The 72089-nt window shown below is 44.0% G+C and overlaps 1 protein-coding gene across 2 annotated transcripts; it reads right to left on the reverse strand.

The window, feature by feature from the left end:
• Positions 1 to 4533: 4533 nt before the first annotated feature.
• ADAMTS8 (ADAM metallopeptidase with thrombospondin type 1 motif 8) lies at positions 4534 to 53355 on the reverse strand. 2 transcript variants are annotated; one of them, XR_014542089.1, is made up of 10 exons: positions 52167 to 53355; positions 22375 to 22614; positions 20694 to 20826; positions 19401 to 19568; positions 17610 to 17908; positions 16950 to 17133; positions 15670 to 15845; positions 14801 to 14976; positions 10007 to 13086; positions 9446 to 9872 (listed from the first exon to the last, which is right to left on the reverse strand). XR_014542089.1 is itself a non-coding variant. In XM_083588438.1 (9 exons), the coding sequence occupies exons 1-9, from the start codon at positions 52821 to 52823 to the stop codon at positions 12354 to 12356; spliced, it is 2766 nt and encodes a 921-aa protein (XP_083444564.1). In that variant the 5' UTR covers positions 52824 to 53355; the 3' UTR covers positions 4534 to 12353. The 2 variants fall into 2 exon arrangements, 1 of the variants encoding a protein (XP_083444564.1); XM_083588438.1 differs by having other exon boundaries at positions 4534 to 13086.
• Positions 53356 to 72089: the final 18734 nt, after the last annotated feature.

Raw genomic sequence — 72089 nt, forward strand, 5'->3', positions numbered from 1 at the left:
GGAAACAGAATATGCTGCTTACATTCTCTTTTGATTTTCCAGCCCCTTTGCTCTCTATTCTCTGAAGAAGACATGAAACTGTTTTTCAGGAACAAATACATTTCCTTGTATTGTATACGCCAGTTATATTTTTACCTTCCTCAAGTGGAATGCTAGACACGTATTTGGCTCAGCCTCTGTGTATAAATAGAATAATAAATCGGCAATCATGTCATGTTCTGAAAATAAAACGTAGCCATGATGTGACCTAAGTGTGGGGCATTTGCTGAGGTGCTGCATTACGGACACAGAGCTCATGTGATCTGAAATGCCCACATTGATAAAACAAGCTATTGCCAATAAACTAAATTTTGGCTATGGATCAGAACACACAGGAGATAAGTGTATGAGGCTACAATTCTTGCTAAGTTGAGGAAGCTGGCAGCATTTTCCATGGCTTGTTGCATACATCACTCTTTGTACCATGTCAATGGTTAGTAGATTGCAAGAGATGGTGCCAAAAGGTTGGTCTCCTGCAGGTTGGTCTCTCTACCTTAACTCAGAAGAAGAAGAAGAGTTTGGATTTGATATCCCGCTTTATCACTACCCGAAGGAGTCTCAAAGCGGCCAACATTCTCCTTTCCCTTCCTCCCCCACAACAAACACTCTGTGAGGTGAGTGGGGCTGAGAGACTTCAAAGAAGTGTGACTAGCCCAAGGTCACCCAGCAGCTGTATGTGGAGGAGCGGAGACGTGAATCCGGTTCACCAGATTACGAGTCTACCGCTCTTAACCACTACACCACACTGGCTCTCTCAGGTTAAGCTTGTGGTCCACTAAGGCCCTTAGATCCTTTTCACAAGCCAGGTGTCCCGCATCTTAAATTTGTGTAGCTCCTTCTTGCCTGTGTGCAGAAACCTGACAGTTGTCCCTGTTGAAATTCATTTTGTTAGTTTGGGTCTGGTTCTCCAATTTGTTAAGGTCATATTGAATCCCAATTCTGTCTTCTACCCTTCTCAGTTTGGTGTCATCTGCAAAATCGGTAAGCATCTCCTCATTCCTTTTGAAAGATGTTGAACAACAATGGGCCCAGGATAGAATCCTGTGGCACTCTGCTTGTCACTTTTTTCCAGGATGACAGCCAGTGCCATTGCTTGGGCTGGTTGTAAGGAAGATGGCAGACAGAGGTGGAGGCTGGATGAAGGCTGACTGAGGTTGGTGGAGCTGTGCTCCTTTTGCCTGAATGAACCAACCTTTGCCAGCTATGGTCGTGGCTTGTGCTTTATCTCAAGTGTTACAAATTAATTTAAAGATTCTGTGAAAGAAGCAACTTGGGAAAGAGGGTGGTGGCAGTTGTGATGAGAGTTAGGTGCTTGTCCCTGGTTGTGCTATGTGAATCACATCCACAGTGTGTGTGTGCATGCTCTCACACAGACACTTTTAAGCTGTTGAGAATTAGCTGGGTTTCCCTGACCTGTGTCCACTATATAACTTCGGGTTCCACCTTAAACAGGAAAGGTGTATGCATAACCCTGAGGTTTTATAGCTGTGGAAATTTGGAATGAATCCCAAATGCAAAACAAGAAAAAGGAAATCAAACAAAGGGATCTTAACTGAGGAAGTCTTTTATTCACAGCTAAATGCTAGCATTACAATCTGGCTATCTGTTTTTAGAAGATTAAAGGGGAGGGGAGAAGAAGGTTAAAACAAAACATTTATTAAAAAATTAGAAAGTTTTTTGTGTTTTTTTTTGCAAAGCTTGACTAGAACCAGCTTACTGGGTCTGCACACCAAACTGTACAGATATTCTAGCTGAGCAAGTAAGCAGTTGAGAGAAAGGAGTGAGATTTCCCTCCCCGTGCATAAAATGCAATTGAGAAGGTGGGAGAGGCAGCAGCATTGTGTAACGCAGTCACCCTTTCTCTCCCGCCCATCCAAAGACAGTTACTGTACACAAAATAAATACCTTTTACAAGAGGCTCAGTACAATGCTACAGTCCTTCACTGAAGGGAAACATATATACATATAAATCCTGTATATAACTTATTTTACGTACATCACCATCAATGCTACATGTTTGTTTGTTTGTTTTTATTTAAAAAAGAAGGGCTAATTCAGGCAGGCATTCCAAATGCAAAAAAGATAGTAGCATTACAGGAGTGGGCAGTGCAGAGTCAGGAGGATGGGGTTGAAGACAAAGAGTAGAATTTGAGTGGAATGATCCCCAAGGAAGCATCTTTATGCTACAGACTTAGGGCTTTTCCAGACTGGTGTTAAGTTTGTTTGCGTGGGTGGGTGGGTGCAGACATGTATTCTACAACATGTCATTGACACAATAACAGTGCATGAGTGGTGGAATTACACTGGGCAGTCCACACATTATTTTGCTTTATTGTTTTGTGATGCTTCTCCAATGTTACCGCATTATTGACTTCTGGAGGAGCACCCTTGTGCTGTAGCGCACCAAAGGCGGGACATTCTACCCCCGCATAAAATTTGTGGTGTGAAAAGTTACAAGATTTCAGCAGAAAGCTATGGGACATGCACTGATTGGAAGCAAAGCAGTTATGTCTGCCCCAAAACCTTTATAGGCACGAACAGTATTGGATTTGGATTCGATATCCCGCTTTATCACTACCCGAAGGAGTCTCAAAGCGGCTAACATTCTCCTTTCCCTTCCTCCCCCACAACAAACACTCTTTGAGGTGAGTGGGGCTGAGAGACTTCAGAGAAGTGCGACTAGCCCAAGGTCACCCAGCAGCTGCATGTAGAGGAGCGGAGACCCGAACCTGGTTCACCAGATTACGAGTCTACCGCTCTTAACCACTACACCACACTGGCTCTCTTTTGGCCCTCTATTGAAAGCAGAATCATGTATAACTACCCAGATACCACCACCACAAGCACAAATGACCATAAATGCACAATAAAAAAGGACTCTAGAGGGGTCCCTAAACTAGTTTAAGTTGGGATTGTGTGAAACCCTTTTGAGAAATATTTAATCTTATCCAATTTGTTGGGGTGTGTGTATCCTCTGAAGTTTCTTAGTTGTTTCACCTAAGAAGGAACCTCCAAATTTGCTGTGAACGTCACTTCAGTTGAAATCCAGCAATAACCTGAGGCATATGTGGACTCTCCCAAGTATACATCTTACTGTTTCTTTCTTTTTTTCAGCAAAGCATAACAGTACGAAGAACCAAATTGGGCTTTAAAAGGAGCAGCTTACTGAGTATGGTCTATTTTTCTGTATAAGGGAAAACCAAACAGCGGGCTGCACTGACAGTACTGATAGATGAGATGTTGCTCTCCCCATTTCCAAGTCTAGCACAGGCTTTATGACAGCGTACATATCTCTAACACAGCCTCAGGAAAATGTCAGGCTAGAATGCCGGGCATATTCCAAAGAAGTGTTACTTACAGCCCGACAGAAAAGACGCACACAGTGACCTTTTGAGTTTTTGGAAGTGCATTGCGAGAGAGAAGAATGAATCGGGGAAAGGACAGCATCCAGCACCATGTTAGAGTGACTGGAATTTCACTTCCGGTAGATGACCTCATACATGGGGTGAAGACACACAGAGGATTTTAAGCATGGTAGATGTGGTATGAATGCACTTTTCCTGCCTTGGAAAAACATGTCACTTCTTCCAGTGAGTTGGGGAGGGAACGGTTTTGCAAGTTTCTGATGTGTTGGAGAAAGGCTGGCTTAAGTGGGTACCTCTTGACAAGTGCCCCATTAGCCTGGGCCTGTGACACTGGCAGTGTACCTCTTCCCTTTCTCCCAATCTGCTGGGAGTTCATTATTTTTTTGTAAGGCAAATGATGGATGCATGGAAGAACAAATGTGCTGCCTTGATCTACCAGGCAAGACAAGATGCAAAGTTTGGCTGGCTAACAAAGAACTCACAGATGTTAAGAATGTTATGACTAACTGGATAGCTCAGTTAGAGTGTGGAGCTGCTAACACCAAGGTTGCAGGTTTGATTCCCATATGGGATAGCTGCATATACCTGCATTGCAGGGGGTTGGACTAGATGATTTTCAGGGTCCCTTCCAATTCTACGATTCTCTCTTCAGAATACAGCACAACTCATTTTCACAGTGCTCCTGCTTTTGCCTGATCTCCAGGTAGCATCACACAATAAGTAAATATAAACAGCTAGTAATCTCCCCTTTCTTATCTACCCATTCTACTTATCAAAAAAGTCCAGATATTCCCCCTGATAAATGAAGTCTTCCTGCATTATTAGAGATAGGTCTGATTTGCATACAGCAGGTGTGGAATTTAGCACCAAACCAAATTTTGCAGCTGGCCTTGACTTTTTTTTTTAAAGGGCACATTAGAAAATCTGGGGCTAGTCCTACATATAGTAGACACATTAAAGTTAATGGGCATGACTAACTTAGGTTCATTAACTTAAGTGAGCCTACTCTGAGTAGAATTTAGTTGCATACAACTCCCTGGTATACACATCCCAGAAGAAATAGTGTATGGCTTGGATTCATCTTTTGTTTCATGGGAAATGTATTATACCAGTAAAACGATTTATACTATTTTTTTTAAAAAAACTGCAGTTTAATGTGAAACAAGAACAAAAAATAGCGAGAGGAATATAGGTATTATTTCTTACAAAGGAGAACATCCAGGGATTATCCCAGATATCTGAAAGAATGTGAAGTGCAAGACTTGTGGTTTGGCTCAGGAAACTAACCCTCGGTCATCAGGAACCCTATCTTCTCTTCAACCTTCTTCATAGGGTAATAAATGTTCTTGGCTTCTATAGGAGCTCTCTGCATCCTGCAAAAAGGGAGAGTGGGACTGTTGTTGCCAAATGTCTTGTGTCTACAAAATTAAGATAGCTGTTTGGCAAGGAAAAGCTTTCTGGCTAAGAGTTCCAGTATTTCCTGTACTGGTCAGATCTCTCAAACTACTTTTTGTCCTCCTGGTGTTTAGGAGTTTCTGCTTCTGGTTGCACCCAGAACCTTGAAATGCAGTGGGAGCATCCAAGGTTTTTGGACCAGACAAAGTTCAAATTGGTGGTTAAAGACTGAGGCAACCTTTTTTCTTTCCTATCAAAAGTGGGATCTAAAACTCCCTGGTTTAAATATACCCTCTTCTCCTTTTTTGTCTCTCCAGAGGATTTGGAATTGCCTTTTATGGAGAAGGGCTGTAGCATGGGGTTTTTGTGTGCAGGTAGTCCTAGGTTCAACGCCTGGCATTTCCTGTTAAAAAAGCAGGGCTGGGAGCATTGGTGCAGTAGTCCAGGGTCATGGTGGTAAGTCAGAGACCCCTTACTATTTCTGTAGCAGAGTCCCAGTATTCTACAGCCACCCTATTCAGCATGAAAGGGGAGCTTTTTTAGTCACTGTGTACTTCAAAGATAAACATTTAGAAACACTGAAAACAAGATGCTTCAGTTACTATGCATATTAGATAATTAGGTATATTAATTGTATGCAGTAATGTGTATATTAGGAGAAACTTGCACTAAAATGCTGCTGAAGTTTCAGGATTAGAGAGAGAATCCATAAACAGATGTGGAATGCGGAGATCTGAACTTAAAATTGGAAAAGTGAGAAAGTGAGAGAAACCTAAATTGGCAGATTCACCCAACCCTGATCACTAACTACCAAGTATATCTGTTTCAGGCTGCAGCTGTTCCCTCCCTCTGGCCGTTCCAGCGGGATAGCTTTTAGGCAGTCATTAACTGGCTCCATTCAAGGGGAACAAAAACAGCTTCCCCTTTATTGTCAAAAAGGTGCTGAGGGTCAGAGCCCTTGCGTAATGGTGGATCCTCTGAGAAAAGTTCTTTTCCTTTTCATGTAAGCAGAATGAAGCTGCAGCCTTCACACAACAGCTGAGGAGCCCATCTTAAAACCTGCACCCACTGTGCAGAGTGGCTTTGTTTGAAAGGTTGCCATCTGCAGGAAACAGGGTCATCCTTGCCTTGGACTCACCCGTCTCAAAGCTGCCAGAGCACATTCCGCACTGTTTCAGCCCCGAGAGGGAGCAGCCAAGTAGCACCACAGAATTCCATTGCTTTTTCCCAAGAATGCACCACATCTCCCAATCTCCCAACAGCCAGATGCTGAATGACCTTCAGCGCTGGCATCAAAAATCCTGCATGTGCTAGATACAGAAATCTGCCTGTGCCTTGTTTCCACAAGAAAAAGCAAAGAGGAAACATGCAGCAGCTTTGATCACACCAACCTTCTGCTGATGGATGTTGCCCAGCAGCAGCAAAGAGTTGTTCCATGCGTTACGCAGAACGAGTTGGCAGACTTCTGGACTGTACCATTGAACAGTAGATGGGGTCATTGCCAATGTTCCCTCATGTAAAGAAACTCTCTGTACACTATGAACTAGCACGTCAGGGAGAAAAGAGTAGGGCAGCCCTCTCTGGGATCCAGGAAGCTTTCCAAGTGAAGCATTTCAGGAAAATATGACCCCTCCATCAACAGTCTGATGTGATTCAGTCTAGCATTCTACCACCTCAAGATTTGCAATCGGTAGAATGTCTCTAACTCTTTGGCCTCTATCTGCATTATACATTTAAATCCGTATCATGGCACTTGAAACAGTCACATATTCCCCTAAAGACTCCTGGGAACTATAGTTAATTTTAAGGGCGCTGAGAATTGTTAGGAGGCCCTTGTTCCCTCACAGGGTTATAGTTCCCAGAGTTCCCTGGGAAAAGGAATTGACTACTGAACCACTCTTAAGAATTATAACTCAGGGGAGTTGGGATCTCATAACAAGCCTCAGTGAGCTTAACAAACCACAGTTCAAAGGATTCTTGGGGGAATCCATGCCTGTTTAAAGTGGTTTGATACTGCTTTAAGTGTATAGTACAGATGGGCATGACATTTCCAAAGCAGGAAGAGCCAAACTATCCTATTTTTGTCCCCAAATGCCCAGTGCTTTCCTTGGTCTGTTTACATGAAGAGCAGCACGGGGCCTTACTTTGAGCAAGGATGCCAAATGTCATGTTAAGTTACAAGGTGGCGGCATTTAATTGTGGGGAGACCATGCTGACCCTTTTGCCAGACGTGTCAAGATGGAACTTTAACAAAGTGAATCTGCTTTTCTTAAGGTTGAATCCAGCCTAGTTTCTCATACAAGTGAATTCTTAAGTAACAAGCTATTCCCCCTCCTCAACACCAAGTTAATTCAGGATATAATTCTGAGTCATTTGGACATTGGGGGCCTTAGAAAAGAAATTTGAGGACCACACAGGTTTTGATGCAGGAGGAAGCTCGTTATAAGCCCGTTGTGCACTAAGTGTAAAGGAAGGTGTTGGGCCAGCCTTCACTAAACTGATGCACTGGATGGTCTGATGGGAGTTGTAGTCTGAAACATCTGGAGGGCACTTGATTGGCAAAGGTGCATTAGACAAACCAGGACTGACCTAATGGTATACAGACTACTACATGGGTAACCAACACCATGTTGGCTACCCTTGGAGTACTAATTCTTACAGTAGAAATGAGCAGGCTCCAGGACTTGAAGGTTCCACTAAAATAGAGACTGGGTTTTTGAGTCCATAGGTGGATAAAGGAATAGGGTGCCCCTATATTGGGACGCAGATGGCGCTGTGGGTTAAACCACAGAGCCTAGGGCTTGCCGATCAGAAGGCTGGCGGTTCGAATCCCTGCAACGGGGTGAGCTCCCGTTGCTTGGTCCCAGCTCCTGCCAACCTAGCAGTTTGAAAGCACATCAAAGTGCAAGTAGATAAATAGGAACCGCTCCGGCGGGAAGGTAAACAGTGTTTCCGTGCGCTGCTCTGGTTCACCAGAAGCGGCTTAGTCATGCTGGCCACATGACCCGGAACCTGTACGCCGGCTCCCTCGGCCAATAAAGCGAGATGAGCACCGCAACCCCAGAGTTGGCCACAACTGGACCTAACCGTCAGGGGTCCCTTTACCTTTACCTTTAAGCACATATTAAGCCCAGGATTTTGTTGTCAGTACCACATCACTCCTTGCAACTACTGCTTGTGTGTTTTTCTGAGTGCATACAGGGGTAGAAAGAGGAAAGTATGTTGTATGTTAAAGCCTTCTCTATATAAAAGTATTTTACTGGGAGATAAAATGTTCAGTTGATAGACAGTATATCTCAGGATGGTCCTGATTAAGCAGAAGTGAGGAAGGAACCACATGTTATGGAGGCACACCCTTGTTTCACAAATATGTACACTCCAGTTATCACAAATGCAAGGTTGAGGAGGAGCATGTGCAGGAAAGAAGTGGCAGCTTGGAGGGGTGCATAACTCTCCACACCTACTAGCTCTCCACTGTCATCTGCTTCCAACCCCTGGAATATTAGCATGTGTGATCAACATAAGAAGCTGCTTTATAGTACTGGTCCAACTAGCATAGTCCTGTCTGCACTAACTGAGGGCAGCTCTCCAGGGTTTCAGGTGGGAGTCTTCTTCAGACGTACCTGGAAACTGAACCCTGGGACTGTTCACATGCAAAGAATGCAGTCTACCATTGAGCTATGGCCCTTCCCCAGAGGTCCGAGAACCCAGTCTTTGCTCCCCAACTCACATGCTTCTTCTACTACATGCTGAATCCCATTAATTTCAGAGGAATCCAATTCTCACTGCTTAGTAGACGGGGGTGTAAGTTTACATGTGCCTCCTGCACTAACTTGTTCTTTGGCTTCCAGTATTTAACCACTGGAACAACTAGCAGGATCATGCCTGCTGGTGTAAGATTCAGAATGAAATGTGATATACAGTTAGGGCTGCCGGATAGTGTTACTGCCAAGCATTGGAGCAACGTGCGCATTACAATGGATAGTGAGGATAGTTCCTGGAACTCAGGGTAAGTATTTCTGTCCTCTTGAACAGGAACAGTTGACTAGAGTATCCGCTAGCAATTCTGCATCTTTCAACCTCCCTTCCTCCCTGCAACTCTATTCTATAGAGCTGAGGTTTGCTTTCTGAAGCAGCTTGTCACGCAAGCTCCACCTGCTGAAATCTCTTCTGCACAACTATTAAAGGTGCAGGAGTCCTGTCCTTTTTTGCTTCTGGCCATCCTAGTTCTCTTCTCACTGTCTCCGCAGATGCCAGAGATTGAACTCAGAACCTTCCCCATTAAAGCATATGCTCTGCTATCCTGGTATGGCTCAGTGCAGACTTGCCCTAGTGAGAGATGGGAGGGTGTCAAGCTTAAGGCTTGGGTGCTCACCTTTTACTACCAGGTAGCATGGGGAACTAGATTCCTCTTGCTTTTGGCAGCAATCTATGTTCTCGAGCATCTCCTTTGCTGCCAGGGAGCCTGGGAAATATTGCTTACGATGCATTCCAGTTCAGTTCACTGAGACAAGCAAGGACTGGGAACTCCATTTTCCATGCGTCCCAGTGGCAACAATAGCACTGGGGCCTAAGCTTGAGGCCTCTCCAGTGCTTTTTATAAACTATATAGTGATTTGAACTTTAAGGATGGATAAGCCATTATGAAGAATGTAGGGCTTTTAATTGGTGCACAGTAATTAGAGCTACAATCCTAAGCACAAAGTCTTGGGTAGAATTGGAATACAAGGGTGATATGAAAGATTTAGCAAAATAACAACATCTGCTGGATATTCTCTTAGTTTTTTTGGGATGGAAAGTTGCAATTTTGATTCAGCGGAAATATTTTCTGAAGTTCTACATACTGCCATTATTTTCCCTGGCTGCTATAGCTTCAGCACCATTCCTGTCCTCCCCACTCTCCGAGTTGCTACTTCTCCTTTCTTGGTTTTTAAGGGATCACATGGTGAAGAGGATAGCACTAGAATGTCATGTATCCAATCAGATAGATGGCAACTAAGAGAGGAAGTGCAAATGGAACATAAGAAGAGGCCCTGCTGGATCAAACCAAAGGCCCATCAATATTTTTGCATTCTTTTTCACAAGGAATGCCAAAAAAATACCATAGGGGAGATGTTTTTCAGCTTTTCCAAAAGTGCTTATAGAAACTGTGAGTAGCCAAAGCATGTGAAAGTCACCAATATTTTTCTAGAATATATAGATTATACATTCATACCATACGTCTAAAGCGCTCACATACCACTTTTAACTGTCATGGACAATCCTGGGAACTGTAGTTTTTAAGGGGTTTGGGAATTGTAGCTCTATGAGTTCAGCATCTTTAACAAACTAAGGTTCCCAGGTTCCTCTGGGGGAAGTAATGATTGTTAAAGTGGTATCATAATGCTTTAAATGTGTGGTGTGGATATGACCTTATCAGCTTTGGGAATGTTAACACTGTCTATGAGCATGATGCCATACACTTAAAGCAGAGACAGTAGAAATTGCTTTAGCTTTGATGCCTAGTTCCTTGATCCAATAGCTGTAATGTGATATTTAATCACTGTTTCCCTGTTTCATGTGCATGAACCTTGAGTCACCTTAGCATGAAAGCCAGTATGAAGACATGGTACGTATAATAAATCCACAAGTAAAGCAAGCTGTTGGGTGGGGAGAAGTATTGGGGAAATATGCGTAAATATAATCACATCCATATTATTATATACACTGAAACTGAGCCAACTATTTACAAGTAATGAAATACACAGTAGGTATTCTGGTTTCTTTTTCGGAATAATCTCCTTATGCAAACATGTAGCTGACAAACACATAATGGCCTGGAAGCAACAAGGGTTTCCATAGAAAAGGAAATGCTAAACTGTGCTCAACCCAAGAGATGGCTGAGGTGCCTTTCTTAGGCTGTATTACACAACTGAGCAAAGGCGTCCAAATGTTTTGGATCAATGAGCCTGTGCCAATTTTCAACGTATTTTGTTGTGTCTCGGTTTATAGAGTTTGTTTGCTGAACTCACTTCCTGATTTACAAAGCCTGGATCCAACTGGGAAGGGAGTTTTATTTTCAGGCCATGGCGGGACATTGCTTGGTGACGTTATCACCAAGGAACCGTTTTCAAGGACAATACTCAGAGTAGATCTGTTGAAATTAATTAACCCAAGTTAGTCATGTCCTTGAACTTCAATGGGTCTGCTTTGAATAGGACTAGCACTTCATTGAAGCCCAATTGTGTCTCCCTTCACTAAAATAAGGGGTGGTGGTATACCTTTCATAGAGTTAAACCTATATCATCTTTCTTTGGCTCACAGCATTATTATTAAGCTTAACAAAGCTTCCAAATTGGCAGATGTTGTTGCATGGCAACGAAAAGGAGGATGAGCCACACCTGCCATTTTCAATCCCTAAAAGCCAGGGCTGAGGATTGAATGCTGCATGTCTGTGTCATTCTGCTCACGCTGCTTTTAACCATGACAGGATGCTCTAGTCAGAGAGCAGGTGAAAAGAGAGGCAAAAGAAGCTGCCTTATACTGAGCTAGATCCTTGAGCCATCTAGCTGAGTCTTATCCACACTGACTGGCCCTCCAGGGTTTCAGATAAGCTTGCATTTGATTGAGCCTGGGGCCTCTTGCATGCAAAGGAGATGTTCTACCACTGAGCTACAGCTCTTCCCAGGGTTTCTATGTCCCTCATGCTGCTGTTCCCAATGACACGAGAGTGCAGGTATCAGATCAGTCAGCTGCAGAATTTTGATCTAATGGAGAACCAGTCTATTGTAGACCATGGCCAACAAATCACTGCAAGAAAAACATCACCATATAATAAACACTGTATATAATAAGCCTTCGACTAATCCTGACGAAAGCCTGCAGAACAGGTTTGAATTGTGTACCTTGTTTTGCAGCTGAGACAACCGTCGGAAAGTCAGTTACTCCAGCAGAATCCTTCTGATTAGGAGCTACGAGTATCATGGCCAGCGTGGGATTAAGTGGCCTGCTCATTCATATACAGATATTCAACATGGGGGCTGGGTTAGGGGCCCACAGTAGATAGTTGCTATACTGATTATAGGAGCTGCATACTACTGAAAAACTGATTGAGGGTATCCCTGTATTTGAAGAGTGATAGGTTCTTAGATGCCATTTCTGTGATAAGACCCACAAAAAAGTTTGGGGAAAGTGTGAGGAAAATTCAGGTCCAGCTTAGGACCGGTTTATAAATTCTCCTAGGTGTAAAATAGTGGCCTGGAAAAAAAAAGAATATTTTTTTAAAAATAATTACCATTATTCATCCAAAATCCCATGCTATTCCGCGCTCGCGCCCCTGAGGTAGATGCCAATTTGGAGGAAGACAATGCAAGAGAGAGAGAGAAAGAAAGTGGCTGGTATTCAATGCCTGCTATTCTTTCAAACAGGTCTACCCAGCAGGGCCTGCTCAGGTCAAATAGTGCACATTTGCCTTTAAACCTACATCCTTGCTTGGCCATGCCAAGCCTGGTTCGGGTCAGGTTAGTAGCCTATGTTACACATGCCTCTGATCATGTGTCGGCCATCCCTCTGCCCTCAGCACTCTTGAAGCATGCACGCGGTGGTAGCTGCTGGCGGCCGCGGTGAACCACATTTCTCTGAGGTGATAGGTTTCCCTGTGTAGTCAACGCACAAGGGGCTTCGTGTCCGCATTCCCTCTCCACATGTTTGAGAACAGGGGGACCAAGGCCCCATCTGCCAGATGGGGCATGGGAAGTCACTGCAGGGCTTGATGTCCTCAGGCTTGAGGGATTTGTTGCAGGCTGAGGAGACCTGCCCTTCCACATCCAGACACTCCACTGCTCGTCTCTGCCAGCCAGAGCCGCACGATTTCGAGCACTCGGACCAGTCTCCCAGGACCCACTGTGACGTTAGCATGGGCTTGATTACGTTGGCCAAGTTCTTCTCCTTGCTCTTCTGTTTGCTGAAGTGGACGTCCTTGGGGATAAAGAAGGTGTATCTCACCCTTGGGGGGAACAGCTCAGCGGAAGCGGTCAACACTTGGACTGTAAGTGGCTCCGGGAGCTTCTGGAAACTTTGGATGCGTTCCAGGGTGGTAAGAGAGCCACTATATCTCAGTACAGTCCCCTTGATGAAAATGTCTTCTTCCATAGCTGAAATGGCAAGGTTTCCATTCAAGAGGTATTTGCCATCCAGGGTTTTCAGGGCTAAATAGTTTTGGTCAGGCCACACCCCTCGGCGACCATGTTGCTTGATGTCAATATTGGTTGCTCCTGCGGGGATTGTGACAATGTCGTTGTATCCAAATCTGTGGAGACCAAAGAGACATGTTTGTTTGTTGTATTAATACTGTGGTGGCCTCTGGCTTTAAACAATAAAAAATTTCATTTATTCATTCCTCCATGGTCAGATAATTTTGTTACGTCCGTGGTTTTTAAAGACTTGTTTTTATTTCAAATTTCAAATAATTATTTCATACCATTTTATGCAAATGCTTTTAAAAATTAAGTGGCATGAAATAAATATTTCCAAATAAATAATAAAATAAATCATTAATATGTATTCTATCTACCACAGAATGAAATTGGCTTAAGTTGTCATCTCTCCCAAGCTACCCTTAGGAACTGTGGCTATGTCAGGGGACAAAGGACCGCTAAGGGAATGCCTAGCACCCTCACCAAACCTGTAAGTCCCAGGATTCTTGGAGGTGGGGGAGAGAGGGGTGATAATTCAAAAGCCGTTAGGGCTGTTGCTGCATCAGGTGCAGCATCCTAGAAATGTAGCAGAAGCCAGAGAGACACTTCATTTCCCAAGAAAAGAGGGAATTGGATAGGGCAAAAACAATGAGTTTTGATCATAAATACAATTTTATTTATTTATTTTTTTACAATTCCTTTACAGTGGTACCTCAGGTTACATACGCTCCAGGTTACAGACTCTGCTAACCCAGAAATAGTTCAGGTTAAGAACTTTGCTTCAGGATGAGAATAGAAAATTGTGCTCTGGTGGTACGGTGGCAGCAGGAGGCCCCATTAGCTAAAGTGGTACTTCAGGTTAAGAACAGTTTCAGGTTAAGAACAGACCTCCAAAACGAATCTAGTACTTAACCTGAGGTACCACTGTATATATTCCTATCACAAATGCCTGGATGAAGTATTGAAAGAATATTGCTATCTGCCTGAACTTCAAGGTGTGTATCTCACTTGAGGGTTGTTGGAGAACTAGGTTGACATATCCTTAACAATGGTAGCTGGCAGATCCTTGTTCTTGCTTGCACATCAGAGCTGTTTGCGGATTCCCCAGCTCAGTTACACAGCCCATGCCCCACTGGTAGGAACATACACTGAATGGCAGCAGCTCTCCTGGGCTTTAGGTAGGATTCTCTCCCAGCCCTACCTGGAGAAGCTGGGAAGTGAACCTGAAATCTTCTGCATGCAAAGCAGATGCTGTCACTGAGCTGCTGTTGCTGCTGCTGTTATTATTACTTCACAACAGAAAGCCATCAAAATAGCATACAAAATAAAAGTGGAATAATACATAAGCTCTCAAAACAATAACACCATTCCTACAAACTCCAGAAACAGCACAACAAATTTCTTCAGCTACAAAATTGATATTCCATAAAGGACCATGGCCCCTTCTGCAAAGAGACCCTCCCCTATCCTCAGCAGGGAAACTGCTTTATACATTGGTTGATCTATCTTATTACTGTTTGCACTGATGGGCAGTGCCTCTGGAGGGATACAGACAGGGAACATTCCTAACTGGGCCAGAAAATGCCAGGAACTGAAACTAGGGCCTTCTACATGCAAAGCTACGAGGTTTCCCCTTTGATCTATGATTTTTGTGCTTCTGTAGCACCATCTTTAAATCCAGCTCCAGAACCATATTAAACAAGGAATCAGGTCAGCCATCGCCTCCTATGCAGTCTTCCTCTGGTCTACCCTGCCCTCGCCCAACCATCTCCCTCCTTCGCAATACTAGGATTGGATTGGCTCAGGTTGCCCTGGTCTGCCTCGTACTTAGATTTGTTGAGTGAGCCAGATATTTTCTTGCAAGTTGAGCCGTTGCCACCGCAAATCCCACACTTGTCTAACTTCTTGGGCGAACCAATGATGTGGTCACAGCCAGCCTTGATGCACTGCCCACTCACACAAACAGAGAGGGTGTCGGGTGCACAGAGGGTCCCATCAGCTACCTGAAACAAAAACAAAGCGAGAGCAAAGTGAGGTTCCGTTGCCCTTCTCTGTGATACCATGATTTAGGACAGGCACCCCCAAACTCGGCCCTCCAGACATTTTGGGACTGCAACTCCCATCATCCCTGACCACTGGTCCTGTTAGCTAGGGATGATGGGAGTTGTAGTCCCAAAACATCTGGAGGGCCGAGTTTGGTGATGCCTGATTTAGGATAATCCCAGTCTGCTGAAATGTACATACAGTTTGCACATAATTCATTTTTTTGCTTCTTCGTTTAGTTGCAAAAAGAAGCTCAAATGTGCTGTAACTAGAATATTAAGAAAAGTGAATAAAATGGATTATAATTGGAAATTGTTTTAGTTTAATAATGATATTGGAAAGCTGTTACTTTCAACTACAAGGAAACTCAGAAGGGAGGGACTAGAGGAAGTCAACCAAGATGTTTAAAAGGTTGGATTTGTAAAGAATTAAGTTTGTTGTTATTGTTTATTTGTTTATTGTTTATTGTTCCCTTTTGCTTTTTTCGTTCATTGATGTATTTTTCTTTTTTTCTTTTTTCCCCCTGTTTTTGTGTGTCATTCTGCTTTGTGTTTTTTGTTATAATTGTGGAAAATCTAATAATTTTTTTTTAAAGTGCTGTAACTGCTCGAAGGGATTTTGAGGTTACGCTCAGAGCAAAGAGCAAGTCTTACTTTGGACTCAAACACTTTGAATTGACGGGTTCCCCCTTTAGCCCGGCAGAACAGCTTGCAGCGGTCTCGAGGTGACACGCCTGTGTACATGGGGACCCACTCCAGCAGATTCCCGTTTGTGTCTGTATAGTTGTAACTGTCATACTTTTCACACTGTTGCTCTCGAAAACTCTTGCCTGCAAAGGAAAGGAAAGGCATCTGATTGCACATGAAGACATGGAAGCCCAGAAAAACAGCCATAGCCATCCTGGCTAGTAGCCATTGATAGCCTTCTCCTCCATGAATTTTCCTAATCCTCTTTTAAAGCCATCTAGGGTTCTCTGTGACATGCTTCTGTAGCAAGTCCTGATCTTGTTCATGTTAAAGGGCATAGCTAGACTGCAGCCATCGGTCGTGTTCACATCATACATTGGAAGCGCTATGTTATCACATTAGACCAGAGCTTTCGAAACTTTTCATGTTGGTGACACACATTTTAGACATGCATCATTTCACGAGACAGTAATTCAGTTTTACTAGCAAACCGGAGCTTAAACTAACCCCTTTCGAGCCCCTGGAGGAGGACGGGGAGCGCTTGCCCGACACACCTTCACACTGCAGCCAACACATGAATGCATTGCTACACACAGTTTGGAAAGCTCTGTTTTGGACAGTCGCAGCTTCCCCCAAGGAATTCTGGGAGCTGCAGTTTGTTAAGTGTGTTGAGTGTTATTCGGAGACTCCTATTCTCCTCCCAGAGCTACAATCCTCAGAGTGGCTTAAAAAGCAATCCCTCCTCCCAGGGAACTTTGGGAACTGTAGTTCTGGGAGGGCAATAGGGATCTCCTAGCAACTCTTAACAGTCAATAGCAGACTACAGCTCCCAGAATTCTTTGGGAGAAACCATGATTGTTTAAAGTGATACCATACTGCTTTAATTGTATTGTGTGAATTTGGCCTTAAAGTAAGTTAATAGTCATTCTGTCATTCCAGGGACCCCAGGTATTGTAGTTTTCAGGGGGGGGGCAATATTAATGATCTCTAACAGGTCATTCTCTGCATCCTGACTAGACTAAAAATCCCAGGATTTATGACAGATAAAGCAATAGAAAACAGACAAATGTCTGCAGTGTAGTTAAGCCTTACAATATATTAGCTGATATCTTAACGGCTTCCTGCCCATCCTTACAATGGTTGCATTCTTGTCACAAGCTATTTCCCTTTGGTTGGGGTGGGGTCAGCTCTGCTTCTTCCTTCTGGAGTCAGTGGGAATTAAGGTTTGCCGGGAAACAGCTGATTACCATTCGGTGGGCATTCCTCAGTGTGGCATGATTCATACTTGACTCTTTGGCCTTCGCAGTATTTGCCTCCATTCTTAGGTGTGGGGTTGTAACACCCTCTTTCGGAGAAATGCACTCCTCCACCACATGTCCTGGAACATGGCCTCCATGGGCTCCAGGGCCCCCAGTTTCCATCCACTGCCGGCTGCAAAATACAAATCCCTGAGTTAAGGCCCCGATTCCAGCTGATTTGCCATTGGGAGGCTGCCCCAGCCCCCATCATCATGGCAGAGAGAAGACCAGCTTGCCCCCATCCATTGGTCAGCAATGGGGAAGTTGCTCCAGTACTGGCTTTCCCTCTTCCCTCCCTGGTCCTCTTTCCTTTTGTATCATGTCTACTGGATTTGTATAGCAATTAGAAATTTTTGCATGCTTTAGTTAAATATAAGATGATGATGATGATGGTAATAATAATAATGTCAGGCGTGAAGGGAAGATACACGATCCCTGTATATTTTTCCATGTGAGTGGGAAGGTATTCCTGTGTTTATAATTTTGAAATGTCAGGAAGAGAAAGGGGTACACACTCTGTTTGGAGGAGAGGTCATAGAAACTGTGTTATTCAAGTGTTATTTGGCCTTTAGTAAGAGGCGGGCTGCCTGCTTCTCACTAGATAATTACCTCAGGCATCACTGTATCTTGGGCCACACATTGTCCATCCAAACACATCTTCTCTGCCCCACAGGGTGTCCCATCCGCCCAGGGCAAGCTGCCATTCCTGGTGTGGCACAGGCGCTCCCCTGCCTCCAGCTTACACCAGAGCTGGGAACAGATGTCCTCCTGCGTGGTGTTTGGGCAGTGTCGAAACTCCTTGCCAAAGATCTGCTGGCACTGATGATCAAGGTTGTATAGGGGGACTTGCCCTGGAAGGTCTGTGGGGAGGGCAATGGGTTCGGCAGGTTTGTCAAGCAGGCAGTCACCTGGTGAGGGAGAGAGGTAAAGAAGGTCACACCAAAGGCTGCTTTTTATTCATCTCAATAATGAATAATAAGGATTTCAAAGGATGGTTGTATTTTGCCTTGCATATTGTTTAGGAAAGTGTGAATCAGGTAGGTACGCCTTTAAATGTGTACGGAATCAGCTTCCCAGCTACTGCACAGCCAAAGTCAAATCGCATACATAACAAAAGAAGTCTGTATTCCAATTGGAAATATCACAAAATCTAGAGAAGCTAAGGATTTCCTTGCATAAGAACAACCTCCTGGATCAGGCCATTGACCCAATGAGTCCAGCATTCTGTTCTCCCAGTGGCCAAGCAGATAGATGCCTGTGGGAAACTCACAAGCAGGACTTGAGCGCAAGGGCACTTGCCCCTCCTGTAGTTTCCAGTAACTGTGTTCAGAAGCATTGATGCCTCCAACCATAATGGCTAACAGCCACCTACTCTCCTCCATAAATTTGCCCAATCCTCTGTTTTTTAATTTTTAATTTTCAATGCAAAATTACAACAAAAATTACAAAGATAAAATCCAGAAAAAAACAAACAAAAATAAAGCAAAGCAAAACAAACAGAAACAAACGCACACACACACACACACACAAACCTACAGAGAAAACCATCATCATAATAATCTTTACGTACATATACACATATTTACTTCTGTACATATACACATATTGACTTCCTTCCTCTGTTTTGAGACCTCAAAATTTTTAATCTTTCTGAATTGTTGTGTCTAATGTAAATTACCTCTGTCTTTATACCCTTTGCACCGTTTTTCAATTTCTTTAACCCTGCAAAGCTTAATTTGTTACATACCAATATACTTACTCCAGAACAATGTTTTTTTTCATATATTCTTTAACACAATCCCATTCTTTTGCTAATTTTTGGTCTGATTGTCCCCTTAAGAACATAGCTGTCAACCTTTCCCTTTTCTTGCGAGGAATCCTATTTGGAATAAGGGAATTTCCCTTAAAAAAAGGGAAATGTTGACAGCTGATGCTTAAGAATGCTGTGAATCTTGCCAAATTTATATATTCACAAAGTTTAATTTGCCATTCTTTTATTGATGAGATTTTTTTATTGATGGGGGGGTGCCCAATCCTCTTTTAAAACCATCCATGCTGGAGGCCATCTCTACCTCCTGTAGGAGCAACCATCACTGTTTAACTATGCACTGCATGAAGAAGTACTTTGCTTTACCTGTCCTAAAACCACAAAACTGTAGCACATGAAAAGTTGCAAAAGTGTTCAGATTCTGACACATGGCCAATCTTGAGTTTGGCATTGACTAAATGCCTTCTGCAACTGAAGAGGGAGAAACCACAGTATTGTCAGAGGAGGGTGTACCCTGAGATGTAATCTTGACATTACCAAGGAGTTTCTAATAGCCATTCCCAAAAGATGGATAGGCATCAATGGGACTGTCCCAGCAGACATCTGAAAAGGATAGCAAGTTTGATACCTACCGTGCCCTCCATCCAGAAATTCTGTGATGTGCATGGCACTGCAAGGGGACCATGGCAGAGTCTTGTTTAAGTGGATGAACAGAGGGGCCATCATGTGATGCTTCCCTAAGGTCCCAAAGTTCTTCTCACAGGCCTTGGAATCGTCATGAGGCATGCTGAGTACATGCCCTGGAATGAAAGAGCATAGAAACAGGAGGTGAATGAGCTATTCCTGCCTTGCTGAACTGATAATTGTCCTTGGAGATGGCTTCATTGCCCTAAATTCCTTTGCAACTGTCTCTCTCATCCCCAAACAAAGTGCTGTAATACCCTAGTAAACTTTTTTCCAAGTCTGCCATCTGAAAGCTGTGCTTACCCTGTACAAAAAAAGCCACTGAAAATAAAAAGTTACCCTAAAACAAAGCTTCTATTTTCAGTGCCATGATCCCCATTAAATGGTAAATGGACCCCTGACCATTAGGTCTAGTCGTGACCGACTCTGGGGTTGCGGCGCTCATCTCACTTTATTGGCCGAGGGAGCTGCCGTACATGTGGCCAGCATGACTAAGCCACTTCTGGCGAACCAGAGCAGTGCACGGAAATGCCATTTATCTTCTCGCCGGAGTGGTACCTATTTATCTACTTGCACTTTGACGTGCTTTTGAACTGCTAGGTGGGCAGGAGCAGGGACTGAGCAATGGGAGATCACCCCGTCGTGGGGATTCGAACTGCTGACCTTCTGATCGGCAAGTCCTAGGCTCTGTGGTTTAACCCACAGCGCCACCCGCGTCCCTATGATCCCCATTACGCAATAAGAAAAACTGAATTTTGAAACCTACGTTTTGCATAGCTGCAGGTTTTCTATTTTTTGCAGCACTCTTCTGCAACATTTGCATACTGCATAGTTTATTCTGCTTTTGCTAGTTAATTATACAACAGTGCACATGGCAATGAAAAACTTGTTCAGCAACTACTTGGGAAACGACTGTAACTCAGTGATTGAGAACATGTCATGCAGGCAGACATGTTCAATTCAGGTTCAATTCTCATCACAGGACTGGGAAAGGTTTTTGGCAGCCACTTCCAGTCAGTGCAGACAATACTGAAGCAGATGACCAGTGTTCAGACTCCGTAAAAGACAGCTTCTGAGATTCCATTGGCTTCCTAAATTTCAGCAGTCATTGTTTAAATATATGCAAGCTTATATTTCCAACTATGAGGGCTAGAAAAGGGTGGTGGTTTTTTTTTAAATAATGGCACTATGATGGGCTTCCTCCCGCCTGCTGTGCACATCAGTCTGGGCATGGTAACTACCTAGTTCATGGGCCAAGGTGTAGGCTGCCTGGAGACCTTCATCTTCGATCACAGAACAGCTCTTGTTTGGGTTGCACATGGTGCCTGTCTCAGCCACTCCGAGGGTCCTGCAGCCCTGGTGTCCACAGAAATCCTGTGAGTGAGAAAATGAAACAGAAACTAGTACACAAAGGAAACGGAGCCACCATCACCCCCAATGGACCTCTCACACAACAATGTAAATGAACAGATTGTTCCACACTTGAAAGGAACTGATGTTTCAGTGGGGCAGCACCTGCCTTCTGGAACTGCCTTCCCCTTGACATCAAGGCAATCAGTATTTTAATGCTGGTTCTAAATGTGTTTTACTGTATTGTAACTATTGTTTTTAACTACTTTGTTTTTATTACTTTGTGTTTTAAAATTGTTTTTTAAAATTGTAAGTTGCCTTGAATCCCAGCTTGGGATTTTTAAAAAATTTATAGCCCTGAGGTTTTTCTTAGGTCAACTTGTTTTTTTAACTTCTGGTTTTTACCAATAAATTTAATGTATATTTTATGTAAACCACTGAGAGTTTTTTTTTAAAAAAAAACACCACACCAATTAAGCGGTATACAAATTCTGTTTTTTAAAAGCAAATAGTGGTGAGGCCCACCTAATAGCTATTCTGTTATCTTTTCAGTGCCAGGGAAAGACCTCATCATTCTCCAAGGGCTTTTGGAACTTCTTGGAATTTGTTAATTCTTTTAAGCCACTGTGAGGGTTTTTTCATAGAATTGTAGTATTTTAGATTTGGACAGTACCCCCAAGGCTCATCGAGTGCAACTGCCTGGAATGCAGGAATCACAGCTCAAGAGTTCCTAGCCGATAGCCTCCAGTGAAGGAGAGTCCACCACTCGCTCCCTTCCTCTCTTAGCGATTTGTTGTGTGTTTCAGTTGCTGGCTTTGCTATATTATTTTATCAAGTGGTATTGTTTTCAATCTTCCTGTTAGTCCAGCCTTCTAAACAAACCCATGTGTCAGGGATCCCCAAACTCGGCCCTCCAGCTGTTTTGGGACTACAATTCCCATTGTCCCTGACCACTGGTCCTGTTAGCTGGGGATGATGGGAGTTGTAGTCCCAAAACAGCTGGAGGGCTGAGTTTGGGGATGCCTGCCTTATGTATTTGAGGTGTGTGTGTGTCATCCCTAATACAGTGGTACCTCTGGATGCAAACGGGATCTGTTTCGGAGCCCCGTTCGCATCCTGAAGCGAACGCAACCTGCGTCTGCGCATGTCGCGATTCGTCGCTTCCGCGCATGCGCATGATGTCATTTTGAGCATCTGCGCATGCGCAAGCAGTGAAACCCGGAAGTAACACGTTCTGTTACTTCCGGGTCACTGCGGAGCATAACCTGAAAACGCTCAACCTGAAGCATATTCAATCCAAGGTATGACTGTAGATATTTACTGCAAGTGTACTCTTATCTCAAACATTTTGATATGAATGCAGATGCTGTTTCCCACTCTGCATACAGTTCGGACTTCTAACAGTCATTTTTCTGGTTGCCTGTTGCAAAGAGGAAAAATTGCAATGTAACAAAGGGTGCTCCCAGATTACCTCTTTATTGAACCTTCACCCTGGTTTGTTTGCAGGGAGATTAGACAACATGGGCCTCTGAGCAATTCTATCTACACACCTGACTGCAAGCGTCTACACACCTGTCTCGTCAACAAGACTGCTGTGTCATAGTGCTCCGGGAGGCGGTCACTTGCAGGGTTGAACTGCTGCTGCCACTCGCAGAAGTTCCGTAGCATGAGCCCTCCGTTGTCAGACACTTCTGGCCCAACCTTCTCATCTTCCACCACCACCACCTTCACCACCACCAAACTAATGGAGTTCTTCAGGCTGGGGTGCTTGTAGATCTGAGCAGCCACAGACATCAAGGTGAGGATGTGATTCTGAAACATAGAAGCAGCCAAGGGGGTCAAAGCAGGGGATGATAGTTCATTCTTCATTCAGGGGGTGATACTCTGCATTCTACAGACGGATCTATTTTGTTTTGGTTTTTTTCTAAAAAAACTTATTGATTTTGACCAATATAATATATAAAACATACAAAAGAAAACACATTACAATACTAAAAAAGAAATAAAAATATAAACACATATTCCTTCTAAAGTTCATTTTAATTTCCATTGTTAAATGACTTCCTTGAATCCCCCCTAACTGAATTTCATTATATCCCCTTGTAACAGCGCTCCTCTTCTTTCTAAAAATAAAATTAAGTCTCAATTTACTATCTTCTAGTCTTTTCTTGATGTTCAAAATCCATAATGCTTAACAAATCATTCTTATTTTATTCCTAAGCCTATTTAATATTTTCAAGTGACTTCAAATTATCTTATATTAAAATATTTGGCTAAATAGTCTTTAAATTCCTTCCAATCTTCTTGATACTCCTTTCTGGTCGCGGATTCTTCCAGTCAGGTCAGCTAGCTCCAAAAAGCCCAACATCTTCACCTGCCATTCTTCTACTGTTGGTATTTCTTGAGATTTCCAATTTTTAGCTAATAGCAGTCTTGCTGCTGTAGTGGGATACAAAAACAATCTAACATCTTTTTTGGGCAATTCCAATCCTATTATTCCAAGTAGAAAGGTTTCTTAAGGTTTCTTAACAACAGAGGGATCTATTTTGAGGGTTTGGTTTGGAAGCTGTGAGCTGGTACAGAAGTATCCAAAATGCATTACAAAAAGAGAGGGGCAAGTTGTGTTTTTGGTTGCTCTTAAATATTCCTTAGAGCAGGGATGGGTAACCTGTGACCCTCCAGATGTTGCTGGACTGTAACTCCTATCATCCCTGACCATGGACAGTCATGACAGCTGCTGATGGGAATTGGAGTCAGCCGCATCTGGAGTAAGAATTGTGCTTTACACAATGAATAGGGAGGTGAAGGAGTTACCACACAGACTGTATTTAAAATATTGATTCCAAGCCATTTTTGCCTCCACTCTAACCGAAAGGTAATTTAAAGTTTCAAAGAACGTGCGTACTGAGCTGTCAAAGAAAATATGTCCAGAGACATGTAACAGACAGCTTAATCCTGGGTGCAAATAATTCAAGCCACCCTTCTTTTTGTGACTTCCTTCCCACCCCTCCAAAACAATCCGGATAGGATTGTTTGCTTTGCAGAGGCACCTACAGCAAATGTTTGCCTTACAGGATCAATTTGCCTTCAGTAAAGAGGACTATTCACTTTCCAGAGCCTTTGTATGGTGACCCCCCAGCGAGATGCTCTCTTCTTTAATGACTCAACAAGATGCATTGTCTAGCCTAAGATAACCTGTTGAAACTTCATAAGGTAAAGGATCCCTGAACGGTTAAGTCCTGTCAAAGGCGACTATGGGGTGCGGCACTCATCTCACTTTTCTGGCCGAGGGAGCCAGCGTTTGTTCACAGACAGCTTTCTGGGTCATGGCCAGCATGACTAAACAGCTACTGGCGCATGGAGGGCTGTGATGAATGCCAGAGCACATGGAAACACCATTTACCTTCCCACCACAGCAGTACCAATTTATCTACTTGCACTGGTGTGCTTTTGAAGTGCTAGGTTGGCAGAATCTGGGACAGAGCAATGGGAGCTCACACAGATTCAAACCACCAACCTTCCAATCGGCAAGCCCAAGAGGCTCAGTGATTTAGACCACAGCGCCACCCGCATCCCTGCAACTTTGTGTCTGATACTAGTTGTGATGGGAGAATCTGGCAATTTCAGTTCTCTTCCTTTCTCATTTTCCAATCTTAAGCTTAGTTCTCCACATTTTTATGTCGATTTGCAATAATGATGATGATGATGATGATGATGATGATGATGTCCTCCTGAACATTAATCTATTTAGGTGCAAATTTCTCTGAATATACACATTTTCAAAGCAATTTTGCCTAACTGTATTTTTGCCAAGCCATTCTCCCTAATATGCATTTCGGTACAATATCTTCACTAATTTGTACATTTAATGCACATTTTACTCAAATATATGCTGCTTGGCTGGAGAACTGCATTGCAAAATTCAGAAGTGCAAGCTTTGAAGGATGTCTGTGTGTTGGGTCGGTCCACACATTGTTTCAGGTGAGTCTTGCATGTGAACTGAATTGAATTCCTCCCTCATCTCTAGCTACTAGTGACATGGTTTTCCCTACCTTGGCAAATACAGTTGAACACAGCAAGAGAAATGGAAGGCATCAAAAGATAATTGACTTGACACCCCTAATCCCCCCTGATATTGATAATTCTACTGTCTGAACTGCAATGTACCACAAGTAAGAGATCAGAAGCAGTTAAAAAAGAGATGGTTATAAGGGTTGCCAATACTGGGGGGCTGTGGACACATTTGCAAAGCTGGGAAACTGTTGAGGGCACCACACACCCATACAAACACACAAACACACACACACACACACACAAATACACTGCAACCTGTTCTATTGGCTGCAATAGAATGCTTCATTCGAGTCTAATTTCATTGTGTAGGAGGGGCTCTTATTGATTGGTGTTGACTTCAAGCCAGCATGGGATTAGCTACACTCCAGAGTTTCCAGTCAGGAACTCTGGAGCGTAGCTGATCTCTGCCAAAAATGGGGCTTGATTGGTGCTGACTTAAAGCCCCACATTCAGCAGGGACAGGATCCACTCAAGAGCTCCCAAGTGGAAGCAATCTCAGCAGGATTGCCTTTGGTGCCAAACTTAAACAGTGAGAAATACAAGCATCAAAGAATAATCACAACACAGCAGAAGAGGGCTGTTGCCTTCATACCCTGCTTGTGAGTTTTCCAGAGGCACCTGCAAGGAAGGGCTGTGACCCAGGGGCAGAGTATCAGCTTAGCATGCAGAAGCTCCCTGGTTCAGTCCTTGGCATCTCAAGGTAGGGTTGGGAGAGAACCCTGCCTGAAACTCTGGAGACTTGCTGTCAGGCATTGTAGACCAGAAATTGCCCATGTGTTCTGAAGACATCACAGTCTACAATTCCCATCATTCCTACCCACTGGCCATGGTGCCTGGGGCTGATGGGCGTTGTAGTCCAACACCTCTGGAGGACACCATGTTGGCTACCCATGGTGTTGGTTGGCATCCATTTGTCTTGGGAGGCAATGGAGGTGTGTGCCTTTGGGGGTGGAACCGAACTGTTGGAAGGTCACAGCGTCTGCTGTGGCTGTAGAGACCAGAGGTCGGCAACCTAAGGCCCATAGGCCGGATATGGTGCATGGGCTCATGGCCGGTTCCGTGGATTGCTCCTTCTTCCTCCGCCACTGCTGCCCCTGCCGCCACCAGCCTCTGCCTCTCGGCAGCACCCTAGGTAGGCAGGGGGATGGAAGGGACTGAGGGGGGGGGGGCGGGAGAGAAGCCCCTCTGCCGTGTGTACTCCGGCCCACCAGCAGGTTTGTGGTGCGGTGAATCGGCCCACCCCCAAAAAAGCTTCGGTTGTGCGGCTGCAGATGCACCACAGCATTTCTTCTCTCTGCACTTCTCCTTGTAGTCATTTCTCCTCTGGTCACTGCTATGGATGTGCAAGGGATTCCCACACGGCGGGGTTGATGTTGCCAGCCTTCATGTTATGTTTGCAGACATCTTTGTAACACAGAGTTGGTCTGCCAACCGGCCTGGTGCCTGAAGCCAGCTCTCCCAAGGTCATGTCCTTGGGGATCCTGCCATATTCCATTCTGAGGACATGACCAAGCCAGTGTAGATGTCCCTGAGACAGGAGTGCAAACATGCTGGGAATGTAGGCGTGGGAGAGCACATCTTTGTATAGAGCGACAATACTTATCTAGAAGGACCATCTATAAGGCAGCTTCCTATGCTCCTATCTGGTTGGCCAATGGATCAGATGGACCTTTAGTCAGATCTTTTGTTCTGCAACCTTTTCAAAGAGGCCCAGCAAGGCTGACTCCAATGAGTACTATGGCAAGCCTTGCCTCTGTGATATGTAGGCGATACACACCAATGACACATTTGTGAATGGGATGTCTTCCTACACAGACCATTTGCGTATGCTCTTGAGCTTTCACCCTGCAGCACCTCCTGCTCGGGTAAACGAGACAGTGGGGAGATGACCTCATATATCAGGCACTCCAGCTATGTTTAAGTCAGATGTTAACATCTTATCAGAATTCTGGCTTCTTTTGGCACTGGCTCACGGAACCGTCTTCATGATAGAAAAATGCAAGCGTTACACAACGACGCGGCTATTGAGAAACAGCAAACGGCCCCTGCATTCCCAGACGTGCTTCCCTGTGTCAGCTTCTTGCCTTTGTGACTTCACCATAATTGTTCAATTAAGGCACACCAATAATACTTAGAAGCAACTGCGCAGACTGTGTTCTACTCCCTACTCTATGCACTTTCTCTGCCAACTGAAGCCGGGGAAGTTAACACCAAAACAGAAGAGATTAGAACATTGGGCCCAGTTCTTAAATAGCCAGCCTTGCTTTTGAATGAATGGTATCTGCTACCAGTCAGTGGATTATGATTGTGTAGGCCAGGGATGGGGAACCTGTGGCCATCCAGCTGTTGTTGGACTCCAACCCCCATCAGCACAGCCAACAGTCAGAGATGATAGGAGTGTCGGAGCTTCCATACAACTGAGCTGTAATAGCTCTCCTCCTCATCGTATCTTTGGAATCCATCGACCTCTGCTCCGACAGTGATTAACAACCTAAGACTTTAATGAGGCTTCAGGCATGCTCCCCATTACGCAGAGTACCCGGACAGCAGACGGAGCCAGGAAATATGTGCTACATTGCTACCTTTATTTCTATCTACGCAGGACAGAAAAGAATATGCATCTGTTCTCTATGAGAGACAGTGAACAACAGGAACAAAGAAACAGGAAACCAGTAACTTCAACATCCGTCTCCCATGAGACTTCCAGCAGTCTGGAATGTCAACAGAGTCTTGTGACTCCAAAAACTGCACAGTGGCATAACAGAAATCTAACAAGGAGTTGGAGAGCCAAAGGTTAGCCAGCCCTGATGTGGACTGCGGATGAATGACTTTTACTCCTCTGAAGTTCAAGTGCAGCTGGGTCTTTTGGTCAGGAGGCAAGCTGAAGGTGTTCAGAGGAAGGCCCTGACAGCCTCCCTCAGTGACATCATGTCCAGATGAAGGGAAGGCGGGAAGTCTGAGAACTTGACTTCAACGCATGGCAACAGATTAGCCCTAGTTTGCCAGGCCAAGAGGATTATGGTCTGTGGCTCAAATGCCTGCTATTCCTTTCACTAACCTGGTGAAACAAGAGGAAAGCCTGATCTGGAGGCTCCTGGTCTGAAAAAGTCCTACCATGTATTTCATCAGGCCTTTTTCAGAGGTTATGGCAGTCTGAATGTGGATATCATCTGGAGGAACCCAGACCATGTGGGGCCTCTCCATGTGATGGGCTGCTTGCGCAATGCTGACTATGCCTATGAAACTTTGCATAGTTAAAATGGACCTGAATTGTATGGCTCTTGCTACACACGAAGACCCAATTTAGCAGCTGCATGGTTTGATTTCCCATAAGCAACCAGAACCCACCCCCAATATTGTTTGAAGCTGGCCCAAGGCCCCTAATGTATGGAGCAGAAGACAATACAACATTTACTCAGGCTGTGTACACACTGTACATTTAAATCACATGTCTTCCCCCAAATAATCCTGGGTACTCTTAATTTGTTAGGGATGCTGGGAATTGTAGCTATGTAAGAGATAAACTATGGCTGACAGGATTATTTGGGGGAAGTCATGTGCTTTAAATGTGCTTTAAATGTATGGTGTGTGCACAGCAGTACAGAAAGGGCAAGTGTCCACACAGGCCACTGGTGTGGTTGCTGGTTATGTCCTTCCTGCTCTTTCCAGGCTGACAGTAGATAGCAACCACGTCACTGATGTCTCGTCACATAAGCTGAGGCCCCTTTTCTCAGCACAGATCCTTTAATTTTTTCCCTCCTCTTCTTATCCCTTGTCCTCCACCCATCCAGCAGCCCTGCATACAAATGCTTTGGCTCCTTATCCCTGCCTTGAATCCACAAACAAATAAAAAAGCTGGAAAGCAAAGATGTAAACTAAACTGAGCAAACAGCTATTTGATGAAGATTATGAGGTCAGGTTCACTTGTTCCGCCATCTGGTGTCTATTTACACCCTTTTCCTCAGCTCTTTTCTCTTTCAGGAGGGGAACAAAGAAGTCCGGCTGGCCCCAGAGTGAGAGAACCTGGCTGCTCTGGGGTAAACAACAGCCACCTGGGTAAAGAAGCCCCTTGGGCTGGTGATGGAAGGGACATTTCACTAGGCTGGACTCTTGAGGAGTTGGATTCAAGACAGGTTGGCCCTGTTTTCTCAACTGAAGACAGATCTGTTGCATAGGCTTTGAGCTTCACCAAAGGCAGGCAGAATTCCTCTTGCTTTCCACAGGGGAAAGCCACTTTTTAGCACTCAGTTGGAGCAGACGGCAATAGGGTTTTCTGTGGATTGCCATTTGTTCCGATTTAGAGCTAAAGAGTGGGTTTTCCCTTGGGAAAGGAGCAGGGTGAGGGGAAAACAGCTTGGACCCGTGCCTAGAAAGCATGGGTCAAGCAGAAAACTGCTCAGCCCCTATGCTTTCTAGGCATAGGACAAGGGGCAGTGTAGACAAGCCCTAACTCTGTCTCCAGCAACTTCTCCAAAGCTGGTTATTAATGGTCATGACATCAGCCAGGTTGTCATTCTGCTTGCTAGTCTTGTTCCAGGTATTCTTCTTTTTTTTTTCAATATACTTTTTATTAGTTTACAACAAAGAGCATATATTTCTAACCAAATTTTCACAGATTATACTTTTTAGACTTCCTTCGATTTTTCTGGTAATCATCCATATATACTCTTAACTATAACGCATTTCCTTTTTTGCATTGCCTTTTAACTTTCACCTTTACCAATATCTATTTTCCAAACAATACATCTTAGCCTTTACAGTGCTTCTTGAAACCCCACTAGCGTTGTTTGTGAATCACATAAGTTTTTCAGATAATCTACAAATTTTCCCCAATGTTCGATGAACTTTTGATTTTTAAGATATCTTATTTTTCCAGTCAGTTTATCTAACTCCACATAATCTGTTAATTTCGATCTCCACTCTTGAATTGTCGGTGTTTCTTCCTGTTTCCACATCTGGGCTAGTAAAATTCTTGCTGCCACAACCGCATACTGGAATAACTTAAAGTCTTTCCTTCTTATCTCTTTTCCTGTGATACCTAAAAGAAAGGCTTCTGGTTTCTTGACAAAAGTATACTTTAACATTTTTTTTAGTTCATTATATATCCCTTCCCAGAAGTTCTTAACCTTCTTGCATTCCCACCACATGTGATAAAATGTTCCCTCCCTTTCTTTGCATTTCCAACACTTATTATCCGTTTTATACATTTTGGCTAGCTTGACCGGTGTGATATACCATCTGTAGAACATTTTCATCACATTTTCCTTCAATCCCATGCATGCAGTGAATTTTAAATTTTCTTTCCATAGTTTCTCCCAATCATCAAATTGAATATTGTGTCCAAAATCTCTAGCCCAGTGTATCATTACTGATTTAACTTCTTCGTCCTTCGTACACCATTCCAACATTATCTTGTACATTTTTGACAAAGTCTTATTTTCACTATTAATTATATCCAATTGAAACCTAGAGTCTTTTTCTATATACCCCTTTTCCTTTACATCTTTCTTAAACATTTCATTTACTTGGAAGTAGTGTAACCAATCATATACATAGTTCTTTACTTGTTCATATGGTTTTAGTTGCCATTTTCCTCCTTCCTTCGTTACCAATTCTCCGTATGTAGCCCAATTACCTCTCATGTTCACTCTCTTTACACACATGACCTCCAACGGAGATAACCAATGTGGGACCCTTGGTTCTAAAAGACTTTTGTACCTGTCCCATACTTCTATTAACGAATTTCTGAAGATGTGGTTTCCAAATCCTTTGTGAACCCTTTTTTTATCACACCATAAATAGGCGTGCCACCCGAACCTGTTGTCGAAACCTTCAAGATCTAATAATTCCTTATTTTCAAGCTTAATCCAATCCTTTAGCCAGCAAATACATGCTGCTTCATAATATAGTTTCAAATCTGGCAGGGCGAAGCCTCCTCTCTCTTTCGCATCTGTGAGTAGTTTATATTTTATTCTTGGCTTCTTGCCCTGCCAGATGTACCTTGATATCACTTTTTGCCAATCTTTGAAGGTTCCGCTCCCCTTAATTATGGGGATTGTCTGAAACAAAAATAGCAGCCTTGGGAGCACGTTCATCTTAATTATAGAAATCCTGCCCCAAAAGGACAGCTTCATTCTATTCCACACCTCCAGGTCTTTTTTTATACCTTTCCATATTTGAACATAATTATTCTGGTACAGGTCGATATTTTTAGTTGTTAACCATATTCCCAAGTATTTTACTTTCTTCACTACTTCAATCTCCGTTTGTTGTTGCAATGTTTCTGTTTTATCCTGCTCCATATTTTTAGCCATTATTTTGGTTTTTTTCTTATTCAATCTGAACCCGGCCACCATCCCAAATTGTTCAATCTCCTCCAGTACCTCTCTAACACTTTCTAAAGGTTCCTCCATCGTTATAACCAGATCGTCGGCAAAAGCTTTCACTTTATATTCGTTCTGACCTACTGTTACCCCTTTTATTCGACTATTTTGTCTTATTGCATTTAAAAAGACCTCCAGAACCGTTATAAATAACAATGGTGAGAGCGGACATCCCTGTCTTGTTCCTTTAGATATTTTTATATCTTCGGAAACCACGTTATTAACTATCAATTTAGCTCGCTGCTCTGTGTATATTGCCTTGATACCATTAAAGAACTCTTCTCCTACCCCCATATATTCAAGATTTTTCAACATAAATTCCCATATTATGTTATCGAAGGCCTTTTCAGCATCCACAAACATTAGTATCGCTTGCTTCTCGTTCCTGGCATGCAGATATTCCAAAATGTTAATTATATTTCTAACATTGTCTTTCAATTGTCTGCCTGGCAGGAACCCTGCTTGGTCTTTGTGGATGATACTCATTAATATCTTTTTAATTCTCTTTGCTAAGATACCCGCAAATATTTTATAATCTGTATTCAATAGAGAAATAGGCCTATAGTTTTTAACTTGTGTTAGATCTGAATCTTGTTTGGGAATTAATGTTATAAATGCTTCTTTCCATGTATCTGGAATCTCTCTTGTTTTTAAAATATTATTTATTACTTCTTTCAATGGGGTCATCAAAACTTCGCTCATTTCCTTATAGTATCCTGATGTAAATCCGTCTGGTCCCGGGGCCTTTCCTCTCTTCAATTCCTTTACGACTTCTTTAATCTCGTCAACTTCAATTGGGGTGTTCAGCTTGTCTTTTTGTTCTGTCGGGATCTTCTGCACCTTTTTATTTCTTAAAAATCTTTCAATTTTCTTCACATTATTTCTTTCTTTATCCTTATATAATTGACTGTAAAAGTCCAAGAATCCTTTCCTAATTTCTTTTGGGGAGACTTTCTCTTCTCCATTCACAGTAATTTTGTTAATTGTATTCTGTTCTTTTCTCTTTTTAGTTTGCCATGCAAGCAGTTTGCCTGATTTATTCGCAAATTCAAAGTTTCTCTGTCGTAGTCTTTTGATGTTCCATTCTATTTCTTTATTTATAATAATTGAAAATTGCGTCTGTAAAATCTTAATTTCTTGTTTGATCTTTAAGCTGTTTGGTTTTTTAATTAATTTTTTCTCCTTTTCCATAATCTGATTCAAGATTTCTTTTTTCCCTTTTTCCCTAAATTTGTTCTTCAGTGAGTTCTGCTGAATAAAGAAACCTCTCATCACTGCTTTGCTTGCATCCCAAACAATACTAATCTTTGTGCCTTTATTAAGATTGTCTATAAAATATTCGGTTAGTTTCTTTCGTGCCTTATCCATAATCTTTTCGTCGTCCAGTAAATAGTCGTTAATTCTCCATCTAAAAGATCTTTCCTCAAATCCTTTTAATTCCAATTCCATTGGGTTATGGTCTGAGATTACTTTAGGTTGAATTTCAATTTTTTGAATTCTTGGAGTCAGTTCATTTGAAACCCAAATTTGATCGATTCTTGACATTGACTGATTTGGTTCTGAATAGTACGTGAATTGTTTTTCCAGCGGGTGTCTAAGCCTCCAAATATCAATCAAATTACAGTTCTTAGTCATTGAGAAAAAAGACTTTGGAAGTTTCCCTTCTTTGTTTCTTCCTTCTCTTAATCTATCCATCTGTAGAGAGACCACACCGTTCATATCACCCATTATTATGATCTTCTGATCCATATATTCAAATAATTTTTCTTCCAAAGTTTTATAAAAATCAGTCTTATTTCCATTAGGTGCATAGATCCCGACAATTATTAAGTTTTCGCCTTGCCACTTGATCTGTACTGCTATAATTCTCCCATCTTCGTCTTTAAAGAGTTGTTTGGCTTCAATTTTGTTTTTGGTATATAGAACCACACCTCTTTTTTTCTCTTTATCTGATGATATAAATTCGTTCCCTAGTCTCTTATTTATCAAAATTTTCCTGTGTCTTCTTGCCACGTGCGTTTCCTGCAAACATATAATGTCCAAATTTTTCTTCTTGAGAAATTGTTCAATTTTGTTTCGTTTTCTTTTATCATTCATCCCATTAACATTCCAATTCCATAATTTTAACGCCATCTTGCAGTCAAATTAAATAATTTTATTTGTTTATCTATAGTCTGTCTTCCTTTTCTGCTTCTTCTTCTTCTTCTTCACCTCCTTCTTCGTCTTCTTCTTCTTCCTCGGATCTTTTACCCTGCTCCTCTTCCTCTTCCACTGATTCTGACTCATCTCTTAGTCCTGATCCTCTTCCTGCTCCTGCACCCTTCACCTCTTCTTCTTCAACTTGTAATTCCTTGTACCTTCTCGTAAATTTCCCAATCTCTTCTGGGCTTGTCAACCTGCGTTTTTTAGTTTTGTAGAAAAAGGAAACTCCTTCCGGAAATTCCCATCTGAAATCAATCTTATTTTTCTTAAGTATCTGTACCAATGGCTTATATGGATCTCTTCGCTTCAACAGCCTAATCGGTATATCTTTAAAAATAATTATGTAATTTCCATCAATGTACAGTCTTTTCTCTCTGTTCCTCTGTAATATCAAATTTCTCATCTCCCGATCTTTAAATGTAATTAAACAATCACCTGGGAATTTCCTTGCCTTTGTTGTTTTTACTCTCATTCTGAATGCATTTTGTACTGTTTTTGCCACATCTTCCATTGGTAGTTCCATCCACTTCGCAATTTCTACTATCAGCTTCTCTTTAATATTTTCGTTCTGCATTTCCGGTACCGATCTCAGCCTCAGGTTAACCTCCCTCTGTCTCAGTTCATTCATAGCAATTATATCTTTAATTTCCTCCTGAGATTTGTTAATTTCTGTTATTTCCACTTTCAGCCTTTCTTCCTCCCGCTTCACCTCCTTCATCTCCAATTTAGTTTTTTTCAGGCCTTCTTCCACAAATTGTGTTCTTTTAGACACCTCTTTTATTTGCCCTTTCAGTTCATTCACTGTCTCGTCAATTTTTTTATCCATTCTCCCAATTTTGTTATCGACTTGTTCCATTTTCTTATTCACTTGCTCCAATTTAGTATCCAAGTTCTTTTCACTCTGTTTGATTTCTGCGAACATTTTCAGTATTTCTGCTCTAAAGTCTGATTCTTGTTTAGATGCTCTCCTATCAGTTGGTGTTCCCCCCTCCATCCCTTTCTTTTGTTGGTGTGTCATTTTAGTTCAATATCCCTGAATATAATCCCCTTTCCACCAAATTCCACAATAGAGTCAAATTTCAAAACTTAGATTCCCATATACAATAAATACATTAAATATTTAAAGGAAAAAGATTACTTATAAATCAAAGTTAGTCCAACTCTTTCCAATATCTCAGTCTCAGATAGGAACCAATCTTCTTGCCCCCAATCGGGCTAATCCTTAATTCGGCTTTCCCTTTAATTTTACAATTGTAATCCAAATTATAGTCCAATTTATAATCCAACTGGTGTATTGTCCCTCATACAGATCCAAGTTGTTTAATGTTTATAACAGGAAAGGGTTGTGGGTCCTATCATCCAACTGGTTTAGAGACCAAATTTGTAATCCGAAAGAGAATGTTCTTCACAGCCCCAAAATAGCCATCTCCTCTTCCACTGATTATTGTAGTCATAAAAAAAAAAAGAAAGAAAACGTAAACAAAATTCTTTGCTGGCAAGTCGGCTTCTTTCACTCTACCACGTCCCAAGAGGAATTTTCCATCCAGAGAGTACAAAGGAGCTGGGAGCTGCCAAGGCCACGCAAACTAGAGATTTCTATACAGAGACAGTTCAAGAAAAAAATTTTTTCCACTGGCCAAGAAAGATCTCAGAAAAAAAAAAACAAGTTGTAGTTACCAGTTTCTACCACTAGGGGCCAAGTTCAATTAGAGAATATGGTTGATAAGTCCCATTCAGATTTAAAATTTTTGTTCAATTGGGGTTGTGGCCTTTTCAGATTGACCTCTGTCCGTAATATCAAATGCTGTTTATCTTCAGAAAAGAAAAAGAAAAAGAAATACTATATATCTTCAGGAAAAAAAAAGTCGAAAAAGAAAAGCAGGAAGGACCGAAGGCTTCTCTTTTAACTCCTCCGTTCCATCGACAATCTCAAAATAAACCCAAATACTTTCTGTTCTCCCTTTTAGCATATATCTTAGGTTTCTTTAAGCTGGCAGCATGCTTCAACTTTGTTTCAGAAAGTTTCAAAAAGTTTTTAAAAGTTATGGGAGAAACGGAAACAGTAACCGCTAGAGGCAACTTACTTTCGCTTTCCTGCTCTGCTGTATCGCTGCGTCAGAGCTGATTCCAGATAGAAACCGAACTCGGAAAAAAAAAACCTTGATAATCTGGAGCTTCCTTTGGGTCCAAATCTTTCAATTTTAATCCAAATAGGTCCAAATTCTTTTAGTTTTGAGAGCGGAGCGCTATTCCTTGCAAGCACGGGGCTTCGCTATTTGAGTGCAGCAATGGCTTCCCGATAGCCCGCTATCCCGTTCCGCCGTACTCTTCGCCCTTTTGGGGGCTACCTGACGGCCGGACGGGCGGCTCTAGGGCTCTGCCGGGAACCTGGAACCTCGGACACCCTCCCGAGGCTTTTTGGGGGGTTACTGCGCCCTGTAACACCCCCTTTCACCCGAAATAGCAGGGATCTTCCTCCTCCGAAAAATCCCTCGCTTGCGACCAGATCGCGCTCCACCGGAAGTCCTGTTCCAGGTATTCTTCATCTGTCTTGCTCCTTACCACTTCCCTGCCTGCCTGCCAGCTTCCCAACCTCCTTGCTGCATCCTTCTTCCCAACCCTTTTGAGCTGACTTTTCCAGATTCATAGACCTCCAGGTTGATCCTGACAGGATTTAAGGTAGTTGTTCAGGCCTGCAGGCAAACATCTATGGGCTCATCCAAACTTTGATTTGTGTCACGATTTGTAAGCACAAGTCCATGATTTCCAGGCACAGGTCTGAGTGGGGTTTTTGTTTTTTGGTCTCCTCAGGAAAACCTGCTGTTCACTGTTGAATCAGAACAAACGTCAATCAGTTTTTCTGTGGATCAGTGTTTGTTCCAATTCAGCGGTAAACAGTGGCAGTGTTTGGCAGAACAACAACCAAACAAAAACAAGAAACCCTGCTCAGACCCGTGTCTGGAAAGCATGGACCTATGCTTACAAATCATGGCACAAATGGAAGTCTGGATGAGCCCTCTGTCCCTCTTCCCAAGCCACACACCCTTAAGTGTTTTTCCTGCCTAGAATGTATCCTCAAACTCTTGCTTCCCTGGATGGAGGACATAGAGGGGTGTGTGAGTGTGCATAGACTTGGCTTCTGCCCCACCCACCACTGGCATGTGGGCCCAGGATAGTTGCCCAGAAGGGAATATGGCTTTTGGGATGAGAAATATTGTGGGTAGGGAACCTATCTAGGCTACTATTGTCTGTTTTGACTGATGGAGTAGAGCTTTTTGCCACCACCTGCTACTTTTAGTTGGAGGTGCCAGAATTTGAACCTGTGACTTCCTACCTGCAAAGCATGTGTTTTACCGCTTTCCTTCCTCGGTTGTCCCTCAGCTTCCCATGTGTTCAAACAATTGCAGCTCTTCACTGAAACCACTTAAAAGATGATGGAGGCAAAGGAATTGCAGCTTCCTCAGGACCACCCAAAGAGTGTTTGAGCTGCGTTTGACCTCGAACTTTGGGTCAGAGTCTAATTTAAAATATCACCATTTGATTCTTTTAGCAGAATTCCACTTGTGACAATAATAACGGAACTATTATAGTGACTCAGTTGCACCTGATTAACAATCTACAGTGCAGAGATTCTCCACACAGCATGACTCACTGAACTGTATTCATATCCTTGGCATTCACTTGGACCCCTGTGTAAAACAGAGTGGAAATAATCCACTTGGCACTTCTGTGTAGCTTAGAGCTTGCTGATGACTCTTGGTTGAAATATTCAGTTAAATATGTCCATTGTTATAGTCCAGTCAGAGGGCAAATATTTAGCATGAATAAGGTGCCAGGTTCAGCCTCTGATAACTCCAATTAAAGAGTCTAAAGTAGCTAGGGAAGAAGCTGAGCTAGGAAACACTTTTGTTGGTGTGTACAGACATACATAATCAGAGGTGTCAATCCTGGATAAAGCTGAGGAGGAAATTGGTTCTATTAATTTCCATCCTGCAGAACTGATTGGCTAGACTTTATGACACAACACACAATGGCCAGCTTTTGTGACATCATGGAGCTAGCATATGCTGACTGATTAGTTTTTCTGATGTCATGGAGCCATCTCTCCCCACGCCCGATTCTCTAGATTAGTTTCTCAAGGAAGAAGAGAAAGGGGAAAAAAGAAATTGAACAAAACCTAGTAGGAGAAACCCAGTTGAGTGTACCCTTGATTGAAAACACAGGCTTGTGTCGGTACACATCAAGCATGTTCAGTGTACACTTCCAAAGTGTGGCTGCGTCAACATATTTTCAAACCTATCTAAGCTCATTGGGGAGTCAGAACTGGCTGCAGCTCCATTGTGTGTACACTCAGAACCATTTCACAACTTGCACAGTATCAAATCCAGGTTTGCCATCAGGTGCACGCTCAGTTGGGAAGTGCAGCCAATGCTGGCTCCCCAATGAGTGTATTGTGCTACACATTGCATTTTTGGAGTGTACAACAAATGCATTATAAGCGCACAAATAAGAAAAGCAAAGTGAGAAGAATCAGCTCCAAGGAGCAAGAATCAATGCTCCACTGGTGTCTTGCGGTGGAGACACTATCAGGTCAGATTGTGTCTGAGGGAAGGCCTGACCACAGTAGCTGGCCACACAGAACAGACGCAAGAGGCACCGTCCTGGAGCTAGTGGTGCGAAGCTAATAAGAGTCAGCTTGTTGGGAATCATTTGCCTTGGGGAAAGGGGAGCGAAGCCGGCAGCCTGTGCTGTTTACCAGACTATCAGCAGAATTCCTGGTAGTTTCTGCAAGGGCCTTGGCTCCCATCTCAAATATAGCACCTCCGTTGGCGGTTTAAAGTGCGAGCCAGGAATTTCCTTGCACAAAGCCAAGTGGCAGGCAAAGGATGCTGCAGGCAGTGTTTGGGCATCGGATAGCTGGAGAGGGGCTGAATCACCCCACTCCTTGGCTTCTTCCTTCCCTTCCCCCCCATTGGGATTGCACCCACATTTCATTTCCCTAAGATCTTTCTCCACCTCTTTGTCTTGCCTCTTAAAACAAATCCCTTCTCCCTTTCCCTCCCGCATTCTTTCACCTTCTCATTTCATCTTTACAACTTTGATCATTTCAGACCTGCACCGAGGGGCTGTAGCTTTGCATGCAAAAGGTCCCAGGTTCAGTCCTTGGCTTCTCCTGGTAGGACTGGGAGAGAGTGTCTTAAGTGCTGGAGCGCCACTGCTACTCAGTGTAGACCAGGAATAGTCAACCTTTTTATACCTACTGCCCACTAATGCATCTTTCTTGATGGTAAAATTTCCTTACTGCCCACCAGTGCTGGATGAAAGAAGGATTCAGCTTGTGCCCTAGAACCCCCTGCTGACCACCTAGAATCCTGAAACACCCACTAGTGGGCGGTAGGGACCAGGTTGACAACCCCTGGTGTAGACAGTGCTGAGCTAGATGGACCACTGGTCTTACATGGTATAAGATAGATTCCCATTGTTGTGAGTTTGCATTTAGATAAATTTATTGTCATTGTCCGTATATACACAGTATACACAACAACGAAAATCAAACACCCCCCCAAAGACCGGGTTCACATACACATTTACACGTATCTCCAACACTCTCATCCTATTCAGACATAATCTATAAAACATAACATAATCCAGAATATAACATAACCTATTTAAAGGCATAACATAACCTAAAACCTATCTCATTCCTTCCTACTCCCTGCTTGCTATTTCTTGCAACTGGCCCTGAGATCATTATTTAGTGCAATCAGAGCTCTTGGATAGAAACTATTCAGAAGGCGTGTGGTTCGTGTTTTCATTGTCCTATATCTTCTGCCCGAAGGCAACAGTTCAAAGAAGTTGTGAGCAGGATGGGTGGGATCTCTCAGGATATTGTGTGACTTCTTCAAAGTGCGAGACGTGAAGATCTCATCCAGGGTTGGTAGTTGGAGCCCAATAACATTCTGGGCAATTTTAATTATTCTCTGTAAAGCTTTTTTATCCGTTTCGGAGCTGCTCCCATACCACGATAATACACTATAGGTTAAGACACTCTCGATGGTACTGTGATAATAGGACAGAAGTAGGTGCTGAGATAGATTCAGTCCCCTGAGCATTCTCAGGAAATACAACCTCCCCTGCACCTTCCTCACAACCATATTAATATTTGCAGTCCATGAGAGGTCCTCAGAGATATAAATGCCCAGGTATTTAAAACTACCAACCCTCTCCACCTCCTCGCCATTTATGTACAATGGTAAAAATACACTTTTCTTTCTCCTAAAGTCAATTATGAGTTCTTTGGTTTTTTTGGTGTTAAGCATAAGATTGTTTTCTTTACACCATTGAATTAACCCCTGTACTTCTTTCCTATAAGCAGTCTCATTGTTCTCACTAATGAGCCCCACCACTGTTGTATCATCCGCAAATTTGATGATTGTGTTGGACTTATACAGTGGGGTGCAATCAAATGTGTACAGGGAATAGAGAAAGGGACTTAGCACACATCCCTGAGGGGCTCCTGTGCTTAATACTAGAGTAGAAGAATAGTAAGGTCCCATTCTCACTGTCTGCGGCCTATCAGTCAAGAAATTCCTTACCCACAGACAGATCTTCTGATGTATACCCAAATTGGTCATTTTAAGAAATAACCTGTCTGGCAGAATTGTATTGAAGGCAGAACTGTAGTCCACAAACAACAGCCTTGCGTAGGTTCCCTGTCGTTCTAGATGACTCAGTACAGTATGGACAGCGATGGAAATAGCATCATCAGTAGATCTGTTTCTTCTGTATGCAAACTGGAACGGGTCTAGAGTGGATGGAAGACCAGCCTTAATATGATCTAACACCAATCTCTCAAAACATTTCATAACAACAGATGTTAGAGCTATTGGTCTATAGTCATTGAGAGATACCACCACTGACTGCTTGGGGACTGGCACTATAATCGATGTCTTCAGGCAGGTAGGGACAGAACCCTGCAACAGGGATAGGTTAAAAATGTCCGTAAATACCCCAGCTAATTCTGCAGCGCAGTCCCTAATAACCCGTCCCATAATTCCATCCGGTCCAGCTGCCTTCCTAATGTTAATGCTCCGAAAGGCACGTTGTACGTCAGAGGTCTGTAATAAAAATGGTTGTCTATCAGTAGTAGTTTCTGATGATGTGCTGGTAGCCAATGCTGTAGTGACGGTAGTTCCAGTTCCCACCTCAAAGCGACTAAAAAATTGATTCAGTTGATCAGCCAGGTGCGCACTGCTACTGGCCAGTTCGTTTTTAATATTTTGCCCTGTGATTTGTCGCAGGCCTTGCCATACTCGACGAGGGTCGGAGCTCTCAAAATGTTTTTCAATCCTCCGGCAGTACATAGCTTTGGCATTCCTAATGCCCTTTTTCAATTTGGCTCTGGCTTCTCTATACTGTTGCGCATCACCAGAATGAAAAGCAGCATTTCTTGCCTTTAACAGAAGATACACATCCCTGTTTAGCCAGGGCTTGTTGTTAGGGAACACCCGTATTTGTTTGGTGGTAGTGACAACATCAATGCAGCTTTTAACGTAGAACAGTACTGTTGAAGCGTATGTGTCCACATTATTCTCCACAAAAAGCGACCACTCGGTGCTCCGAAAGCAATCTTGAAGTTGCTCAGATGCACCTACTGGCCACACTCGTATCTCTCTAGTTGATGGTCTAAGTCTGCATACGAGAGGTCTATATGATGGTATCATAAGTAAAGATATGTGGTCTGACTGCCCCAAATTGGGCAAGGGCTTGGTCTTGTATCCATGCATGATGTTACTATATACTCGGTCCAGGGTATTTCCCCCCCTAGTGGGACAATCAACATACTGGTGGAACTTAGGAAGCACAGTCCTTAAATCGGCTCGGTTAAAATCACCAGCAACCACAAATGCTCCATCCGGGTGGGCCCGCTGCTGTTTGCTAATAGCAGTTAGCAGGTGGCCCATAGCTGTAGTAGTGTTTGCATCGGGAGGTATATACACCGCTGTTATTATAACAACATTAAACTCACGTGGCAAATCTACAGTTTGGGCTGTAGATTAGGCTGTACAATACCCAAGTCCCTTCTAATTCCTGGATCCTGCAAAAGTTAAAATCAAAAGGGTTTAAATCATTATTGAAGGAGCCAGGCAAAGGCCATGATGACCCCTGCGTGTGAGTTGCTAGCATAAGAAAGCTAGAAAGCTTCTGGGTGGGCCCTTTCCCTCTCTTGGCTGGTAGTGAGAAGGTCAATAGCCAGTGTGAGAGAGCGACCTGGGCTCTAAGCAGGTGTCAGGAGTGCGTGCAGGAGCCAGGCCCTGTGACCAGTAGGGCTTCGCAGGACTGGGGCCTTCCTAAGTTTGTTCTAGAGAGGCAAGGTGCGGCTGCACAGGTGAGGCTGCTTGGTAACTCACTGCACCTGGTGGCAAGAGCCGGGAAGGGATATAAGGTCAGCACTTCCCTTTGGCTCTTTGCCACAAAACATGTTTCCTGCCTTGCTGCGTTTGGCTCCTTGCTTCCTGATCCTCAGACCTTGGCTCCTTGACTCCTTGTTTCTTGGACCCTTTGTGACTCCCTGCTTCCTGACCCTCGGACCCCTGGCTTCTGGACTCTCGTTCCTGCTCCCACCCCGCCATCTTGCCCCCGGTCCCGACGTCCTCAGCCGGGACTTTGATCACCCGTAGACTGGACCATGACAGCAGGCTGCAGGCAAAAGCCTGAGAAGGAGAGTAATGCTTGATTTCTGCTTGAAGCCAAGGCTGTAGCTATGGAAGAAGCAAACTGTACCTTCTAGGGTATTAATACTGTGAGCCCCTCCATCTTTGGCTCAGGTTGTATATATGTGTAAATAAGCCATTTACCCTAAGTCCCCACTGCCCCTCATTCCAAGGAAACTGAACCCTGGGCAAGTGCCTGGAAGCACTGAATCAGCTTTCCATGACAAGTTACTAGGAAGAAAGAAGTGGAGGGAGAAAAGGTATGATTTAGCAAGGTCCAAAGTCACACACTTTGATACGTTCAAAGTTCAATTGCAGGAAAGTAATGGATTTCTAGGAGCATTTGCTGCATTTTGATAATTGGTCATTTTTTTTGTAATTTTGTTTTGATTTGGTATCACAGTGCTTTAAATGTATGCCATGATTGTGGCCAATGTCCAGTTGTAATCTGAACAAAAACCCTGTAGAATACATCAGCATTGTTATCTCTCAGGTTGCAGATTAGGGCAAGGGGAGTAAGACCAAGGGAAAGTGGCTTGTCTGCAATCACTGAGTAAGTATTTTTAAGTTAATAGCTGAACAAAAACTTAATTGATTCTAATTTGCTTCAGTAGTCTCATATAAATAATCTTTTCTGTGTGTCACTTTGAAACTTTGTTTGCGGGGGAGGAAAGCAATCAAATAATTTTAACACCTGCCCTTCACCATGGCTTTTAGCAATTTAAAATTTAGAATTAAAAACAGTTAAAACAGGTGACAGGAATAGGGTGGGTCCTTAAAACACGTCTCAGGTGTCGAACAACAGTATGGATTGAGCCCTCATTCCATCTTGTAGTATTTTGGCTCAAACATAGACCTCCCCATAAGCCAATTCCCCACTAGTGGGAGGAAAGTGGCATCCCTCCCTAAGGCTGCTTTTCCATTTCCGGTGTCTGTCCCCTGCGACTGCATTTCATTTTTTTAAAAAGTGTTGGGAGAATGTTACGTGTTTTCCTTCTGCAGTGCCTGAGCTTGGCCCAGAGTCCTAGAAGGGAATTTAAAGCTATCTTATTACAGCAGGAATAAAGGGAGGCACAAAATGGGAAGCATATCTTGGCAAAAATCTCCCGTTGAGCAGGCGAGAGGAGGACCAGTTCCAAAACTTTTTGCTGCAACGATGGTTCCCTGGTTCCTCAAAAATCTCGCTGGAAATCACCAGTGAGTCTTCAGAAACTGGGGCATACCTGTCCATCATTCTCCCTGACCTAAATCCAGACTCTACCCTTATTTGCCTATCTGCATTGTATGCAACATGGTCCAGTGGACTTTTGCCATATCCCGTGAGCCACACACAGAAGCTGCTCCCCATAACTCATTTGGGGATTCTGTTCTGACCCTTCACTTAGGCATCCTTCCTCTAGATCATGTTTCCTGCCACAAGCAGAATGCTGGAGTCCCTGACTCTGTCCATTTAAAATATGTAGACCAGCTATTTGTAAGCTGGATGCCATTCAGTTGCTAGTATGGCGTAAAAAAGTACAACCCTCTTCCCCACAGTGCGGCTGCCTGATTTATCTCTGCACTATCCATTGCTTGGGATTTGCCTCCTGCCATTTGTTGGGAGCGGGCGATTCTGTCCCACTAGGAGGAGACTGGTGTATTCAGTCACTCGAAACAATATTAGATAGCCCCAGATGGGGCTGTGCGCTGTGTGTATATGCATGAGTCAGGCACCGAACTGTGTCTGGAAAGCACAGTGCAAAAGGAAGTCTGGATGAGCCCTTACTCGTATGCCGTTTTGGGGTGAGAATGATGCATGCATCATTAGACCTTATGAAGCACCTTGATGCATCAAACCAAAGGTCTGTCTACATCCAGCATCTTTTCCCCACAATGGCCAACCAGATGTCGCTGGGAAACCCACAAGTAAAAACGGAAAGCAGTATCCCCACTTCCAACAACTGGTTTACCCCTTGGGGCTGACTAGAGCTGCCAGACTCACCTTCTATGAATTTGTCTGATCACTTTTTCAAACTAATGGATGGCAGGGAGTTCCATAATTGTGTTTAGTTGGATGTACTTCCTCATTGAATGTATCTCTTCCACCTATCAATCTCACTGGGTGATTCTGAGTTCTGGTATTATGGCAGAATGAGAAAAAGCTCTCTAATGCACATGCATAATTCTACTAGATTGATTACATCACCTGCTTCTTACCTTTCTTTTTCTGAACTAAAATGTCCCAATTACTGTAGCCTCTCCTCATAGGCCAGACACTGCAGCCCCCTTGATAATCTCAGTTCCCCCTTTCCTGCCCCCTTTTTGAGTATCCTTTTTGAGAGGTTCAATTTTTTTGAGTATCCTTTTTGAGAGGTTCAATTTTTATGGGAGTTGGGGGAAGGAGTGTGTGTCCTCCATCAAAGTCTTAGGAAACACTGACACACAGGGGACATTTCACAATGAATTCTGAAGCAACGTCACCTGTTTCTTTTCAGCGTGGGACATGAGCAATTGTTTGACAACCTGATAACCATAATACTATTCCAGGGCTGGCCTGCTTTCCTCCCAGCCCTTGGAAGCTACTCACGCTGGGTCCTCAGCCATCGCCTCCAGAATAACAATGTTCACTTGTGTGGCGCGTTTTTCATACCAGAGTGCTTCATAATCAGCAGTTGTTTTGCCAATGTTTGCTCTAGAGGAGGACTGTGGCAGCTGTTTAGCATTACATAGAAGGTAGAGGAGGAAGTGGAGAAGAATCCTGTAGTCCACTGCGTGTGTGTGTGTGTGTGTGTGTGTGTGTGTGTGTGTGTATTACAGACTTGGAAAGAGCCCTACAGCTTTTGTGTGGAGATACGTTTCAGAATCTGCATATTAACTCCTCAAGCTTATGGCTCCAAGCAGATACCAAACACAGTTCAAGCTGCTTTGCATGAGAGCAAACATCTAGTCAGGTGCTTTGGAAGAGAGAAGGGCAAATACCTAAATCAGAATTGCAGAACTTGAGGCCAGGGGCAAAATGTGCCCCCTGACTTCTCTGTTTGGCCCTTGGGACTCTCCTCTGGTCACACTCTCTTCCCCTGTTTCTTCCTTCCGTTTCCTTCCTGCAGTGTTTCTGCCGCTGTCCTTGAACTCTGATGATGCCTCTTTCTTGCCAGACCAGGGACAGAGAGGGGTGCGTGTAGAAAGCAGCCTACTGCACAAAGGTGAAATGTATATTCATTGTTCTGCCCACTCCTGGCTTCTTGATGGTGGCAGTAGGTTGCCCAGGAGGGAGTGGTTCAGAAAAGGTTCCCCACCCCTGACCAAATGGAACTAGACCCTCATTTTGCTTATCCTTTGGGTCTCTTCCAAGGATGTAGTCAGACTCCAGATGCGGCCTGAGCTGAGCCTTGTGAATTGCGCCCCTCCCCATTATCTGTCTAAGCAGCTTGACCCCTCTGGGAGCCACATGTCAGTGGTGGGCAGGGCCAGAAGCCAAAGTGGGGGCAATGACAAACATACATTTTCCCTTTGTGCAATGGATTATTGGGTCTTCTCTGAGTATAGCTAGCATATGACTCAATCTATCCAGAGCAGGGGACAGAGCAGCCGAGGCAACAATACAGAGCAGGAAAGCATCTTGTGATGGTTGTTTGGGAGGTAAAACAGAAGCCACTCCCTCTTTGTCCATCTGTGTGAATATGAGCTATTTCGGGGCCCCCCTCTACCACAATTAATGTTGGAAAACAACTTGCAAAGGACGCGCCTGACCTTTTAATGTTTAGTGATGAAAATGCGGCTGCGAGGATTGCAAGGAAGCCAAGTAAACATGGACCCTTCTGACTCAATGTTTCTGCGACATGTGTGTACCTTTTCAGACAGACCAGACCGACACACACGTATTTCTCCTCCATCTAACCCCACCACCAGTGCCTTCAGAAACAGCTGTGGGCAAGTGATATACATGGATGCTTTTGTTTGGTTAGTCTTCCACAGGAGATTGGAATGATGTACTGCTGCTAATATAGGCCTCCTGAAATGTGAGGAAGATGGCAAAGGGCTTTCATCGAACGCTATAGACTAGGAGAAGCCAACGTGGAGCCCTTCAGATGTTTGCTGCATTTCAGCTCCCATCATCCCTCTCCACCGGCTATGTCGGCTGGGGCTGATGAGAGATAGAGCCCAACATCTGAAGGGCACAGCATTGGCTATCCCTGCTTAGCTTTAAATGAGCTTAGCTATCATGGATTCCCCTCATGGAAGTCTGGGAAATAGAGCTCTGTAGCTATTGTAGGCTGGGACGTGGGTGGCGCTGTGGGTTAAACCACAGAGCCTAGGACTTGCCGATCAGAAGGTCGGCGGTTCGAATCCCCACGACGGGGTGAGCTCCCGTTGCTCAGTCCCTGCTCCTGCCAACCTAACAGTTCGAAAGCACGTCAAAGTGCAAGTAGATAAATAGGTACCGCTCTGGCAGGAAGATAAACGGCATTTCCGTGTGCTGCTCTGGTTCGCCAGAAGCGGCTTAGTCATGCTGGCCACATGACCCGGAAGCTGTACGCCGGCTCCCTTGGCCAATAAAGCGAGATGAGCGCCGCAACCCCAGAGTCAGTCACGACTGGACCTAATGGTCAGAGGTCCCTTTACCTTTACCTAGCTATTGTAGGCTAGCCCTCCACAGCCTGATGGGGATCTACACAGCATTGCTTTCTCATCTGTCATGACTTCTCCACAAAGCAATCTTGGAAACTGTAGTTTGAGAGAGAGATAAGCCTTCTCAATTAGACATCTGTAGCCTGGAACAGCCTTCCCTGACCTGATGCTTTCCAGATGCCACCCAGCAGCGGTTGATGAGAGTAATAGTCCTAGGCATCTGGAGAGCATCAGGCCCTGCAGACCTGCACTCCATAGGTCAGCCGCTTAGCACAGTATTTGAGTGTCAGTTGGGTGGTAGAGGGAGCAAGACTGGGGACAGGTACCCAGCACCTGTTGCAAATGCCTAACCAATCCACACTATAAAGTTAAAGCACATCCAGTGCAGGGGTGTAGGAAGGGGGGTGCAGTACGCCCCGGGTGCCACCCTGATGGGGGGTGACAAAATGGCCGGCGGCACTCACCACGGGGCCTGCAGCGCGCATGAGCCATGTGTCTTGGCACCTGCAGGCTCCGCACTGTCTGCTGGCTGCCTCCCCCTGTTAGGTACTGAAGTTCTCCCCCTGGGCCAGCAGGGGGATACTGTAGATAGTTTTCACTCAGGTCCACATATGCAAATAAGGGATTGAAAGTGACATTCAGTGAGTGGATAGTTACAGAAAGTTGTTACAGTTGCGTTGTAGTGGAACTCTATATAAGCAGGCTGGCTGAACCCTTCAGTTCTGTCCTGTGAATAAACAAGAGCTGTTTGAAGAATTGCTGTGTCGTCTGATATGTTCACCCACAACTAAACACCCCCCATCTGTAGGGTGGCTAAGGCCCCACGACATGCCCAGTCCCTCCCTAAGGGCACCCCACGCTCTGTGCCGTCCCTATGGATGCTGTGCGGCACCCATAGGGACAGGGCACGTGGTGCCCATAGGGAAGGCACAGGCCATGCTGTCCCTATGGGCGGTTCGCCCCACCCCTGGGCACGCCAGCCCAGGTGCCGAAGATCCAGTGCATATTTAAAACACATGACTCCCTACAAAGAATCCTGGGAGCTGCTATTCCAACCTCACAGGGCTACAATTCCCAGCACCCTTAACAATCTACAGTTCCCAGGGTTCATTGGGGGGAAGTCATGTGTTTTAAATATGTGTCTTTAAGTGTATGATGTGGATCTGCCCCAAGGCTGTCTCTAACGTCATCCCAAGTCTTTAAGGTCCAAGAGGGGGAAACACACCCGAGCAAGATCCAAAATTCCCAGTGTGCAGAGGATTCCTATGACTATGTATGGACTGTAAGGGTGGGGGGAGCTTCCAGATGGACATACTGTTCCCATTTGTTGCTTTGAGATCAGAATCCCAGGCTAGGAATACTGTGAAGTGCATAGCTTTGGCCACTGCTTGGATGTGCGGCTGCATGGGACGTGATGTGTGCTGCTCTGAAAGGCAATCATAGCTGTCAACGTTTCCCTTTTTTTTAAGGGACATTCCCTTATTCCGAATAGGATTCCTCACAAGAAAAGGGAAAAGTTGACAGCTATGAAGGCAATACTGTTAAGAAACCAGCACACTTGTGCCCAGCCCTGCTCAGGGATTCTAAGAAACAAAACCAAAACCAAAAAACAACCAAACACAAGTGCAGTTTCGAAACCAGAAGTTTAAATCAGTGCAGCTTTGAAAAGTTCACCCCGCCATCTTGATTCAAAATGGCAAACAAGTGTACCCAAACAGAGAGAAAAACCTGATGCTTGTTCTCAGCAGTCATCATCCAAATATGGTTATAATATCTTAAGAGGTGTCTAAAGGCATAGCAAACAGACAAACAACTATCCAAAATAAATCACTTCTAGGGAAAAACAACAATTGTCGTTCAATATCTTCCTATTTTGGGAAATCCATTGTATTTCTTGACTACTGTACAGATTTACGATTCATATTTTACCCAGTTTAGACATTCTACTGTTGTTGGCGAGATTCCCAGATCTGCATGACGTCTGGATATAAGGGGGTTATTAGTATTACAGAGGTTTGGCACTGTAGCAGGGAGTCTATCGTCTGAGCCAGAGTTCAGCCTAGTGAGATGTCTACTGAAGCATTATGTATTTGTATAGCACCATCCAATGTCTACCATTTTTCAAAGCGACATGGCAATTTTATATATTTATTTATTTAGGTACTTACTTTACAAAATTAATATACCACTTTTGTTTGTCACGAAACCTCTACGCGGTTGACATAAAATATTAAAATAAACAATGAAAACAGATAAAACAAGTAAAACATAAAAAAATCAAACCAGCAGTTAACTAATAACTGATTAAAAGCACAGCAACAGATACACATCTCGATAGGCCTAATAAAAAATGTGTTAAGCGGGCACACGAACAAACAAAAAATAGTAGAAGTCCCTGCCTGATATCAATAGGCAGGGAGTTCCAAAGTGCAAGTTATGGCAAGCTAAAGGAAGAATTTCTGAAATGTTTGGAATGGGTATTGTGCGTAAGACTGCCAGTTCTACAGATTGACACTGTCGAGTGGGCACAGTGATCATGTAAAGCGATTACATGAGTAAATAGTAGTAGTAGTAGTAGTAGTAGTAGTAGTAATAATAATAATAATAATAATAATAATAATAATAATAATATAATATAGGTCCCTACCCTTAAGGATCCTGCAATTTTAACTCCAATAATGGAGGACACAGCAGAGGGAAAAGGATGGAGAAGGGGAAGAAGAAAATGCAGTTCTGTGTACATAGCCTTCTTTGCAATTGGGGATAAGGATTAAAGGGTTAAGCCAAATGCTTGAAATAAATCCTTTCTATAGGGAGATGATAGATGTAATTGACTCAGCTCTAGTCTTTCTCCAGACAAAGGACTAGAGTGTTATTTTTATCCCCACAGAATTGAAATCGTTTTGAAAAAGTGATAGCTGCTTGTGGCATATGTACAGCCATGCGGTTTTCACCTCAGGTAAATAGAGCTGGAAAGTTGTTTTTCATTGTTTTAAAAATCTGCAAAATCTGTTTGATCGAGAGCAAAAGTGGGATAAAGGAAAGTTACACTTGTACGTATGCCGTGTGTGTATGTGTGTGTGGACACCATAGGAAGCAAAAGTCTCTAACTGTTACAAACTTTTCTCTCTTCCTGCCCTAAGAGTCGAGGTTTCCTTAGTTCAGCAGTTCCATGTCATTTCTGCCAGCTGTTCATTGAGCACACATTCAGATTTGTTTGTTGGAAGGGTATATCGACCTGTGCCAAGCAACTATTATCCCTCGCTTTCCAAGGGTGTGTTTCCCAATCATTTCCCTCATCACAAAACATCTGATTTTGAGTGGGGGGGGGGGAGAGTGGTTTGTTGCACAAAGCAATAACCAGCTTTATTTGTGCAATCTGAGTTTGCTGGCATGTGGTTGAATCCCACCCCAAAAGAGCAAAAGTCTGGAAGAGACCAAAGTATAATTCCACATGCACCCTGCCCATCATGGAAATGTTTCATACATCTTCCTGGGTAATAAATATTCACATTTAACATTTCTGAAGTTCCACATGCTATGCGCTGAAAGAAAGAGGTCTCCCAAATAATCCTGACTTGTACTGAGCCCATTTCTGCTATTAGCACCTCAAATAAAATACTGTAACTTCCCCACTAGAAAAGCAGTGACTGAAGATGAACATGGCCCCCCACAAATACTCTGTTAGCAGAACCCCTTGAAATGGCCCATGCACCTCTGTCCCCCTCTCCTTTTAATAGAATGTCCTTAATATAATTCTTGCTTAATTTCACCACTGTGAAAGCCGCTGTCCTAGCAGAAGTTAGGATTTTCCTTGCACACAATTTCCAGGATAGAAACTTCCCTTTTAGAGCTAACAAAGCTGAGTAAGACTTTCACACGGTGAACATAAATTTACTGATGTAAATGGTACTTGTGAAATCTGTGGGTCTCCTGGTTCAAGTGGTTCTCTTCAACCACGGCTTGGGGGTGGGGGTGGGGATGCAGCCCAGGAGAGAGGGAGGCTCCCATCAAAACATGACTTCTAGAACTTTTACTAATCTTATGTGGCTACTAATAGAGACTGTGCCTCTTCCCCTTCTCCTACTAAACAAAGCCCCAACTCCCCCCCCCCATTAGTCTCCAAAAGGTAGTATCAGGTACCAAATTAGTATACCAAAGAGGCAGACCTTACAATAATGAGGAACACAGATTAGCTTAATGGCTGTAATATCAAATTGCTTTACAGTTCTCACGTCATCAGCTGAGCATAGGCAAAATATGCTGTGCTTGTTTCCCACAGTAATTTTTTCAAAAAACCCACAAAATACGTAGTTCAATTTTGCCTCTCTCTGGGCAAAATTATGCTTTGAAAAATAATTTTTCAAGCTTTAAAGTTCTGCAGCGCACTTTACCAGGTACAAAGAAAACAATGAGTTAAAATACAGACGTTTCATCTCCACCAGACAAGGTGCAACTACATGTTACTGCAGACTCAGGCAGCTGCCAGAAATGTCATCTGGGTGTCGAGTTCCCTACCCCAAACCCATAACATCTAGGAACATCCATCAGATGTATGACTTCATCACACTGTGCAATATTCGATGATGTGAAGCTGGGGCGGGGAAATGCAGAACGTGATGACATCACATTGCGAGGGATGTGTTAATTGTGTGTTATGGGTGTGGGGCGGTGAGCAGGGGATAACTCTACCCAGAGATGCTGTTTAGCGGAAGTTCCTTGTTAACAAGTCTGCCCTTCTTTAGCAGTCTCAAAGTGCGTTGTCCCACAACGACCCCACACACACCCCTGCATGGAGCATCATTCCCCCAGATGTTTTCCACTATGATCATTTTTGCTATCATGTGCCTTAAAGTGTTCACAATGCTTCACAAGTATTATTCCCCATAAGTAGCCCTGCAAAGTAGATCAGAATTATTATGGCCCTTGCCCCATAAAATTACAGACAGGAGGCTGAAAGACAGCAATGAACAAACCACACATTTAAAGCACATCACACACCCCCGCAAGAATTCTGGGAAGGGTAGTTTGCTGGGGATTGTAGCTGTGTGGGGTGAACTACAGTTCTCAAGATTCTTAGGGTATGTGTGTGCTTTAAATGTGCTTTGCATGTGTTGCATGAACGCAACCAGGAGTTAATGTGCATTAAATGTATGGTGTGTACACAGCCAGAAGTTGAAGGCAAGCGAGATTTGGAGAATTACTGCTCAGGGTTCATGCTTTTACCATGACCTGCCCCTGACTGCATCACCCCAGATCTACCACCCCACCCACAGCTCGAAGATTTCCACTTAAGATTCCATGCATATTGGCATGCACTGCCCAACCTGCACCTGCTCTGAGCATCTAAAAGGAAGAGAAAGAGAGCTGTAGCGCTGCTTACCGTCAGGTCTTCCCCATAGAACTGGAGCATGGAGGCATCAGCCACTAGCAGGGTCTCCACATAGCGGGCTTCTGAGATGAACCTCTTGGTTCTGCTGGTGCTGTTGGACTCTGCTACCCGGGATTCCTCTTCTAGGATGTCCTTTCCAGCTTCTTTTGCCCACCCCCTCTTCTGGAGCTGGTGGGCCTGCAGCAGAGGATCTCCATTCTCATGACCTTGTGGGTGGATGACATATTTGTCTCCATCCACCAAGAAGGAGCCATGGATGCCCTGGCACAGGCTGACAGCCACCAGGGAGTCTGGCTGGGAGTTCACAGTCCCAGAGTAGAAGCAGCTCCGGAGCCCCACGTCCTCCTTAGCAAGGAGCTCCTTCCTACCCACGTGCTGGATCTTCAGCCCAGGTGCCAAGAAGCTGGCATCTGGCTCCAACTGCAGGACAAACTCCTTCCTGAAGGCACGGATGGAGAAGGAAACCTGCCCTTCGCTTCCCGGAGGGACCATCCAGACTGGCACCACCCCCTGGGAGTCGCTGTCCTGGGTGGGCAGTGCCCAGGCATTGCCCAGCAGTCGCAAGACCAGCAGCAGAGGGAAGAAGAGCGTGCGGGCAGCGGCCAGCCTGCCAGCCGAGGGCTGCGGTGCTTGCAGAGAAAGGGGCATTGATGCTATCAGGGAGTCAGTGACGGGATGGGAAGAGCAGGCTCGGTTGAAGAAACAGCAAAGTCCCCAGCTGTGTATGCTGCAAATTGGCAAGCCGCGATCCCCAGGGAAAAACTTGTGGCTTGAAATTGATAGGAGAGAGTGAACAAATTTGGGGTTTTAATGCCAGGTTTAGTTAGCAGCAACTTGCCCAGCGTAGAGGGAGAATTGAGGGGGGAGGGCGGGAAAATCCTTTTTCTCCCCAAAGGTTGCTTTGTGGGGTTCCTTCTGTTACCAGCTTCCAAAGTAGCTCTTGCACCTTTCCGGGCAAAAGATGCAGCAGCAAAGCGGGCTGTCCACTTGGAAAAAAGTGTGTCGAGTTGAAAGAGGCTGGGGCTGGGTGGGTTTTGGAATCCTGATTTCTCTCTCTCTCTCTCTGCCTCTCTGAGTTTACCTCCCTTCCCTTCCTAAGAAGCTCTCTAGCTCTCTCCCTAGGCTGCTCCGCTCTCTCCCTGGGCTGCTTCTTCCCAAGCCTTTGAAGCACCAAATCTGGCTGCAGAGTCCTCGGTATTTATACTTTTCTTCCCCCCTTGCTTTGACATAAGAGGTTTATTTTTGATCTCTCTCACTATTCCACATTCTCCCCTGGGACCTAGAGAGCAGGAGGAGGAGGAGGAATGAAAAGGGGGGGGGGAGGGGAGGTTTTTGGATAGAACTTGAAGCCAATCAGGAGCTAGGAGGACACGCCTCTCTTGTTTAAGTGTCAACTCAAACATCCCCCCCCCCACTTTCTTATTCTCTTTGTGTTAACTCTTTCCAGGACTTTGATCACCCTTTGGCAATCAGACATTCTTTTTAAAATTTACTTTGAAAAGGCTGCATTCCAAGAGATTGGTCATCATTTGCATTAATTCTGCGCTGTACGGGGTAAAAGAAGAAGAGGAGGACTTCCACTTGTTCCTTCCTTTTTCCGGGGCTCTTGGGGAAGGGGAATAAGTCTGCCATGGGAAAAAGTTCCAAATCCTAAAGAGATAAAACTCCATTTTATCAGATGCTAGCATACATCCGGGTCCTCCCAAACGAGATCTTCATCATCCCTAAAGGAGCTGCTGCTATCTAAAATCAGGAATCTTATCATTGTGCCAGGGAGTTGGGCGTCTCATCTGAGAATGTTCTTCAGATGATACAGAAGGAAGCATAGGGAAGTTTCCTAATTGAAAGCATTCGCAGGGCCATTTGGAAAATTAGAAAAGCAATGCATTCAGTTCTTCCACACAAGTATAGCTGGTCATGTTTTCTTTCCTTTTTTTAAAAAAAGGAATGTTTTAATCAGAATTCAGCTCCGTCCCCCTTCTCCAAGTACATGATAAACTTAGAAAGGAAAAATAAAAATAAAAGGAAACATAGAGAATGGATTTTGTGCTTATTTGGTTTTTTAAAAACAAAAAACAAGCACCCCAAACATAAACCATTTTTTGTCTTATGACTGTCTTTATTTACAGCATGTCTTTTATTACTCACAAACCACCCACTGCACAAAAGTATCCATTTTTTATTCCGGTGTATTGCTGATGTAGCTGCTAGATACGCTTTATTTTAAGCAGCCTCGCTTCCTGTATACATCATGACACTGCAGAACACCAAGAGTGGCCTTTCATTTCATTCAGTGGACTTTTGCTTCTCTACATAGCTCTCCACATTCCAAACACTTCAGCTCTGGGCAGAATGAAATAGTCGTGTGTATAATTCTCCATCCCTTCATTTCATTTTAGTAAATATTCTTCAACCCCCCCCCAAAAAAACTTTCTGAACTTCCCCATGCATAGGCCCCTCAAGGCAGTTTACAATGAACTTGTTTATAAAAATCGCATAAAACAAACTTTCTAAACTATCCTCTAATTAATGAGCAGCAACAACAAAGCAAGTTCAAGAATTAGCACCTTAGCCAAGTACAGGGTTCTTTTAAAAGCCAATATTGATGGGGCCGTGCCTATTATTCCCTAGGGGAGAGAAGTCTAATGATGTGGGGCCATCACTAAAAAGTCCCTGTCTGTGATAACTGTCAATATAATAGATCATGACAGCAGCACAAACAGAGAACAAGGGCCTCTGAGGCCCAGCTTAAACTGGGCAGGCTTATATGTATGGATGCAGACAGTTTGGAAACATTTGAGCTGGTATCTCTTTTTAACTGTAGAGGACATATGATGCATTACACTCACCATGATTGGTCTAGATTCTGGAAATCCCCTTGTGCTTGACCAAAAGGAACCGATTGATAATGGAGAAAAATCTTTGAATAAGGAACAGCTAATTGTGGGGAAAGGAGAAATCTTTTTAAAAGGTCCATATGCCATGCACACTGGAAGTAACTTCCACAATGGAATTCTGCCAAGCCTCTTCCAAGTCCCACACACCCAAAGTGATGCATTTTACATGGTGGAAAGGGACCCACAGTTGCCCCATTAGTTCTTAGGGGAGTTGTAGGTTATCAGGGATCAGAGTAATTTCCTTTTTCTCAAAGCGCCACAGAGGAATCCCCTTTCCTCCCCCTTAAAATGTGCTGTTCGAAAGCTTTAATCCTCAAACTATTTGAAAGGATAATGTAAGCAGTGTTTTGAGGTTCCAGATACCTTCCTCCCGGGAACCTGGGAAATCAGCTTTATGGTAAATGATTGAGGACGAGGGTCAGTGTTTAGAGGCTGTTTGCTCTGGACAAATATCTGTGCGTCCGTTTGAGGGGGATTATTTACATCTGCTTGGCTCTGTTGAAAAGCCACCTCCTTCTACTCAGACACACACTAGCTGTGTCTCTAAATAACTGCATCTTTTCCGGGGTTGGGGGGTGGGCAAAGTTTCTGATTACCGAATTTCTTTTTATAAAGTGTGATTCTTTTGACTGTAAAGAAATGAAGCGTGATGAGCATTCGCTGATGCGTGTTCTAAACAGTCCTATATCAAATATGCTGTCAGCGGAGGCTCCAGTGATGCAATAAGTGATGGCAGGATAAGATCCATGGGGTGTGACAGTCAGCAGCCCAGCATAAACTGTTGCAGAGAAAAACCGGTCGATGGCCAGAGATGGTCTTTTGGTAAAGGGAAAGAGAATAAGATTGGAGACAGGCAGAAGATCTGAATGGACAGAGCAGGAGTTCTGGGCTGAATCAGGAGCAGATCACTTAGTGAAGAGCCATTTATGTAGGGAGGGGGCCAGGAGGATTGACCTGGGAGCTGAACCAGCAGAGGTTAGAGAGAACCAGTCCTGAAGCTGGTTTGTGGTCTGATGATGCCAGGGAAAGAGGCCCTCTGCTGGTGTTTTGAACAAGAGGATTTGTGGAAATTCTGATTGCTGTTCATAGGGCAGCAAAGGTCCTTGCTCAGTCCTATCAGATGTTCAGTTTGCAAAGTGAAGCGACTGGTACTTAACAAAGGAGCATAGGAAGCTGTCTTATACTTGAGTCAGACTATTGGTCCATCCAGCTTAGCATTGTCTACACTGACTGGAAGTGGCTGCCCAGGATTTCAGGCAGAGGTGTCTCCCAATCCTACCTGCAGATGCCTGGGATTGAATTAAAACAGCAGTTACACACAGCATTTAATATAGTGCTATACAGTTCAGCAGTGCCCTTCCCTACAGCCAAGATCCTCCTACAGTTTTTACATAGAATTCAGTCTCAGTCGAAAACATAAAACTGCCCTGGTCTCCTTTGAAGGCAGTAATAATACTTACCCCTAAGCCCCCTGCAATGTTAATTGCAAGTTTCCTTTTTGCAGGTTCTGGCTGCGCTATCACTCCCTGTTCAGATTTGCTGGAGGTTAGTGATGAATTTCCCCTTAGTTAAGTCAGCATCTGCTCTGGGAGGAGACAGTTTTAACTTATGCAAGGAAGCCAGCAATTAGAGCCCACACCAACCCCTCCACCAGAAACGTAAGCTTACTAGTCCAGGCACCAATTCATCACACCCCACACTGCCCCAGACATTCTGAACAGGAAATAAAATGGGTGGAACCTGCAATGAGGAAACCTAACAATTGGGCATTGTCTGTAAAATAAGAATGGAGCAAGCATGGCGGTTCCAGATAAATGTGCGAATGTCAAAGCAACCTAGCACCGCTATGGGATTTGTTACCTTTCCTGTCTTCCTAAAACCCAAAGCAGCTACTCTGCAGAGGTCTTAGGTGTGGAATTCCACAGCAGGGAATGCTGTGCTCCTTGTAACCTCTTTTTAAGCACATATGGACATGGGAAGAGCCTGGTGGATCAAGCCAATGGCCCATCTAGTCCAGCATTCTCACAGTGACCAACCTAATGGTGATGTTGCCATTGAGGACTTGTTTGCCTCATATCCCACCATTCCTCTTGAAGGAGACCAGGGTGCCAGATGCCTTTTGCTTGCAATTTCCAGCAACTGATATTCGAAAGCATCCTGCCTCCAGCAGTGGAGGTGGAACTGAGCATGGCCATTGTGGTTCCAGCATGGCAGTCTGGAATTGTAACCCAAGCACCCTAAATATAAGGATCATAGATCTAGCAAGGTGGCAGAGCCTTTCCTTCTACTACAGTGAACTGGCCTCTTCTTATTGCAGAAATGGGGGAACTTTCTCTTGAGGAACACTAGCCTCTCTGCAAAACTCTTAGGTAGAATAGAAACAGCTTTCCTTTGGGACAGCACCATCAGTTTCTAGATGGCCACTCATTTTCAGTGGAGCTGTATCATGATCTTTGCAAGTGCTGAAGGGTCAACAATACTCACTTATCTGCAAGGCAAAGGGTTCTACCAGAACCTCTTTCAGACTCCTTTGTCGGCACCACCTTTTGCAGAAAGATATGGTAGAAGTGCATTAACAAGGGAGAGGTCCTTGGGACTGAGGACTGTCCTAAGCACCAGGTGGGAAGCCTCTGCCTGCTGGATTGAACCCCTTTCCCTGCTGCAACAGCAGCAATGATATTGCTGTGACTTGTCAAGGCAGAGATTTGCCTGTACAGATTCTGCAGCCACTGGACTATTTGCAAGTGAGTAAATAAGTTTGTTGGCTCTTGAAAGCATCACCAAGTACAGAATGCTGCCTGTAATAGTCCAAAGACAATACTTTGGAATGAGACACACTTCATTCCCATGCCTTCCCTTTACCTTTACCTTTGACCTTAGAAGAAAGACACTTTTTGGTAGTTGTGATAGTTTGATTCTAGGTCGTCCTGGTTTTCATTAAGTGTTCCTGGTTGAATAAAAGGAAACCTGGAATTTCTCGTAGCTTCAGCCAGCCTTCCAAGGGCTTATTAAAGCAAGTTTGGAAGAATTATGTTAAGGCATCCCAGGCAATCAAGATTTCCACCTTTCCAGGATCTCCTTTAATCAGAAGAGCAGAAGACGTGAATGGGAAAAGTTCCAAGGGTGTAAGGGTTGGGTCTAGTCTACCTTCACCTGTCATCATTAGAGATCATATTTTAAAAGGGTCCTAGCTAATGTAAGTTAATTTAAGTCTAACCCTGAAGAACTCATGGTCTCCCCACTGTGTTCAGAAAACCACTCGTTTCGCCTTGCCCCTGCAGATCCTTGTTGAGATAAGCTGAACTGGAAGGGCGAATTGACTTGCCCCTTCTGGAAGAAGAAGAGTTTGGATTTGATATCCCGCTTTATCACTACCCGAAGGAGTCTCAAAGCGACTAACATTCTCCTTTTCCTTCCTCCCCCACAACAAACACTCCGTGAGGTGAGTGGGGCTGAAAAACTTCAGAGAAGTGTGACTAGCCCAAGGTCACCCAGCAGCTGCAGGTGGAGGAGCAGGGAATTGAACCTGGTTCACCAGATTACGAGTCCACTGCTCTTAACCACTACACCACACTGTCCTTCCTGCTCTTTCAAATATCCTATCCCTGTTATGCTCCTGAAATCACAGGGAGTGATTCACACAAAGTGCCCTGTGCGCATTGATTCACTGCTTTGCATTTTGTAGAATGCAGCACAACCATCCTTGGGTTAATCTATGCTACACTGAACGTTGCTTCTGAGGTTAGTTCCCACATTTTTCTGCAATGGGATTTTGCACACATTGGTGCCATTCTCCTGCACCCGCATCCATGGAAGCAAGAAGCAAGGTGGCCAGGTTCTCGCAAATGTCAACTTTGACATACTGAATGATATGAGTCTCTGAACAAACAAACAACCCATGCTAAAAGTTGATGCTTCTGACAGCTGCTATCTGCCAGCACACCAGCTGCCTCCCTCACGCAAAAAATCATACCCTAATGTAACTTGGGAACCAGACGTTAGGCCATTGCATTTCAATATGAAAACAGGGATACCATTAGTAGTTGCACAGGAAGCTATCATTAAGACATCAGCTTGCAGGGTCTTTGTGATAACATTCTGGTTGCTTTCTACTGAGCCCTGTGTACAAAGTACATTCTACAAACCTTTTTGCAAAAACAAAATAGAAAAGTAATACACTTGAGAATGACAATATCTGCATTTTGCCCAAAATGTACCCCTTTGATGTTGGAACTCATGTTTTTATTTTTTGTAAAGGTCTTCCATGTACTCCAAATGACTGTTAGTAATTGTCACTAAGTTATTTCTGTTAATGCAGAACTTAAAAATATAAGACCATTAAAAATCAAATTCAAATAGCTTTTTCTTATTATTATTTTAAAAAAAGAAGTTTTGTAGCACTGGGAAATGAAAACAACCCCAGTCTGTAGCAGTAGATGAGAAGATGTGCCATATCCCCATAGAGTGGAATTGAGAATGAGAAACCTTCAGGCCAGATGGGCTTTCTCCCCATAGACATTGCCTTATTCACCAAGGACACTGAACAGTGGGAGATTCAGGACAGACAAAAAGAAATACTTCTTCATGTATCCATAGCTAAACTATGGATTTTGCTGGCACAAAGTTGAATGACAGCTGCCATCTTGGACAGCAATAAATGGGGATTAGCCACATTCAGGGAGGATAGGTATAGGGACCCCTGACCATTAGGTCCAGTCGTGACCGACTCTGGGGTTGCGGCGCTCATATTGATTTAATTTCCTAGAGAGCGGGCGTACAGCTTCCGGGTCATGTGGCCAGCATGACTAAGCCGCTTCTGGTGAACCAGAGCAACACACGGAAACACCGTTTACTTTCCCGCCGGAGTGGTTCCTATTTATCTACTTGCACTTTTATGTGCTTTCGAACTGCTAGGTTGGCAGGAGCAGGGACCGAGCAACGGGAGCTCACCCCATCGCGGGGATTCAAACTGCTGACCTTCTGATCAGCAAGTCCTAGGCTCTGTGGTTTAACCCACAGCGCCACCCACGTCCCCTTCAGGGAGGATACATGATGGCTATATTATCATCAATACCAGAAGCAATATGCCTCTGTATACGTTGTTGGAGGTTACTGATGGGATAACACTATTGCACTGAGATCCTCTTTGTGGACTTCCTGGAGGCATCTGAGCAGCCACTGCAAAAACAATGGACTAGATGTGTCTTTGGCCTGCTCCACTGTGGGTCTCTCCTTACATTCACCTCTTTCTCAAATGAGTCCAAACTAGCTGGCTTAGAGTCTCATGAGCTTATTACCATGTGAGCTCTTTTCCTTCCAGGTGCACAAAGTCATCCAGGACCTGCACTCGCACAGCGGCCGAGATACATTGAACATGCACACAGATGTCTGAAATCCCCAGTCGCAGGAAGTTGGCTGTTCCTGTATTGATGGCACTCTCAGCCTGGAATGCAAATGTCAGTAGGAACAGAACAGCTCTCCCCTGTCACAGAAGCCTGCCAAGTGTTCTGGCAAGACAGTTCCTAAAACACCCAGATTTTAAGACCTTAACTTAATCCCTTCCCTGTCCAGTGACTGTTACAATTTTTTTTATGTTTAAACAACTTCGCCCGTTGATAACAGAGCCCATGTGTTGTTGCCCTTTCATAAAGCCACCACCAGATGTCAGTGTTGTCTCTCTGTTTTGTTGTGAAATGTAGGTGCAGCACATGGGCCCACAGCCGATCTGCAGAACTGATGGTGTTATGGGGGCCATGTAAGGTTTGCTTCACAGTTGTAAGAAATCAGCCTTTTAGTGTGGCAGCACCTACACTTTGGAACTCCCTGCCTATTAACATGAGGCAGGCGCCTTTGCCGTTGTTTTTTCAGTGCCTGCTTAATACATTTTTTGCTTTGGTGAGTGTATCCAAACATGCAGATGTTGATCTGATTCTTTTTTTATATATATACTGTTAATCTGAATTATCTTACTATCTTTATTGTTTTTAACTGCTTTGTTGATAATTGTAGTATTTCTTGTAAACTGCTTAGAGGTTTTACTACAATCAAGCAGCATCTAAGTTTTGATAAAATAATATAAAATATAAAATATAATGGAAGAGCAGAACATGCCCCCCCACCCCACTGCAACAGGTAGTGTGCTCTGGCTCTAACTGATGGAGTAGCAGCTCTCCAGGGACCCAATCTGCCACAAAGATGGACATTTTGCTAGGAATTGGGCAGGGGGTAGAAGAATGGCACGCAAACACCCAGAATTTTAATTTCTCATGGTGAGCTGAATTGCAGATATGCAACGCAGCACTCTCCCCAGTTGTAACAGCTGGGGTGTTTCTCCTTGCTCTCACTTGCTTTGCTGCAGATACAGAGATGTGACCTTAAAGCAACTCGTAGGACAACCTATGCAAGTCTCTGTTGAAGTAAGACCCGCTGTGTTTGATGGTGCCGACTCCTTAAATGAGTGTGCATAGAGGTTCAGCCTCAATTGCACAATTAACAGAGCCAGTGTAGTGCAGTGGTTACGGGGTTGGACTAAGACTTGGGAGAGACCAGGGCTCAAATCCCCACCCAGTCCTCAAGCTCATGGGCTTGGTCCACACTGCCTCAGCCTAACCCACCTTGCAGCCTTGTTGCAGGGAGAGAACTGGGTAAGCCACCTTGCGCTCCTTGCAGGAAAGGTGGGTCATAACAATAATAATAATAAGAAATTAATCAATAAACTTATATTTAAGTAAACACCAGGGGGCACTCTTGTTTTATTCTAGTTTAATAGAATGTGGTTTGATGTTCCTTTAAAAATGGAAATCCTGGTGGGATCCCTCGACTTACAACCGCAACTAATTTTTAAGAAGGTCTTTGAAATGAAGAGGACCACAGCAACACCTGCTTAGCCCAGTGACTCACACTCAGGAGAGACAAGCAAAAGGTCTGTTTGACCTCCACCTTCCTGGTGGGCACAGCCACATGCTTTGGAAGAGTCTTCCAGTTATCGTGGCCCTCGGCTACTGCCCCCTCATTCACCACTGGTTCAGCTTCCGCAACAAAGTCGAATGTTGAAACGCAAAAGGGATGAAAACTGTCAAACGTTTGCACTGTTAACGCAGCAAAGTGGATGCTTCTCCCTTTGCCCTGCCTAGGCTAATGTGTGCAAGTGTAAAGGACACAGATTATCAGAGTTGGGAAGCGTCCTCGGAGATCATCCCAGGAACCTTGGAATGACAGCATCCCTGCAGAATGACCACCCAACATTGGCAAAAAATTCCTCCAGCAAAGGAGAGCCCACCTCGGAGAATTGTACAGAAGGGACCCAAAGTCCAACCGCCCTGCAAAGCGCCTCCTCCTTAGGGAGTTGGTTCCATGGTCAACATAGGAAGCTGCCTTATCCCAAGCTAGACCATAGGTCCATCTAGCACAGCATATACTGACCACCAGTGGATCTTCAACAGGGGTCCCTCCCAGTTGTTGTTGTTGTTTAGTCATTTAGTTGTGTCCGACTCTTCGCGACCCCATGGACAAGAGCACGCCAGGCACTTCTGTCTTCTACTGCCTCCCGCAGTTTGGTCAAACTCATGTTAGTAGCTTCGAGAACACTGTCCCACCATCTTGTCCTCTGTCATCCCCTTCTCCTTGTGTCCTCCATCTTTCCCAACATCAGGGTCTTTTCCAGGGAGTCTTCTCTTCTCACGAGGTGGCCAAAGTATTGGAGCCTCAGCTTCAGGATCTGTCCTTCCAGCAAGCACTCAGGGCTGATTTCCTTCAGAATGGATAGGTTTGATCTTCTAGCCATCCATGGGACTCTCAAGAGTCTCCTCCAGCACCATAATTCAAAAGCATCAATTCTTCGGCAATCAGCCTTCTTTATGGTCCATCTCTCACTTCCATACCTACCTGCAGATGCCCACCTGTCAAAAATGGCCCACAGAAGGTGGACCAGTTATGGATCTGACTGGCTGGATGCAATTCCCCACTCCTGCTATAACTGAATTATGTAATGTACACAGAAGTGCTTTCTTTTTCCCCTGCCTGCTATCTCCTGCCACTGTGTGAGTGTATCAGATGAGCCCAGAGTTTTTGCATTACGAAAGCAAGAGGAAAAAGTTATTTCCATCTTTCTTCACACTGTGTAATGTTTTATAAACTTCTACTTTTTTTTGGTCTGTTGGTTGGAATACTTTTTTTGTCAGTTCAGAGAAAAAATGTTTTGGATAAGGAAGTATTAAGTTGATTTTTTTTTTTTGGGGGGGGGGAGAAAACTGCATCCAGCTAGGAGCAAGTGTCCCTGACATTGTGCATTTTTGTAGGCTTAGTTTTAATGCAATGGATGTGTAGGTGGAATCAACATGAATTCAAAAACTTAGGTCACATGGTATGGCTTAATTTAAAAATAAGAGGTATGGAGCCAATCTTTTCTTGAAAATCTTTATTGGATTCTCTTATACGGAAGTTCTTCACCTGCCCATAGATGTGCAAAGAAAAATATACTTTGTTCAGTCAGGAGACAAAGACATTCTGCACATGTGTAACAGCACACTTCCCTAAATAAATGTTGCACAAGCCCTATTGTGATCAAAGCAACAAGGTTAAAAATTGCAGTCCTGCCGAGTCAAAATGTCACCAGTTGCCTTGCATATTCCCTAGCAGTTCAAACCCCATCAGTGTTGCGAAATCTGGATTGTTATTATTATTGTCCCAATGTGCATCTCTTACCACTTGTACTTTTTTTGGCCTATTCATCCAATCTGGAAAGTTCACAGTCTGTTTAGGCTTTCACCATCTTGAATAATTGGGTGTCATCCACAAATCTGGCTGTCTCATGGCTCACACTTTATTCCAAAGGAACAAGTTAAAAAGCACCAATAACCAACACAGATCCTTGGTAGACCCCACTCCTTACTTCCTTCTATTTCAAGACTTGTTTACTCCTATTCTCTGCTTCCTGTTGTTTAACTAGACAGGAATCTTTAGGAGAACTCATCCTCTTATCCCTGTCTGCTAAGTTGCACAGGAGCCTTTGATGAAGGATCTTGTCAAAATCTGGTTTAAAGGGCCAGTTATACAATGGTTACTGGACCACTTTTCTCCACGTTCTTGTTACTCTTAGCAGGCAGCTGATGTCCAAAATAAGGGATTCTCCTTGAGATCAGAGGTGTCTGTGCTGGGGCAGGGAACATATTAAGCCCCAGGGCTGTCAGCTGCCAATCTTAAATACAGGAGATGAGTGTTCTGGTTGTAGTACTGCTGCACATTCCTTGGATCACCTCTGAAAAACCCAATTAAGGCTGCTCCATTAGGGCATGTGGGGCACAGCCAATATTTTGTGGCCATTTTGGGTGTTGTGATCTCACACACTCTTGCTCTGAGCTCTCACCCTGAAAAAGTGCTTTTTGGGGGGGGGGCAAGAGCAATGCTTGGGTCACATGACTTGCATGGCAGCTCATCTTGGAAGATGAGCTTTGGGTCTCCAAATGTTGGGCGGTATAGTGTGGTGCTGCCCCCATACCCCAGTCCGCTGCCACCTGTCTGCCTTCTTTTTTAGAACCAGCCCAGGAGGTGGCCCTGCCTGCCTGCTAGCTTCTTCTTCCTCCTTAGCTTCATGGTTTTCATTGTAGGGAACAGCAAGGAGGAGGATGGAGACAAAACTAGAATTTGTTGGCTTTGCCTGTCATTGGCTCTGGCGCCACCCACTGTTGGGCCTCCAGCCTTCCACCCCACCAGTCCAACAGGCACCAGGTGACACTGGACCAACCTTACGTTCAGAGCAGAGTCATCCAGAGACCACTGGAGCCTTCTGTCTGTGCAGAGGCCTGCTCTCATTTTCAGACATCCAAGATGTTCTATGGGCATGAGCAGCCGGGGTAGCCCTAATGATCCTCAGCCCGCTCCGAAAGTTGGAGGGTTGTGTGGTTGCTGTGTTTACAGGCTGTTCAGAAAAAGGAATGAACTGTAAAACCATTGGCCTGGCCTGTAAGTGCACATCCTTGGTATTTGGGTTGCAAACATGCTGAGAGCCAGGTTTATTCCAGATGTGTAAACTTTGAGCAACCTCTTGTGGTCTGTTGCTTTGCAATACTGGAGAGGCAAGCTTTCCTCCAACCCTAACTAGGGCTCTGCCTACGCACTTCCAACAGGGACACTCAGCACGAGGCTTATTAATCTGGAATGAACCCTGTGCCGAACAAGTGTGTGCAATATAATGCTATATCAATATTGGCTGGACGCTCCGGGGTTGTCTATTAAACCTCAGTCCCAGGCCCAATGTGTGGGAGACTGTTTTGCTGCAAAAACAGAACAGCCTTGCCAAACATTTCCAATCTGTCTTTTGGCCCAGCTCACCTCTCAGAGGTTCACACCCAGCTCTAAGCACTTTTTCCCATCCCAGGGGTAGGAGATCTGCTCCCCTCCCACCAAATACTGCATGCTTCCCCTCCCCAGGCTAAACTTTAGGCCACTAACCCAGGTGTGCTGCTGAGTTTGCACAAAGCAGGAGGCTACCACTCATTTTGTCATGTGCTACGATGTGTCTGCAAACACATATTTGCGGCCTTAATGCATTGTCCTTTCAACACCTTTTTGTTTCATCAGTCAATTACACTTTTAGATGCATGCACTGTTAAATGGGAAGAAGCGGCCCTGCATTTGATTGTCTGGGAGCTGTGGGCTCTCATCAGTACAGCACATATTTGGATGCAGTCAGTTAACCTAGAATAACAGCTCTACTCTCAAAGTTCATTTTAACTTCTGTGGTTTTTTCTGCATCAGATCTGAATACCTTGTGATCTTTTGAACTGAGTGCAGACTGCCAGAAGAGAAGACACAGAGGTGACATGATAGACATCTTCAAATATCTGAAGGGCTGTCACACAAAAGAGGAAGCAAGCTTGTTTTCTGTTGCTCCAGAGGGTGGGGTCTAAAATACAAGATTAACAGAGACAATTAGGGGACAACCCAGACAAGAATTTCAAAAAGAATGGGGGAAATGCAGAGAATACTTTACCAAACAGTGCCCCCAAATATATACCTGGACTTGTTTCGATTAATTTCTACAGGAGACTTTGCGGTTTTTTAAAAGTCATAACTAGGAAAAATTGTAATAATCACACATATATAAAAAAGCATACAAGAAGTAAACAAGGAGGCCATTTACAGGATAAAGGAAGTCTTTTATTTTTATGTTAGGTTTTCTTTATGTAAGGGGATAGGAGTGTAATTTTGATAATTAAATTGTCAGTGGTGGTGGGTTTGTTTGTATGTATGAGTTGTTGTGGACTACATTGTAAATAAGTTACAGTGGTACCTCGGGTTAAGTACTTAATTCGTTCCACAGGTCTGTTCTTAACCTGAAGCACCACTTTAGCTAATGGGGCCTCCTGCTGCTGCCGCGCCACCAGATTACGATTTCTGTTCTCATCCTGAAGCAAAGTTCTTAACCCAAGGCAATATTTCTGGGTTAGCGGAGTCTGTAACCTGAAGCATATGTAACCCGAGGTACCACTGTATTAATAAAAAATAAAATACAAGAAGAGATTCTGAACATTTGGAAGAACTTGCTGCTGCTGAGAGCTATATGACAGTGGAAGGGATTCCCTTGGAAGGCGGTGGACTCTCCATCATTGAAGGTTTTTGAACGGAGGTTAGGGGGTAATCTGTCAGGGGATTCTTTAGCTGTGATGGCTGCACTGCAGGGGGGTGGGCTAGATGACCTTTGGGGATGCCTTCTGCAATTTTGTTATTCTATTGCGCCCTGCCAGGTACTTCAGAAATCCTGCTTCTGCAATCCTAAGCAGGCGGCAAAATAAAGCAACATCTTGAGTTGCTGATGGATGAGTCAGCTATTTGTGGTCAGTGGGATGCTCCCAGTGTGGTGGCTCACACTCAGCACTTTTTACCATGTTCAGGGGATGAATCAGAAGAAGCTGACACTAGCAATGACCCTGAATTTTGCATTTATCTTATTTAGAGTATGGATTTCTGTGGTTCCCAAGGCTTCGATGCACTTGGTGATTTCATACAAAGGTCGTGTCCACACCAGAGCATTTAAGCACACACCTGGATCAATTGGTGTGTGCTTATGTGCCATCATCCACACATGAGCTTGTTCCATTTTATGCATCTTGAAACATGATGCTTCTCATCCACATTGGTGGGTGGGGCTTGACGGGATGGGATACACCAACATCACTTGGATAGCTCATTCTGTAAGAACATCTCAGTTATCCACCAGGAACCTTTGCATGCAATTAACGTCCATGCTGTAAGAGCCAATATGAATTAATTTGACATTTGCCGTTTCATTGCTCAAATGTGTTCTCAAAGGCTGTTGAAGGAAACTGCACAGTACTATTGATGAAATGCCACTGTCTCAGTTTGGGGCCAATGAAATAAAAAATCGACAGACCGGCTAGACGCTGATGTAAGAAAAACCTGCACCCTCCTTAGATTCTTCATCCCAAGTGTTGCTTATTGATTTATTTGTTGGCAAAACATGCTAAACTGTAAGTCCCTAATGCAGTACAAGCCTGTGGTTTTCAAGGTATGTTAAAAACCCAACATCAGTGTTATTTGGCTGCAGGGGAAGAACCTTCAAGACTCTAAATCCATCACCTGGAGTTGTTTAAATTCCCCAAATGCAGACAATCCCTTTGCAATTGCTAGAGATGACCCACTACAGATCAGTCTAATAGGGTGTCTCCCCAGATGTTCTAGGGTACAGATTTGGAAAGCAGTAAAACAAACAAATAAACCCAGCCAATCTGACTGGCATCCTGTTGCTTTTCTAACATTAGCCCTTTTTGGGGTTCTGTTGGCATGGCCAGGGCTGACACCGTCGCCGCTGCCTTATTTGGTGACCATTTTGATGACTCCAGAAAATGGAGGACTATGTGTTGCGGTTGCTAGGCAACACCAGGATGTGCTTTCCAGCCGCATAGGTGACTGAGGAGCATCTCCTATGGTTGCTTAGTAACCATGACATGCTCTCCCTTGTTTGTTGGCCCTGGCAGAGTGGCTGGCTAGATTTGCAAAGGCGAAGCTGGAGAATGCCACAGGCAGCCATATCGTGGGGAGAGGCAGCAGTAACCATGTGGTTTTAGATGTAGTGAGGATGTGTTAAGTGTAGCTTTTAAAAATGAACATGGCAAGCAGGTATTTGAAAAAGCTTGGGCCGTGCTAGTGTACCAGTCAGGGAGCCTGGAGTGAAGGCACACCAGGTGGCAAACCCAGGGTCTGTTACCAGGAAGGAGCAAGGGTGAGTAGGAAGAGAGCTGGGTAGATGGGAGAGATAGGAGGAGCAGGGAACCTAGTTCTGTCTGGGTTGCAGCTTTGGGGAGGGGTGGGCTGGCTATCAAAGAATAAGAATAAGAATGATATTTATTACCTGTCCTTTGCCAGAAGTTCCCAGGGTGGGTTACAGCAATAAAATTACAAATGTATCTAGAATGGCTCCGTGTGTGTGTGTGTGTGTGTGTGTGTGTGTAGCCAAAGGTCATGACAAAGAGGTGTATCTTCAGCATACAACAATAGCTGTCCAATGAAGGCGGTGGATGCACCTCTGTGGAGAGGGAATTCCAAAGGTTAGGGGTCACCCATGTAAATCTCTGAAGATAGTGGAACCAACAAGAGCCCACCCACCCACCGCTGATCACAACACCCAAGAGGGTCTGTAAGGAAGGATGCCACCTCTTATTTATTTGGGACCTAGGACATTTAGGGATTTAAACACTAGTGTGAGTACCTTGAACTGGATCCAAAACAAAATAGCAGCCAACATGACTTTTAAAAAATAAAATAGGTGATATGAGTTCTAAAGGGAACCCCAGCTGGTAAACTGGCCTCTGCATATTGGACCAGTTGAAGTTTCCAAGTTGTCCTCAAGGGCAGCCCTTGTGACCAAGTCACCTCTGTCCACAAAGGCCAAAACTGGTGGAACAGCTGGAGCTGGGGAAAAAACCTCTCCTTGCCATCAAGGCCACCTGAGCCTCCAAGGACAAGGTTCAATCCAGGATATACAGAACTGCTTTTTCCAGGGGAATGCAACTCCCACTATGACAAACCATCTCTCCATGTCCCAGACTTGAAAGCTCAGCGCAACAGATAATCCCTCTGCCTTTTCAGGCTACAGCTTCATACAAAAATGCTCACTAGGGAGCCTGACTTGGGTGTGTCTGCTGGCACAGCAGGTGGTGTTGCGGTCTATACCACTGAGCCTCTCGGGCTTGCTGATCAGAAGGTTGGCAGTTCGAATCCCTGTAATGAAGTGAGCTCCCGTTGCTCTGTCCCAGCTCCTGCCAACCTAGTAGTTCGAAAGCATACCGGTGCAAGTAGATAAAGAGGTACCACTGCGGTGGGAAGGTAAACGCCGTTTCCGTGCACTCTCATTTCTGTCACGGTGCTCCATTGCTCCAGAAGCGGTTTAGTCATGCTGTCCACATGACCCAGAAAGCTGTCTGTGGACAAACACAGACTCCCTCAGCCTGAAAATGAGATGAGCGGCGCAACCCCATTGACTGGACTTAACTGTCCAGGGGTCCTTTACCTTTTTACCTTTTTAACCTTGCTGGCTAGCAAGACAAAGTTTACCACTTTGGGATGAATGAAATGGCCATAAGTCCCATGATGCAGCTCTTCCACAAGCACCTTCTTATATTTAGGTTGGGCTTGATTTTGTTCCATCGCAAGAAGCCATCCTTCTTGGTCAGCCTGAGAGCTGTTGGCCCAGGCAACAGGAAGAATGTCCCTTGCACACTCTTGGGCCGGTTTCCAGCTTCTTGCTGCTGCCAGCCTTTCAAGTGAAGGCAAGTGGAGTGGAGAGACAAAGACAACATTTCCTCAGCTCCTCAAGCCCTTTCCAGTCTATCTTTGGCTTAGAACTCTTGAAAGGGCTATATTAAACCAGAGTGATTGTTGTTTTCGAAGCAGAATATAGGGTGAGATCTCTTGGGTTTTTCTCATCTTTCTTCTGGCTTTAAATTACTGACATTTCACACAAGGCTTCCAAAAGAGACAGAAATGTGCCTTTGTAGTAGGGGAAGATGGATGCAGTCAGAGAAAGAAGAGGGTGAATGTGCATCCAGAATAAGTGCTCTGATTTCCAGATTAGGGTAGGGTAATTTGGATTTACTTAGCCAGAAAACTCCATTGCAAATTTTTTGGAGAAATGTGAATTTCAAAGGATAGCTGTGTTTGGAAAATGCAAATTTGCTTCAGTTCACTTTTAAATGGAAACTGAATTGAATTTCCCTCTCTTCCCTACTCCTCAGATTAGTTAAGCCCACACAGACTTTGAGTTGCAAATCTTGATGTATTTATATATTTAAGTCAATACATTTAACGTTAGTTTATTCAATGGCCTTGTGCCTGGTCTCTTTATCTGGTGGTCCTTGGTAAAGGTACACCAAAATTATGGAAGTCTGCTTCGTTATGAAAAAAATTGTTTGGAGATGTGATGTTAAAGGGTATATACTACGTCACAAGGCACTCAACCAAGATGATTGGTCAAAAATTGGTTTAGAACTAACTTTCATGGTTTTGACAGATGAGTCAACTGATTTAAACAGTCCCTTGTGAACTGGAGGTGGTTTGATGATTCAGAATGAAGAAAATGGCACAGTAATGCTGGAGTGTAATTTTAATCAATCATAGTTTGCCACACCCCACAAGCTGAAATCAGATTTAGGTGGCAAAAGCGGCATTTTGCCATGGGCCCTTGAATCCTTCTCCAGATGTTCCTCTCCATCAGAAGCTGGTTCACACACCTCATCATAAACATTGGCTCAAAAAATGTAACCGAAGCAGGAACTGCAGTTTCAGTCCTCTCACCTTCCACCTGGCTCTTGATATTTTTCCATGAATCGGCACAGATGAGGAACATGTTCACAAGTCGTCATAATGAGCCACAACCACCAACATCTAAGACAGTCCACATGAAATCTTCTGGCCATAGGACCTCACCTTCTGCATCATAAACCATTAGTCTTCTTGATATACTGTGGCTGTGCACACACTGTAACTTGAAAGCACATTTCTCACCCCCGTAAAGAATCCCGGGAACTTTAGTTTACCCCTCACATTCCCTCACAAACTACAGTTCCCAGGATTTCCCTTTTTGGGGTGGAGGAGGAAATGTTCTTTATGTGCTCTTCAGCTGAAGTGTGTATTTCTGCCCTTAATGATACAATTAAAAAGCGCTTTGCTTTCATGGGTCTGCCCGTTATCAGGTGCCTTTCGAGAGTCGGTGCTCTGCTGGATAGAGTTGACCTGCCCATTGTGTTTCTGTGCCCCTCCTTCGGCAAAGTCCTCATTCAACCTTTGCCAAAAAGTCTCCAAGTGCCCATTAAGGGGAGGCGTTTCCTGTTGACTTAGCAATTAATGACCTTTTCCTCGACTGCTCCCCTCTCCTTCCTCTTTACCCTTCCGTACTTGAAACACAAATACAAAAAGTAATTATTTTGCTTATCGGCTTAAGGAGACTAACAGAAGAGATTGTAAAGGAAAAATAGAAATTATATGAACAAGATATGATGTGGAAACACCAAGATAAGACTGGATAGAATTATGAATTTTGTTTGGACTGATTGGGACATTAACGCAGTAATAAGAAGATGATCTGAATCCCCCTTTGGATCTTGAAGTATGGGTTCCCCCAACAAAATTTTAAAATTTGGCTTTGTAATTTGGAATTTATGTGATGTGATTTAATTTGATGTGATTGGCCAGTTCATAATTATTTTTTTTAAAAGAAACACAAATACAAAAAGTAAGGGGTGGCGAAAAGAGATCTGTGCAAATGCTACAGTGGGGGTAAGTTGACTGCACATAAGGGAAGGGCCAGGATTTCTTCCGGAGGCTTTTTCTGAAGTTTTCCTCCCTCTCGCATAACACTGTAACTTAGGGTTACCATCTTTGAGCTATTTTTGTGGAAAATCCAGACATATGGCAACCCACTAACTAGTGAACATCCAATGGAGCTTAAGGTTGGAAGATTCAGGCCATTTTGGGTGCCCTGAAATAATTTGATTTTGGGCCA

This window comes from Podarcis filfolensis (genome assembly GCF_964270895.1).
Source record: "Podarcis filfolensis genome assembly, chromosome: 15".
Classification (NCBI taxonomy): domain Eukaryota; kingdom Metazoa; phylum Chordata; class Lepidosauria; order Squamata; family Lacertidae; genus Podarcis; species Podarcis filfolensis.

What these genes read in the sequence shown, in the direction of transcription:
- ADAMTS8 (XM_083588438.1), bottom strand. Translation starts at nt 52,823, where the DNA reads ATGCCCCTTTCTCTGCAAGCACCGCAGCCCTCGGCTGGCAGGCTGGCC. An exon ending in AAGATACAGTGATGCCTGAG is followed by an intron (nt 17,134 to 17,609) that starts GTAATTATCTAG and finishes TGTATTTTGCAG; the next exon opens with CCGGCAGTGGATGGAAACTG. An exon ending in GGCTCACTCAACAAATCTAA is followed by an intron (nt 13,087 to 14,800) that starts GTACGAGGCAGA and finishes TGGTCTCCACAG; the next exon opens with ATTTGGATACAACGACATTG.